The 72,089-nt window shown below is 37.7% G+C and overlaps 1 protein-coding gene across 6 annotated transcripts; it reads right to left on the bottom strand.

Moving 5' to 3' along the window:
• Positions 1-17,288: 17,288 nt before the first annotated feature.
• Positions 17,289-62,954, bottom strand: WDR11 (WD repeat domain 11). 6 transcript variants are annotated; one of them, XM_074907856.1, is made up of 29 exons: positions 62,792-62,954; positions 61,297-61,408; positions 56,778-56,931; positions 53,112-53,285; positions 51,784-51,970; positions 49,724-49,889; positions 48,930-49,044; positions 47,799-47,994; positions 45,828-45,931; positions 44,584-44,763; positions 42,658-42,742; positions 37,866-37,972; positions 35,639-35,714; positions 34,024-34,132; positions 33,588-33,712; positions 33,025-33,172; positions 32,087-32,193; positions 31,547-31,661; positions 29,666-29,837; positions 27,986-28,094; positions 27,117-27,179; positions 25,915-25,980; positions 24,973-25,144; positions 24,611-24,706; positions 23,094-23,259; positions 22,086-22,183; positions 20,976-21,121; positions 20,483-20,562; positions 17,289-19,415 (listed from the first exon to the last, which is right to left on the bottom strand). In XM_074907856.1, exons 1-29 carry the CDS (start codon positions 62,875-62,877, stop codon positions 19,258-19,260), a joined length of 3,672 nt encoding a protein of 1,223 aa, XP_074763957.1. In that variant the 5' UTR covers positions 62,878-62,954; the 3' UTR covers positions 17,289-19,257. The 6 variants fall into 6 exon arrangements, with proteins under 6 accessions (XP_074763957.1, XP_074763958.1, XP_074763959.1 ...); XM_074907857.1 differs by having other exon boundaries at positions 44,584-44,760; XM_074907858.1 differs by having other exon boundaries at positions 45,828-45,928.
• Positions 62,955-72,089: the final 9,135 nt, after the last annotated feature.

The raw sequence follows: 72,089 nt of genomic DNA, 5'->3' as shown, positions 1-72,089 counted from the left end.
AAGAGATGGCCACTTCTGATTTAAAAAAAAAATAAAAAAATAAACCAACCAAATCCATCAACAAGCACTAATGATTCTACAGTGTTTTCACTCGAATTCATGTTTTGGATTTCACTTGGTAGCATGTGACAAAGTGAGTCCTTGCAGCATCATGCCAAATGCGCTTTAGACTCTCCATTAAGTGGTCTGTAAACAACATTTAAAGTGAACCGTATTCCTTATATATATCAGTCATAACTGTCACTGGAAAGTTTGTTCTATTCTGTGACCAGAACACACAAGTAATTTGCTGCCTCATAGGCGGGAGCAGTGACGTTTGCCTGCTTCTGAACATCGTGCGATGAGAGCAACATTACAGACATGAATTTTGCTTTCTTTATAACCACTGATATTCAAGAAATAACAGATCAAGTTATTGAAATGTCACCAGAATGTGTGACCAAGGACACGTTACAACGATCGTTTTCTATCACTTAGCAGCATGGGAAATATTTTTAGTGTGTCCACGTCTAGATTTTTCCACTTTGGGTAGGTATCTGGCATGATATTAAAGACTGCTTGACTGCCTGATATAAAAGACTGCTTGATGAAAGTCTTTACTGAAGGAATCAATGCCACTGGGACGTTCAGAAATTATTTTCAGAAACTGAAATCTGATCACAGTCAAATCTGTGTTCAGCTCTCAGACAGCAGTAAAATGACGCCTTCGAGAAAGCGCTTCTAAGTGGGAAGGAGCCATTTGGCAAAACTCACATGCAGCGTTTCAGCAGGGGTCTTCGAAAGAAATAGAGTAACTGTTACACAAAGGCACTAGAAATGCTGAATTTCCCTGCATGCATTGTCTTAGAAAACAGCCCTTTGTACTTCGAACAGAACTGCAGCGGACAATGATTAAACTGCGTAACCAGGGGGAGATGGCAGTGAGGACCCTGGGGCACGTACACATCCTGCTGTGCCCACACCACGCGCTGGCAGAACACAAGTCGGCTCCGAGCCGGGAGCTGGGTGACCCTGGTAGTGCCATGCTGCTCCTGAAGCCATCGCTGAGGGGTCGGACCCCGCTGGCATCCAGCATCTCTCCAGCTCTGACATACAGAAACACCCTTGGCTTGACTTCATGAATGGCTAGAAGCTGACACTGGGCTAATTCCATCTGGAAATAGGGCACACTTTTTTTTTTTTTTTTTTTTTTTTAAGCAGCAGCTGTAATTTTAAATGAGAATCTAAATCTGGAGAGGGCAGCTAAGAGATGACCTCCTGCCTAACCAGAAACCATGGGGCAGATGCAGAATCATGTGGCATCTTGGAAAACAAGCTGGCTTTTCCACCTTAAGAATTCATGTATATCAAATATGAACTTCTTTTTTATCCTTTCCCACTGTCCAGAGATGTCAGAAATCAGTTTAATTGCACAGACTGTCAAGACTCCCTGGGAATTATGTGTATTCTCTCTCTCTCTCCCTCATACAGAATCTATCTTTGCTCTGAATAATTACTGCCAGAGCTGAATCAGAACCTGCCAAAATTGCAGAATAGAATCCAATCCTTTTCTACAAACTTTCAAAGGAAATATGAATTTGCTTTGCTGGTCTTTTTTATTTTTTTTTTTTTTTTTTTTACATGCACTGTCATTTGATTCTCTTTGAATAATTTAGCATGAATGAATTCAGTGAAGGATCTTTGGGCAGATCCTCAGCTGGTATACAATTGGCTTCAGAAAAGCTACGCTCAGTTACATCCTGAAGATGCATCACAGTGAATTTGAAAAGCTCTCTTGGAGATTATTCACCTCATGTGAATGCAACTGTTCCCATCAGCTATCTCATTTTAAGGATTTTAGCTACTGAGTCAGAGGACAGACAATAGTATGGGATTGAACCCAAGCAATTAACTCTTCACTCCGTTTTATTACTGAATCCTGAACTGGACTCCCACAGAGAACCTGTAACACTGTTAGTCAAAGAAAACAGAGCAAAATTTTAAATAATAATTATTGTTTGGAAGACAAAATTAAAGAGCAGCCCATGATTTCCACATAGAACATTTAAAAAAAAAAAAAAACACAAACCCAAAAGGACATTAATTGAAACCTTTAATCCCAACAAAGTATTCATTTTGAGATAATTATTGCCATAAAATCCTCTGCCACAGACACTGACAAGAAAATCATATTCAAAAGTTACATACGTAAGCAGCATGGAACTTGAGAAAAGAGTTGGCAAGGATGAAACCCTACAGAGATGTGAAAAGAAGGAAAGATTTTGGAGGGAACTGAGCCTTTCAGCAGAAGTCGTTCCACTGTGAAAACAACTAATCATTTAGAAGACTCTGAAACAGGAAAAAGATGGGGAAGATTTGCTAGCAGAAAGCCAGTTCCTCTTATAAGAAACCAGTGGGTAAAAAAAATGAACAGCAACGAACTGGATCTTGAAAAACAGTTGAGTCAAAATCAGCAATACAAGTGATTAAAACAGAAATTATACAATTTCTTACTCATGAAGCATGAAGTGCTGTGATCTAAAAAAAAATAAATAAAAAGGAAGGTCTTCTGCTATCAGGATTCCACCATTCTTTCCGGATACAATAGTTTCCGAGATGCACAACATTAAGACTATCACTGTCCTTTGCTCCAGCCGTGCTCATTTTGGCACTGACCCAAGGGTGCTATCAACTCATGGAGCAAAGCAATGTTCAGTCCCTGCCATAGCCGTGCTTAATAAATGTTGGGTTTGGTTTGTATTAGTGGGGAAATGACATGTGCTTTTTAATCTAAAGAGGGTTGGCCAATATCTTAAATCACTTTCTCACTCTCTATGTACCAGCTAAGAATCTTTAGACTGACAAATAAATACACTTGCAAAGATCTCCAAAGTGCTCTTTGCCTCAATAGCAATATTGCTACAAGCCCCCAAAGAGCAGTGTCCAACTGTATGTTGTGCCAACCCAGGATTCCGCTCCAGACCATGCACTATGGGTCTTCCATACGCCTATATACATTTAGATAAAGATGCCTTTGACATAAGGTTTTGCTGAAAATTCTTTATGACAAAGGACTATACTAATCATGGATAATTTTGTCTATATATTTTTAAATGTTTTTAACAGTTGCTTAGCTAGTCAAACATCTTTATAAACAAATGTAATTGCTGAAATTCTGAAATAAAAAATATTGGCTCTTTCCCTTTTTTTCTCCTCAAGTCTAATTTCATACTTTGTAAGACAGATATTAGCCCTCTAAAAGTTACATTTAGTTACTGTGAAAAAAGTTTTAGTCTAGTAAGACCAAATATACATATAACATACAAAATGTTATCAGATCATTATTTTTTTTTTAAATTTTGCTGACTATCAGTATGCTTAATTTTATGCCAAGTTATATGGGCAGGTCCAGAATTTGGTAGTCATTCCGATGAATTTAATATGAAGCACTGCACGTTATAACAAAAAACCCCTGCATACATCTTACATCCACAGACCTTTTCAGAAGCCTGAAGAGACAAGATGTTCAACTACCAGCATTGCTCTGAATATCCATCAGGATGAGGGTTGGAAAACAAAAGTTACTTTAAGCCCTAGAGAAAATTACTTCAGCTTCCTCTGCCACAAGTTGAGATGGAGAGACTGAGCAGGCAAAATCAGGAAGACAAACCATTCCCTAACTTTCAGTTTTTACTACTTCTGCTGCTGGGGAACTGCCCTGATTCCCTATCTGCAGGCAGTCCTGTTTCTCCTAATCACAGCTCCCCAAGTGTTTCACAGTCCAGGCAAATTAATTTTGTGGAAGTCTCAGTAAACTGTTTTTTAATCAGGCTGCTTGTCTTCATGAGCCTTCTGGCCTTTCCAGCAGTCAAGGATGAATCGTGACATTTATACTTCCCTGTGAATAAATCCACTGAACAGCCTCTTTAGAAGTTCTCTCCAACAGAGGAAGAAGCCATAAGAAATACATATTTTTCAAAAGAAAATGAAACAGAATCTTTCAGAGTGGATATTCCTGATTCATATGAGGATAAATGACCAAACCCCAGAAACAGCCTATAAGCACAGATCAGGCTAACCAATGTACCCCTGTCAGCAAAGGCCCAACTTGGCTTCTGGGAGAGGGAACTTCACTTCTCAGAGCTCTTATAACAGAAGAGTTAAGCCCAGATTGCATCAGTGAACTCAGAATTGCTTTTGGGAGAGTGTTCCCCTGACATTGCCAGTGTTTACATCATCTTTATTTATGTAAGGAATTTGTCACTCTCCTGGGGTGCAACTGCTGTCAGTCTGAGCTGGCTTCAAACTAGTCCTGCAAGTGCAAGACTCAGTAACACTCATTACTCAGAGTATTTTACTACCTCCTCAAACTCCTGGGCAGACAAGTCCGAAGTGAGCACAGCTCCCACGAGCCGAGACAAAGCAGCCCCAAACCTGTGGGGCAAGGGGGGCACCTTCCTCCCTCCCCACGCTGTGGTGGGGCCAGTTCCAGCCAACAGCTGCAGACACCAGACATCCTGCAGACAAGTGATGCTCACACCCCCTGCCACCCCCTGGTCCCCTGGGACAGACACCAAACAGGACCCCAGAGTGAATTAGAAGCTGGGAGGAGGCCAATTCAATAAGGACTATGAGCTCCATATATCTACATAATCATTTCTTAAATCCCTAGATTCAGGGTGTGAGCATGAGCAGGTCTGTGTTTTAAAATAGAATTACTTGCTTCATAAAATAAATCGTCTTTATTCAAAGAAAGCAGTAGCCAACACTTACCTTCACATTTGTCACAATCCCTTCTTGTTTGAAGATATTGCACAGTATGTGTCTTCAAGCTTTTTAGTACATTTTCTTTGTGGTAAATTATGCTCTTTTCTGAGAAATGGTGTGAATGATGTGCAGGGTATAAACACACCTTCCGTGGTCCCCAATCCCATATAATTCATAAGTCTGCAATATGAAAAGGGTAAGGAAATTAAGGGGTTTTGGAGAGGTCAGAGGATGGCACAAGCTCCTCAGAGATGCTGTCAGGGTAAGGGTGGGAGACCTTTCAATATCAGATTCATTGCTGCGCTTATTTTCCTACCACTTTTGAGCATGTTAGCTGAAGAACTATATCTAGTATGAGATGCTTTGCTTTAGGCAGAATAGCAAACCTCCCTGTACATGTTATCCATGTAAAGCTTTCTGTGGATACACACATGGTTTGAATGAGACCATGGCCTTTATGGAGCTGGGCCTCAAGAACCATCACAACTATGGATTCTCATCACTAGTTATGAATAGATGTTTCTATCAAATAATAAGCATAGAATCATAGAATGGTTTGTGTTGGAAGGGACCATAGAGATCATCCAGTTCAAACCCCTCTGCCACGGGCAGGGCCACCTTCCACCAGCCCAGGTTGCCCAAAGCCCCGTCCAACCTGGCCTTGAACCCTTCCAGGGAGGGGGCAGCCACAGCTTCTCTGGGCAGCCTGTGCCAGGGCCTCACCCCCCTCACAGGGGAGAATTTCTGCCTCACATCTCATCTAAATCTCCCCTCTGTCAGTTTAAACCCGTGACCCCTTGTCCTATCCCCACACCCCTGATCCAGAGTCCCTCCCCCCTTTCCCGCAGCCCCTTTCAGCCCTGGGAGGCCGCTCTAAGGTCTCCCCGGAGCCTTCTCTTCTCCAGCTGAACCCCCCAACTCTCTCAGCCTGTCCTCACAGGGGGGGCTCCAGCCCCCCCAGCATCTCCGTGGCCTCCTCTGGCCCTGCTCGAGCAGGTCCGTGTCCTTCTGCTGTTGGTGCCCCAGAGCTGGACCCAGCCCTGCAGGGGGGTCTCACAGAGCGGAGCAGAGGGGGAGAATCCCCCCCTCGCCCTGCTGCCCACCCTGCTCTGGGTGCAGCCCAGCACACGGGGCCTTTCTGGGCTGCCAGCGCACGTTGCTGGCTCACAGTCAGTTTTCCATCCACTGATACCCCCAAGTCCTTCTCCTCGGGGCTGCTCTCCAGCCACTCCTCGCCCAGCCTGGATTTGTGCTGGGGATTGCCCCGACCCACGGGCAGGACCTTGCCCTTGGCCTTGTTGAACTCCATGGGGTTTGCATGTCCCACCTCTCCAGCCTGTCCAGGTCCCTCTGGATGGCACATCCCTTCCCTCCAGCGTGTCACCGCCCCACACAGCTCGGGGTTGTTGGTGAACTTGCTGAGGGTGCCTCGATCCCATTTCTCTGCTGGTTTTCCAGCTGAAAATTCAGGGATTGCTTCCTGCTGAACTGCTCTGGGGACAGAATAACCTCATGCAGGGCTTTAAGTATCATGATGAGTCTGCATGTTGGAAAAGAAATAGTTCAGTTCGGTTTCCCTTCAAAGTGGATGCCACGAAGCTGATAGGAATGTTCAGTGCATGATGCCAGAGTTAATAAGCTTTAATAATGATAAAAGATTTTTTCAGCACGTCTGTTGTCTAAAACACACAGATGCCTCTGGTCAGTTGTGCTTTCAGTACTTTTTAGCTTACTTAAATATGCTAAAATCATAAAATTCACCGACAATTCACTGCTCACCAGAAACAGCCATAGCAGCAAGTGCTGAGGCATATATCTTTGAAAACCACCACAATGAACTTTTCCTGTTGTAAATTTTCTCTGCTCCTTTCTTCTTCCTACACATACACATAAAAAAATAAGCTACTGTGATCTCTGCTGGCATGCAGGAGTGCTGCCAGCAATTTACTGTGGTGCAAGCATCCTCTGATCCTCTAGGTAAATGCAAAAGCAGTTTACTTTTGTCACCTGAAGTTAGGATACACTTGCTGAAGTATCTGTGTGCATCAGATATGCCCTCAGTATTTTCTAGAAGGAAATATTCTCCCCTTTATTTTAAATAATGAATAATAAAGAGACAATCCTTCAACACAGAAATATACTGAACTAGTCTTGACCAGAAACAGGCCCCCAGATTTAAAGCAAACTCTACCTTGCCTGCATTCGATGCAAAGTAATGTTTTAAATCATACTTATTAAGGCATTTTCAAGCATTTCTTACGTGCCAAATCAAAGCAGATTTCAAGTGAGTTGTGGCCTCGTGTTTAATAACAACCCTAGTTCTTATTCATTATTGCCCTATAAGAAAACTGCATACCCCTCAATGTCCTTCTTTCCTTCCCAACAGCTGCAGCTATTCATAAATGATGCTAAAATCCAGAGCTGAGATATTGATTCTTCTTGGCCACTGCCCTGGAGGTGCCACTCTTTAAGGACTGGATAAAAGGAAAGAACAAACCCATCCCTTTGGTTCACGTTATTTCACTGCGCAAGTGACTGACCCCACAGCTTCTGCATTTGCTGATCTCTGCTGCCCTCTCCTGCAGGAGCTGGAAACTTCTTCAAAGATTTTAATGAAGTAGCATGTAATGAAGGCTGTTAATGGTAATGGTGACTTCTGTAAAATCTGAGGGGATGGGACAGGAGTTTTAGGACTAGGGAAAACTGAAGCTGAAAAGGGAAAGTACTCCTGACAGTTTACTGAACGGAGTAAGGAACAAAATAATAATAATAATAATCGAATGGTTTGAGATGGAAGAGACCATAAAGATCATCGAATCCCACCCCCCTGCCACGGGCAGGGCCACCTTCCACTAGCCCAGGTTGCCCAAAGCCCCGTCCAACCTGGCCTTGAACCCTTCCAGGGAGGGGGCAGCCACAGCTTCTCTGGGCAGCCTGTGCCAGGGCCTCACCCCCCTCACAGGGGAGAATTTCTGCCTTACATCTCATCTAAATCTCCCCTCTGTCAGTTTAAACCCGTGACCCCTTGTCCTATCCCCACACCCCTGATCCAGAGTCCCTCCCCCCTTTCCCGCAGCCCCTTTCAGCCCTGGGGGGCCGCTCTAAGGTCTCCCCGGAGCCTTCTCTTCTCCAGCTGATCCCCCCAACTCTCTCAGCCTGTCCTCACAGGGGGGGCTCCAGCCCCCCCAGCATCTCCGTGGCCTCCTCTGGCCCCGCTCGAGCAGGTCCGTGTCCTTCTGCTGTTGGTGCCCCAGAGCTGGACCCAGCCCTGCAGGGGGGTCTCACAGAGCGGAGCAGAGGGGGAGAATCCCCCCCTCGCCCTGCTGCCCACCCTGCTCTGGGTGCAGCCCAGCACACGGGGCCTTTCTGGGCTGCGAGCGCACGTTGCTGGCTCACAGTCAGTTTTCCATCCACTGATACCCCCAAGTCCTTCTCCTCGGGGCTGCTCTCCAGCCACTCCTCGCCCAGCCTGGATTTGTGCTGGGGATTGCCCCGACCCACGGGCAGGACCTTGCCCTTGGCCTTGTTGAACTCCATGGGGTTTGCATGTCCCACCTCTCCAGCCTGTCCAGGTCCCTCTGGATGGCACATCCCTTCCCTCCAGCGTGTCACCGCCCCACACAGCTCGGGGTTGTTGGTGAACTTGCTGAGGGTGCCTCGATCCCACTGCCCATGTCGCTGACAAAGATGTTAAACAGCGCCGGTCCCAACACCCACCCCTGAGGAACAGCGCTCATCACTGGTCTCGTCTTGGACATCGAGCTGTTGACCAAAACTCTTTGAGTGCGACCATCCAGCCAATTCCTTATCCACCATGTGCGCCATCCCTCAACAACATGTCTCTCCAATTTAGAGTCAAGGATGTCATGTGGGACAGTGTCAAATGCTTTACATAAATCCAGGTAGATGACATCAGTTGCTCTTCCCTTATTAACAAACGCTGTTACCCTGTCACAGAAGGCCACCAAATTTGTCAGGCACAGTTTGCCCTTAGTGAAGCCATGTTGGCTGTCACCAATCACCTCCTTGTGAATCACACCTCCATGTGCCCCAGCATAGGTTTCAGCATGATCTGCTCTGTGATCTTGCCAGGCATAGAGTTGAAACTGGCCTGTAGTTCCCTGGGGCTTCCTTTTTTCCCCTTTTAAAAATGGGGGTTATGTCTCTTCACTGGACTGCCACAACTTCTCAAATATGATGGATAATTTTAAGAATTAAATAAAGTAATTATGTAATAAGAAGAACTAATTCTAGATATTGATGTATATTTGAAGGCTCTACTAGGGAGATTATCTTGTAAACTTATCTATCATTCCGTCTACCTTTTCTGTTATTATTTAACTCATTCAGCATTTCTTTGAATAAAAGCTGAAGAATACTAAAAGCTAGACTGCCTATAGGCTCTGCTTGGGATTTGTAAGACTGATTTCCCACTACCTCTTGGGTTTGAAAGGCAAAGTCACATAAGATGTTATCACAAAGCACTTTCACAGAAACACACAAATATTTTAAAAGCTCATCAAAAATTAAAATGTAGCAGAACAGGAAAGAGAAAAAAGTACTTTGCAAATAATTTTGTAGCTGAGGAATTTGCCTGCAAAGCAGTCAGAAAGGATAAACAGAGTATTTCAGTTCAGTTCAAAGAATGTGTTTTGGCTTTTTGATGAGATGGTTGTGGCACAAAATAATAATAAAACCCCTTACACATTGGCTTAGTCCTACTGGGAGAAAAAGCTGCTACCAGAAAAGATCACATCCAGGACCAGGCGATCACTGACAAATTACCTTCCTGCTCTCTTTTTTCATATTAGTAAAGCTGCTTTTTCTTGCAATGCATTAATCTGCCTTTCAGCTTGCTTTTAATCAAAACCAGGCTTAACTTTGCAGAGTGGAAAAAGAAAGCAGATGCTGAGGTAAACCACAGAGTACAACTGGAAGAAACAGTCAGAAAGAAAAGTCTCTTTGGCTTGATAAGTATTTAAGAACTATTTTTTTAGAGGGAGAGGAGAAAGAAAATACTCCATTTTGTTCCCATTTGGAAAAATGGCTATGTCTGTCTTTTTTTTTTTCCCAAATGTAGGAAGAATGAGCTGGTTTGTACAGTATTTTGCATGCTGCAACTCCTATTTAGTCATGTAATATTCAAAAAGAAAAAAACCGATGTTGATAATTTGCAAGAGTCCTCTCAGATTGTGGAAATAAAATGTTTGCATTGTCAGGAATTAAGACACAAACAAACAAGAACTCCAGATTAATCAGTTGTTCTATGTGCTGAGGAGGGATTGTATGCGAGCAACCAGAAGTCAGGATACAATACTTCAGTTACTGTAGAAACCAGCTAAAATTTCAGATCCAAGAAATTACTGGAATAAGAACGTGGTAAGATAGAAGAGACTCAGATATTTGCAACTTCTTACCTTGTTTTTTTGCATGTGTTTTGGGATATTTTTTTTCCTTCTAATGATTTCCAGCTGCTGATGATAAGACACCATGAACACTTGATGTACGCTACTTCTAACGCAAATGATTGTGTTGGTAAATTCAACTACAGATATCGCAAGTCAAATTTTGTAATTAAAAATAAAAACCAAACCCCTTGCATATTTTCCTCTCCCCAGTGGTTTCAAATCAAGAGCGGGGTTTCATGTCTGCACAGGCAACCTCAAGCCAGACTACGCCAACTCCAAACCCTCACATCTGCGTTCACCTCTTTGTGCCTTAGTAAGCATATGGTGAACCAGGCCAGGGAAGTGGTCCAGCAAAATGTTCATCTGAAAAACCCACAAAGACCTTAAAACAAACAAACCCCCATCATTTTCCAGCCAGTTCAACCTCCAGACCTCTCCTGTGACTCTGCCACACAAGCAGCAGCAGTGTGAGTGAGAGAGGAGTGTGTGTGCGAGAGAAGTGAACACGGGCGTGAGAGCACATCACTTACCCACCCAGCTCACCAGGGACCACTGAGCTCTGTGCTTGTGCGACTACATAGCTCCTAGCTGAGAGGACGGACCATGCCAGTTCCTTTATTCCTGAAAAAGACATTAGATATAATCAAAGTGCTATAAAATATGCCAGATTATTGAAAAAATTAAAAACAGAACAGAAAAGGCATTTGGGGGAATTCTCCTATCAGTCAAGGGGAAAAGACTGATTAATACTATTTACATTGAAGAGAACTGGCTTATCTCAACTTGTTCAGGAGAAACTGCAGAGTAATGACGGGGTGTTCTTGGCTCAGTGGAGATGTGGATGCTGAGAGAAACTTTTCTTCAGCACGTGGCTTTGGCTTTAGGTTGAAACCCTTCCAACCAGGGCGGTTCTGCCAAGTCGTCTCTCTCCAGCCAAAAAGCGTGTGCTAACAGCCCAGCCCAGCCCTGTTTGTCTTTGGCCCCAAACTAGGGAGCAGAGTAACAGATACGTAGCAAGAGAAGCGTCAAAAGCCACTGACCTCTTTAATTAGAAAAACCCTGCCTTGTGATCCTGAGAGGCCAAGAAAATACTTTCTCATTTTATTTTCAGTCAGCAAAGGCCAAAAAGAATTCAGAAGTTCTAAGGGTGCTTCTGATTATGAGGAAAGATCATATTATTCTTAAAATATGAACCCATGTTCATATGATTCTCGACATGCATAATTCTCTGGTTTCAAAGATACTTCCCACAGCAGGACAAGGGGTAGAAATCCTGTACAAAAAAGAGTATAAAGCTACTGCGGTCATAGATGCATACTAGTATCCAGGATGCCCTCATCACCCAGAAATGAATACGAAACATCTTCTTTGCAAGTATTTTCTCAGGCAAATGGAATTCTGTTAAAGTGGACAAATAACTTATTATTTAATAAAACATATTTTCCACCCCCAAAGATCCCCAGTTGTCCTCTAAATATCAGGTCTATTGCTTTAATATGTCCTCTTGTTCCCAGGACCATTTTCATCTGCAACAGAAAGGTGGCTGGTTACCAAATCACCAAGCAGGACACAAGGAAAAGCACAGGAGAAGAAAATTGATCAAGAAGTTGCATAAAATCTGTTGTGAAAAGAAGGACGAAAAGAGGGGTTTTCTTAGCCTGGATTATGAGTTTTATGAAAACTTGAAAATCTACAGTGCAGTAGACAGTATGGAACTTGACTGATGGAGTAAGTCAATGTGCTTTAAAAAGTCTCATGTTTTATAACTGGAGGTTACAAGTCCTGAATCACCCTTTCTTGTATATCCAAAATTAAACACTGAGGAGTTTCCTCAGCAGAAACAAAGAAAACCAAGGTGAGGAGAAAGACAAAGAAGCCAGTGGTGCTCCTGGGCAGAGCCGGGTTTGCATGTCCTCCTCCTCCTCCTCCTCTTCCCCTTCATTTCCCCAGCACAGACTGGAGCTTTGTTGTCACAGCACCATGCCATAGCTTCAACTCTTAGAAGACAGTTGTTTTGTTTCATTTACTGTTGCCATTTCTGTGCTTCTGTATCATGGCTTAATAGTAGGAAAGAAAGTAAAAGTGGGAGGGTAGCACAGGGGCAGAGCTAAGACAGAACAAACTATTCCCAGGGTCATTTCACTGCCATTCATCTGTCCATAACTTTGTACTTTGCTCTTCATCTGAAAAACAGCTTCTTTCTTGTTGAGGAAAATCTGGGGAAAAAAAAAAATTCTCCCAAACGAAGAAAATAACATCAAAAACCACAAAAATCAAAACAAGTGTTCAGAGGTGGAGTCCTGAGAACTGAGGCTGGAAGATAAGACCAGCTTTTTGACGTGGTGAATAAGGAGTACAAGAGCACAGTGATATGATCAAAACTGTGGTCTTGGAAAAGACGCCTGCAGCAGCCACCTTACTGGCTTTCTGTAACACAAGATAACGCTAGTGCTGAAGCAAGGGAAAAGAATTACACAGTAAATCCAGACAAGACATACAGAGCCTGGAGGAGATGCATTATATGGAAACCATCACCAAATTGTCTGACATAGCTTGGGTATAAAGACTAGATACTGGTTCTGCCAGTAACATAAACCACCAGATTAATTTACTGCTTATATAAAGCATTACTAGAGACAGAAGATAGGTCTAAGTAAGTGGCAGAGTTAGAAACTTTGAAAAAGAAAATACAGGTACTTGACAATCATTGTTATCTGGCATATTAAAAAAACCCAAGTCTGTCTCAGTAGTAGAATACACCGAGTATTTGCAAATGTATTGAAACGAATTAATATTTTACTTCTATTAAGTATTATGCCTTTGAAACTGAATGTGTTGTACTGCACTTTTCAATAAAAATATGTTTGAAAACTTGTTCTGACTCCCAGATGATAATGAGTAGGTTTTACAGATCCTCCGAGAGAACTATTTAATCTACCTGCTAGAGAGGCATCTCACCCTTTCTGTACAGACTGATTTGAGATACCATACCAGAATGAAGAGAATCTGAGGCTTAATGGCCTTGCATACTCGAACAACCTTGAAGACAATAACTGAAAACTATATACCCAGAAAAGACAGGCGTGTCGAAATATGGAACCTTTGTCTTTATGTTAGGGACCTCCTAGATCCTGCAATTATCAGTGATGAGAGTGCATCGCTGGGAAAAGGCTAGCAGCTTCACCAAGAGGGGATTATGAATATTAGGTATTACAAAACCAAGGAACATACACTGTGCACATCTTTTTGAGCCAAGGTCTGTGACTGCTTGTTATAGGTTACCGTAAAATTTCATTCATAAACAATACTGTAAAAAATATTTTCAAAGGATCACCAAAATACACTTCTTCACGAGTCTATGGTTGGATTCAAAGAGAAAGGCCTCACAGCAATGAAAGACTGACCCAGTAGGGCCATAATTATGAAACAAATGTTTGAAAAAAATGACCACTCACAAAAAAAAAGCACTAAGATGACCTTTTTGCAACTGAAATTCGTTGCCTACGGCTTTTTCTTAGTTACAGCAAGTGAAACAGGAGCCAGTCTAATATAACTCTATTATCTCCTGCTACACTAGTGTGAAAATGATAAAACACTGCCTTTTTTTTGGCATCTGGTTTGAAGAACATGTAACATCATCACCCAGTAACCCTCTGGAAAACAGTCTCTGAAATGGAGTTTGTCAGAGAGAACTGCACTGAACTAGTCAGTATTTGCTAAATTAAGTAGCTGTGACAATGACACCGGTGGAAAAAAAAATAAAATTCAACTTATGGCTCTGATTGGCAGAAAGAAAACCATTAAGTTGGGCCAATAAAGTCACTCTGAAGAAGTATTTAAGTCATTGCCTTTACTACCTGCTGAGTCTGGAGTCCAACAGACAACCCTGCCTTCACCCGTAGCATCTGCTGCCCTGCTCATGAGCCGTTCCATAAGGTGGGTGACTACAATCCCCTCCTATCATCCATGATTCCTCCTGCTGCTGCTGCATTAACAGGTAAGGAGGAGAAAATAGGAAGGTGGAAGGGGAAGTTTAACTTATGAAAGGGGACCAACAACTTCAATGAATACCATGGAAATAAACCTAGTATCATGCAATCCTTTATTTAAGATTTTCAAGCTGGAAATCAAACTTAAACTTCCCTTTCCCCAGCCCTGTCTCCATAGGCGGGCATTTACCTTCTGTAATTGCATTTTGAGTATGTTAGTTTGTTCCCTTCTCTGAGTATACACGTTTTCCCTTTTCATCCACAATTGTTATATCCAAGCTAGAATGCCATTTAAATCTTAAAACAAACAAGTTCATAGCAAGTTAAATACAAAATCTAGAATTTTCAATTTTCAATGAGCTTTGACACCTGTTGCCACCTGCCTTTACTGAACAAGGAGGCAGAGACTGTTCTTTCATGTCTGTGCAGTAAACTGCTGCGATATTTTGTCCCATATGAACGTAGCTCAATGTGTGAAAAAGGCCTTTACACCATTTGAGCCAATCTGTTTCCCCACCCCTCTCTAATTTTTCTGACAATACAGAAATTTTAGGAGTCAGTTTTCACTAGTCCTCATACAGTGAAATCATGAAACACTAAAATATGCCACCTTAAGAAAACTATGTTACATGTCAACACATCTAACCTTAGCTCTTTCCTTTTCAATTCTGCTTAATATTGCTGCTTTCCAGCAGAACCAGATGAAATACCTGGAGAATATCACAGCTGTGGCTTGTATCTTCAGTGTTTAAGTAGAAACTTACTACCAAGAAGTCCCAGTTCAAAAATACTAATGAGTCAGAATCAGTCTCATTAAAGAGTTTTATACCACTCATTAGATCTATGGATACAAAATTTTTACCCTGAACTCATTAATGAATTCTCTTACTAGGTTCACATTAATATCAAAGTCATGCTGAATTTTTCTGAGAAAGTAATAAATGAAATAATCATTAAAAAAAAAAAGCCCCCTTAATCTTTGCCAGGCTGTTATTATTCTACTGGTCACCAGCAATTAAATTTTTAGTTGAGCCTTTAGAATAAAATTTTGGGCAGCTAGCCATCACCCAAACCAAACACATTTCCCATTAGAGAATCTGTGAGTGTCCTTGTTTTCTGTCTCTAGGGTCAACTGCTGCAAAACATCATGTCTTAGATTATTTACTCACTGAACACATCATCATTCTGGATCAAGTTTCCTTGATGTATAATATATGCCTCTATCTGGTTGCAAAGTCTCTAAATTGGCAGATTGTTTGCATTTTAATGAAAAGTAAATTATAAATAATTTGCAATATAGTACTAATCATTTTTACACTGCAATGAAATAATTTGGTCACTTTCCACAGATTGTTCCCCCTGAATCAGATGCATGCATGTGTGTGTATATATGTCTGTGTATATATGCACATAGATGTGTGTATGTCTGTATATGTATGCAAACACACAATATCTAACTAAATTTTTGGAGAAGTACTTCAGAAACTGATCCAAGCAGGCAATTGTAGACCCTGTTCATCAATACGATTAATTTACAGAGACTGCCTTTATTGTGAGGCACACCATGCTCCAATTAAAACTCTAAATTAGGGTTTGCATATGCTGAAACTAAGCCTGTAGACTATTTTCTAGACTATTTACAGCTAGAACAAGTAAATCAATTATCATAAACCTGAAATAATTTGGACTTTAAGAATCACATCAGGAATTGAAAAAAATAACACTGGTTTCAAAAACAGTGCTATCACAAGGGTACCATGATAATATTTACCACAAGCCTTTCTCAGGTTGTAAAACCACTAGTTGAATGTGACCCCACAGATCTAGAAAGAAAATGTCTGTAGGACTGAACAAGCTTCACACAGAAGAACACATTTCAGAATGCTTCACTGAAATGAAGACAACTTATTCAACCTTGTAGATGCCATCGTATGCATGGCTTTGTGTACCAACCCAAAATGACTCATAATATTATGACGGGGTAATCATCACTAGTTATGCTATAAGATGTTGTCCCTCTAGAAGGTCTCCATGTAGACAATCCAAAATGTCCGAAAAAATCCTTATTAATGGACAAAGGTCCTGGCCTTTGCAAATGAATCTTAAAACAACTACCGAATAGTCTGCTCTGATAGTCAGACATTGTGCTTAATTAATATAAGACTCATGTTGAAAGACAAATGAATAAAGAATCTCTACACATTGACTTGCAAACCCAATTCCTCTACTGTTTCTTCATTGCCAAGAATGGTCAAACACAGAATTATGGCTGCACAACAGACTTCACTGTTGACAGAAGCTTCAAAATGTAAAACCTGGAAAACACAGATTACAAACTTCAGATGCTACTTGAACTATTCACAGTGGTTTGAGGAAGGAATTCTCAAAGGGATTTAAAGGAGTTAAAATTTTTATTGGAAACTTAAAAATTCATTCAGTTCACTTTCTTTGTATGTTCCAAACTCTCAGGCTTGTCCTTCAAACATACAAGCCTCTCACATTTCATTCTGTACAAGCCAATTATACATCAGATATTTCTCTGTATTTTTTTGTTTTAAAAAAACCCCAAACTTCTCAGCCAAAGTGATAAAAGCATCCTAAGAGTCAAGAGGAAAGTTATGTGAACTAGGAAGAAGAAAAAACAAGACTTCACTGACACGAATCTCAGCACTGCTGAATGCAGACCATATTTCTGAGTTAACTATCTGCCCTGATGTAAGTGCACCTGCCTCCTAGACAAAACCAAGACGTGCAGTGCTCGCTGGCGTCAGGTGACAAGGGAGGAAGAGCCTCGTGGTGTTGTCTGCGGGGTAGCATGAAAACAGAAAGGGAGTGTTTTTCTTTCATCACTTATTTCCGTGCTTTTTGAAATCACAAAACGCAGACACTGTCTTGCTGTACAAATTTTAGGTTTGCTAGTAAAGGTTGAGAATTAATACTACTCAAACTCAACATTTCATTAGTACTAATATAGAAAATGTGACTAGTATGTACAATGTTAATCACTTCCTCTACTAAAACCAGCCCTGAGCATTGTGCTGGTCCAGAAGGCAAAATGACAATTACATAATCAGCATTCAATCCCAGTGCAACAGAAGACATCTTTTATTAAAGAAAGACACAGAGAGATTTTTTTAAAGTTTGTTTTTATTACTGTAGTGTGACTGCATTATTATCTAAATAAAATTTTCAATGTATTTTACACTCTATTTTCATCATAAGGGTTTCAGTTGGGTAATGCCACACAGTATTCTGCAACCTTCACACTCAAAGGTTTACAGAAACATTCAGTATTAAAAGGCCTTTGCAATGTGTTTCCTTTACATTTATAAATCCAAGAGTATATTAAAGCAGATTTTTTTTTTCCAGAGACCCACTGACAAACAATTCTACAAGAAAGAACAAGTTTGTGTGTGTTTACATTAACTCTGTAGTAACCTTGTCCGTGAATACTGCTACCAAAAGCAAGAGTATGAACTGAGGAGTACTGTAGCAGTCAATGCGAGTCAGAATTTAGGCCACTGTTAATGACAGTTAATTTCACTCAACTGTTGCTCACCAGTTGCATGTAAGGCAAATTTAATCACATACTTATTCTCCCAAGCTAAGGTAACTATATAAGCATTGTTTGTAATACATTGAACAGAAACTGTTTTATGGTGTATGTAAGATGTGGTAAGAAAAAATGAGATGCATTACAGTTAAAACACTAAATTTTCTATTTAGAGTGACAAAACTCACATTTACATTTTGTGTAAAAAAAACACTATTGAAAAGCCCAACCTTTCAAATTTTATCAGAAATTCTATTTGAGTTTTGAACTGAAAGTAGTAATGTCCCAGAGCTGGTGCTCCTCTAGGAAGGAGCTACAATACGTATCCACAAATACTCAAACATAACGAGAATCCAATGCACTATTACTTTAAGTAGACAAGCCATGAATTACATATTTAAATGAGTGACTAAATGTCAGTAGCTCCAACAAGTTGGTAAAAAGAATAATTTTGGTTTTAGCCAAGGCTAATTTTCACATGCCACAGTCTTCAATTTGCATGGGCAACTCTAACATCAGCATCCACTCCTCATCTGTAAAATTTCTCAGTAATAAATAGAAAAGATGTATCTGACATAAGAAACAATAATAAAAACAAGTATTTAAATACTGGCACAGAAATGAAAAAAGATGCGATTGGTGGCATTCTTCAGTATCCGGACCGTAAGATGTGTTAGCATAAAAAGTATCTAAAAAGCCAGCATTTTGGCTTTGTGCAATGCTTTCTTTACCTATTGTTAATCACACATTCAAATAACAAACACAAACAGTAACTGTGGAGACAGCGTTAGCAATCTCCTGAATATTCTCCAGTAGCCTACCTTGCTGCTTTTGAGGTAGGATCTTCTCCCATCCTTTGATCCCATGAACCAGTCAACACAAGGCAGCATTTAGTCCCTAAAGTGTGCAGGGAGTGCACACTTAAGAATAACATAGAATACAACAATACCTTGATTGAAAAAGAGGATGTTTCATGAATTTTTTGAATGTTAGGAGACTTTCATAACTAAACCTCTTAAGGATTCTATTCCAGACAGTTATGAAAATGACAACAGAGTGAACTGATAACAGGAATTTTAAACAGAAAAACTGGATTGAGAAAACACGATGTTCCAGGAGAGAACTGTGTGTTTTGTCATCTATATTTATTCTTTAAATATACTTATATTTTTATAGTACAGACTGAATCATTTATACATATAAATACAACAGCAGTGAAGAACTATAAAGATTTGATTTTTTAGAAGTAAATGGAGTAGACCTTTACACAGGTATAGAACTCTTTCAGCACATTTAAAAATTTGATTTCTGCTAGAATTGAAAAAGTTGGAAATATTCTTGTACAGTTTTATCATAGGCTTCTTGCCCCTCGTGAAAATGAAGGCAATTTTAACATAAAAATTAACATATAACAGTTCTTAATCTTGCCTCCACACACATTCATAAAATTTGCTCAAATCACACATATCGGCTGTTACAGTGATTCAAGAGAAAAATGTATTTTCACACAGTGGAATCTCAGTCTGCTATCAACCCAAATTTCCTCATAAACATAAAATTCTTACTCTTGTGTCACTTCCTCTTTAGGCTGTTTGAGCTCAGCCAGTAACTCTTTACCAGTTTCTCCTGCTTTTGAGGCAAAGAGAATAGCTCCCTGTTTAAAGCCCAGCAGCTTCAAGCTTCTGGCATAATCTGCGTACACAGCATGGATCAATTTATGTAAATGAAGCATTAAGGAAAACACAAATTAATAAAAAATGAAAAAAACTCAGAATCTCTTTTTTTTTCTTCTCAGTCCTTAGCTCTCCCAAGCTGAAAATGCTGAACATTGCTGCCAATTGTGTTAATTCAGTATTTCTCAGCACAAATAAACACAAAAAAGTGGCTTTACATTCTACTATTGAATGCATATTAGCATTTATCAGGCAATATGCGGAGTGCTATACACTAAAAGAGATATGTTCCAGATATGCAGAAGTACCTACCATAATACCATGTCATAACTTGCATGAGAAATTAAGAAATTGTAAGGTCATACTACAAGATTTGTTCATTAATTAGATATGGAGTTATCTACATGACTTATTAGTGACTTTTTTTAATTTAAAAGCTAACATTAGTGAGGACTCCATAACCCACAATCAGATATTATTTACATATGCATTATTATTTATTGCATATAATATAAAAGTTAGAGCAACTGTTCCTTTTTCCAGAACACCAGGTTAGATGTGCAGACTGTAGAGCGAGTAATGCTTTAGATACCTTTTAAAATACTTACTACATTTTCAGCTCATGCAATCCTGACCTTTAATTTTCTTTGTTTTCACTGTCTCAGAACTGACTCCTTCATAAAGAACTTCCATCACTAAAACAATATGTTGGGGTATAGAGGGGTTCAATGAAGGGATTTTTTGTCCTAAGATATTGTGTTTAAAAGGTAACTGAACCACTGATTTCGCTATACAGGCTGCAGTAATAATTTCCAAATTCTGCAAAGATCATTTTATCATCTGTTCTTTTTTCTCCTATGATTCTTTTTTTCACTTTTTGTTTGTTTTCCAGTGCCACAGGCCTCACAGAGCATCAGAAGGAGGTAATATTATGGGTTTATGCAAATTACTCCTTTTCACATGTTTCCTCATGCTTCCTTCAAACTACATAACCTGGAAAATACAAACAGGAACTCCTATTCCCGTGCAGACTAGCTCATCTAACATTGGCTCACACATACTCACTGTGTATGAGTAGACAGATGCAAAAACGGTATTTCAGAAAAAGGATATTTGTATCATCATTACTTTCCAGCACCCCATACTTCAGACAAGCTTCAATGAATAAAGCTGCTCTATCAAAGTACCTCATACTGTTAAATGGAAATAAATAGAGAACAATTTCTTAGGACACAAAACAGGACTTGCATCAAAGCACATACATACAGGCTTTCTAAAATGTTGCGCCTAGGTCTGGAGTGGCAAATCTATTCTGCACTGAGAACACTATGAAGTGTTACTGCTAGTCAGTGGGTGCTAGTAATCTTAAAGCCTCCAGTAAGTTTAAATATCAGTACATTTCCTGAAACTGCAACAAACCCATCAACTCCATCACACGGAAATGACGCATTGCTGAGGTTAAAGTTAATTAAACAATGCTAAAATAGAAACAAGTGTCAGAAATCAAACTGCAGGTCCTCTCCCCACTCCTTGACTTCTGAGTCACAAATGCTTAAACAGTAATTTTGGACAAGACAAAATACAGATTGCGCTGTTTCACCTTTACCTGTGCAACATCTCAGCAACTTTCGTAAAGCATCCCAATGACAAGAGGACAAGAATGGCTTTGGACTTCTGGTTGACTTGTGGAGAGCAAAGGTGATCTACCCAACGCTTTAACACATCAGCACACTCCTCTGAGTTCAAACGAACCTTGGAGAGGTAGAAAAGCCAGTTACGAATCCTCGGCTGCTAACTAAAGAAAGCATTCTGTTTCTGGTTCATTTTTTAAAGTGAAACACTTTGGGCAGAAGTGAAAGCATGTCAAATGACCAATTTGATTATAAGTAGCATACCAAATCCCTTGAACAAATACAATATAAAGAAAAAGTAGTAGTATATAGATACAACAAACCTCACTCTGGTCACTAGATATTTACATGTGTTTAACATTACTTTTACCACAAGGCTTTATTAAAATCTCAAGTGTCAAGGAGTTAGAAATATTTATCTTTCACTGAAATCTTAAGGGCAAAACATCATTATTTTTCTTCAGAGTGGGATTCATCCATTTAGAAAATCTGAGTATGACTTGTTATTCTGCAGAAAGCATAACAGAATCTTTAGAGACACTGCAAGAACATTCTTACTGACTCCTTATAATTTGGAGAATTAATGCTGTGCTTAGGTACTTTTACTGTAATTCCAGCCACATATCAAAACAGACGTTAATGCAAATTTATGTGGTTGGTGGTAACGTGATACATGGAGCTCAGCACAAAGTCACTCTCTAATTACTTATCCACTTCCACTTGCTGGAGGATTTTTTTGTAGTTTATTATGAACTCTTACTGCTGCAGCTATATGCAAGCTCACAAACCATTGCTCAAAAATTAGAAGATGGAGTATTCCAATCATTTATAGGCCCCGATCTTGTCATGCAGATGACCAGGGCAGACCTCTGTAGTCAGAAGGTTGAAGAACTACCTGTCAACACTGACTGACTGGAGTGGCTTGTTAGAGCTTAATACATAGAAAGAACTGATGACGATATTTCAAACTGATGTTTCAGTTTTTTAATGGGGAGATCTTCAGCACCCTCATCAGCCTCTTCTATTCCTACCTACACTAAGGAGATCATTTACGTTAGCAAACTGAAAATTGAGAAATTACATACCTTTGCAAGCCATGCTGCACGATTCCACTCACCATAAGTCTGCAAGTAGCGACAGGCATCAGCAGCCTTATCGATCAGACACAGTAACTGTACACCCTCTGGAAAATAAAAAGCACACTATATAATAAGTTAAGGGAAAGAAGAGTTGCTACGTAAGTGTGAGCAGACCATTCATCACCAGAAAAAGGATCTCTATATCCTTGGCATATGAAGATGTTGAAAAACCCTAATTTCCACCACCTGGCTCTCCGTATAACCTGGGTGTCAGTTATTACATTTTTTTTTTGTACTACAGAGCTTAGAAGGACATTACAAAGCTCTCATTTATCCTTCTCCTCAATACAAATCACAAGGAGTTCACTGGACATCTCATCATAAATAGATAATGATCTTTGTAAGTCAAATAAACAGATTTCATAAATAATCCATTATTTTAACTTAATGTTGTCCATAATGTAATTATTAACAGTGAAGTGTTTATTGTCCACAGGGTGGAAATTATTTTTTCCAGGCAAGTGCAAAAATTTGTGCTTTCTCTGCATGTCTTTGAATATTTCAGTCAATCATCATATTGTGAATTATCTCTTGCATTAAGCAAAATTAACATGTACATGTAAGAAAACACACTTTTTGAAACAATTCTGAACTGAAAAGGAAATTAAGTTCATATTTCAGCTTCAGTAATAAGAAACCATATTTTAATTAATTCTTTAATTAGGAAAGTGGAAAATATGTACCTTTATGAGCGCAGCCTCTTTTTGTGCAAACAGTTGCTAAGAGAATTACTCCAGAAATAAGTTTTCCAATGAAAATAAAACAAGTTTAACTTTATAACAGAGTTACTGATCATTTTTGTGTTAACTGCTCTAGGTAGTGTGTACTGTAACACATGCAGCATATAAGATCTACTGCAACAGGACTTTCTCCTCTCCCATCTCCATTAGCAGCCTTAATAATGATCAGGATTACTAGTTTATAAGCAAATGGAAAATTCAAGGCACATTTTACCTGCAAGCTTTCCATTGGCTATCATGTTGGTTGCCACCAGTTTAATGGTACTTTGAGATGGACCAGATGAGGTAACAGTTGTGACCAAGCAAGCTTTGAGCGAATCGCAGTAGTAATGTGCATTCTCTGAACTTGTTTCTAACAATAGTTGTACTGCTCTGTCAGTCTGGCAAGAGAAAAAAAATACAACTTCGACTACAACATACTTTTAAAGAAGTCTTTCTATCTCTACATTTTTATGTCCTTTTAAGACATGGAACAAATAACAATGAAGGTTATTCTAAAATAGGACACAAAAATATCTACTATTATAGCAATAATTAAGATTCTATTTCAATAAAGCATCATTAGTAAGGACAGCATTTAAACACCCATTATGAATATAATGCTTAATCACCTGCCAACATTTCTAGGAGAGGTCAAAGAAAACTTTAATTCAGAATGTTTATTTCCTCGTTTACATAATCTTGTGCAGTTATAAAAGGAAGAGAAGCATTTAAAATAAGCAGAGAAGAAATAAAATTGTAAGATGCAGAAACTGGCCAGGATGTCAAGGTCTGATTCAATACTCGGTATTTTAAAACAAAGGTAGAATTCATCCATTTAAAATGTGAGCTACAGCTGAACACCTAACCAGTGGGGCTCATTACACTACCTGCAGACACCTGTCTCTGAATCAAATGAATCACTGCAGACATGTCATCTCTGCCTGTTATTAAACTCCTAACTTTAGAGGTGTCAGTTTGGTGAGGTCAGCCAAGCTGATGGCTTAGATAATTACAGAAATAATGAAAAGCCACATTAAATACATATTAAAATACAGTGATTCAATATACAGGCATTTTTAAACTTCTATAAACTGGCATTTTAAAGAGATGATCTACAGACTAAATATTTCTGGCATCTTTTACTGGCATCTTTACTAGTAACATTTGTTGACATGCTCAAATGTACACAGTGGCATTATTTAGAAATCATTTAAGTGGAAATCCTTTAAGTTCAAACTAGTAATACCAAAGCTATTTTTGGAAATGGATGCAGCCCAACTGCATTAGTAGGGAACAGCTCATGATATATACTATACAAATGCAACAATATTCTTATCAGGGTCTCAGTGAGCAGCTCTGCATAGTGTCTCACGGCTCAGTACAGATCTCCCAGAAGCTTAGGTACAGCCTTTGTTACCTAAAATGAAAATTATTCCAAAGATGTTAAATTTTAGTTATTTCTGGGAAACTCAAGATGTAATTTTTCTTTTCTATTCACAAGATGGAAAGATTTTTATGGGGTTCCCATGGAAATGAAATAGCCTGAAGCCAGTAACACCAAACATTACCATATACCATGTCATTACACAGAGTCTGCAGTGTAATAACATACTAAGACAGCAAAAAGTATGCACTGGGTGAATAAAAGTATGAAACAACATATATATTAGTAGACAAAGCATTACTTGAATAGGAGAAGTACATAAAATGGACAGGGAAGAATAAAAAATTCAAATATTACCCACAAACCTGGCCCAAGAGAAGAAGTTGATCAGCACATTTCCTGGTATGATCATATGTTGATCTCTTCACTTCCTGGAGATTTACCCTTTCAAGCTGGAATTTCTGCATGAAGAAGGAAAAATATTTTATAGGTAAGACTACCATAAGAAATAAAACCCAAGCATTTAAGAGATACAGAAGTATTTTGAGAGTTTTTGGAACACCTCTTATTTTTAAATAATAGGGAGTGGTTTAATCCAGTGGTATGTTACTAATAAAAGTGAAATAACTATAGTGAAAACCTATAATATAATAGGAAGGTTACAAGCTGAGCATTCATTGTGCTGATGACATTCTTATCAAATATATTTTTGAACTCCTTGAAATACCTGGAAGTAATAATTTTCACACAGTATGTCATAGCATATATCCAAGGGATTAACCAACTGTTCTTGAAGGATGCCTGTGTCTGTTGGTTTTGCAGGCTTTTCCTGGGATAAACTGTGCAAATAGTGGGCAGCAATAGTCCAGAAATGCAGTTCAGATTCATCCCCATACAGCCTGAGAAGATACAAATCGGGATGTGAAATATGTTTGTACTTTTCCACATGCCACATAAATATATTATGCATTTAAAATATATTTTTACAAAGACCATGCATTCTCATGGGCACCACAAGTACTATATATTGTCAATGGGATAAACTACAAGAAAAGATTAAGGAATAACATTCAGCAAGATAAGCAAGAGGTTGGCCAAAAGATTGTTAGAATAATAATCAATCTCAGTGAATGATCAGTATATAAATATATGGAAACTGAATTTTTATTATCATTTTACACTTAATCACTAATATCCTCTTTCAGCTACAAGAAAGTTAAGAATAGTTTGAAAAACACCTCTGAATATAGAGGCTAAAATTAACTACACTTTAGGTAGAAGAACAATGCAGAATAAATACATTTGAAATAAAACCCAGGCCTTTGCCTGTTTACATATAATCTAACATTTGGTTTGAAGTTCTGAATTACATTTTTGGGCCCTGTACAACTAAATGCAATGTAGTTAGCAGAACTACGTCTACAAAAGTACCACCAAGACTGAAGGAAGTCTTCTACATCCAGCAAGCAAATACAACTAAGGATTTCAGTAAGGTAACATTTCCATTGTCAGTCCTGAAAACACTCTAATATGTGGCAACAAACTACTTTAGGAATTGCACTGAGTTAAAGGAGAATTAGTTGAGTACTTAAACTTAGCACATTCATATGAATTAATAGACTCGACTTTATTAGGAAACATTTGATATAGTTATCTGAATCTCTACTACCTGGCAACTAGGAGACATCTTTGCAAGAGAGTAAAATCCGGATCAAGCAAAAGTTTCTTTATGTCACTGCAAAAAGAGAGAGCCAAAATAAACTGTAAAGTGCTGTGCAAGTTTGTTTGTTTGTTTTGGAACACAAATAGGATATATCCCCTACAAATTGAAAAAACTCAAAACAAAAAAATACACAATTTCTTTTCTGAACTGAAAAAATGCATCTATCAAAACAATTATAACATCATTTGATATAGAACTGATCTCACAAGTCAGCCTACTAGTTTATATACAAATAGTGAGTCCATCAGAAACTCCTTATTCTTGCAATAAAGGGAACAACCACAAGGGTGTACATGAAACTATAAATTAGTCTGCAGTGATTCTACAAATTACAAGATTAACTTAATTGCTAATAATTTTGCAACTACGTAGTGCCATAGCACAAAAAGACAAAAGAAAAATGGAAAAACTTCCATTTACTAGTTTCAAAAATAATTTTAATAGTTTAAATGGAATGTCACAATGTGTTTTCTGTGTAAACAGAACCATCTGCATGAACAGCACTCTGAAAGCATATCTTCAATAAAAGATTTTTAGAATCGTTTGTCTTGTCTTCCTCAGAGCTTAAACACCTTAACAAACCTTGGAGTATATAAGTAGTGGTGTCCAATACAGTCTGGACCAACATCAAAAAGAAACATACATCACTGAGAAGTACTGAATAAAATATTATGAATGCTCACTGGTCAATTACAAATTATATACTAACCCTACTCAGTATCTTTACATCTAATTGCCAGCCACTAGTACGATAAGTCAATGTTAAAAATTCAGTACTGACTTCCATCACACTTTATGTATTCAGAACAGTACATTTTGACTACTGAGTCAATATTTAACAAAGTACTTTGAGATAGTTTGCTTATTTAAAAAGAATATTTGTAGACTGCACAATGATTTATTTTTAATTAGAAAAAATAGAAATAAAATTTTTAAATCTTCAATAAAATAAAATACGACCCTTAAAAGTTATATAAAAAGTAACTGTTTAAAATAAAAGCTGTCATTACTCAAACTTATCTTTATCTTTCTAAAAAAAAAAAAAAGCATACTTTCTTCATTAAGTTGTGAATTGTCACTAATCTGAGGTTTTTTGCCTTCTCTGAATTCACTACCATTCTCTAAAATATTAATAGGAAAAGTCTTACTTGGACAATGAGTTCAACTGCTCTTGAAGAAGGTTTTTAATATTTTCATTCTCTGGATAATCGCTGTATTAAAAAAATCAAACAAAAAAAAAGGAAAATGTTTTCTATATTACCAAGATGACAGAATTATCTGAAATGAAAATTACTTGTAGTAGAAAACCAGAAAAACATATATGGAAACAATCTTTCGTATTCTTATGGTAAACCATTCATGCAAGATTCTTTGTCTAGTTACTAGCTGCAAAATAGTAATGAAAGATTGGCTTTACTTTCTCTCATCCTCCGAGTCAGTACCACTAATCCTTTTTGTCCCACTTTTATTCATTAACCTCAAAATTAATGAAAAGGACAATGCCTAGCCCATTATGATGTGACCACCAACAGTACACAAACACAACAAATGATAAAGAAAGGTGCTCCTACCAGGATGTGAAGCATGGCTCACTAAAAGCAGACAGGCCTGTTAGACTATCAGTTAGACTATCACTTTCAATTACATTTTAGGTACCAACACTGACTATTCTTACATTAACTTCTTGAACAAAGAGAATATACAGTTGTTTTCTGAAGCGATATAACCTGTAAATGACAAAAATACTGCCAGTACCTTAAATTAGACAGTGGTTTTCAATAGCCAAGTGCTACTGAAAGTCAAAAGAAATAAAATACTTGACCTTAAAGCCTTTTCTATTTATTATTTTTAGTAATAAATAGTAAAGCTATGATCTTTTTGGCTGTCCCAGACAGTGAGGAAACTTATATGTCTAACAGTTATTTGCACAGAAAGACTAATAAAAGATGTAGGACTTAAAAAAAAAAAAACAGTAGTATTTTATATATTTTATATATAGACATATATTTCTTCTTACCTGTTTATAATATCTAGAGAATATTTCTCATCCCATGGCTGATGCAACAAGAATGCTTTTAAAGCTAATGAAGCCCTTGGAACAAGCAGATAGGGACACCATGCAGGTTCTGAAACAGAAGGAAAAGATTCATTGTTGAGTGGCTACTGTGCAGTAACACTGTGTTCAGTAACCATAAAATACACCACCTTGTTTGCAAGCACTAGAAGAAAATCATAAATCACAGGCTTTTCATATATATGCAGTGTGGGTTACTAGACATAAAAGCTTATCTTTACATGTACTCAAGCAGAAGCATTTCGTAGAAGGTATGGAGTTATCAACCATGCTCAAATGAGAATTTCAGGACATGCCACATTGAGACTTCTGGAATACATTATTCTGGCATTAAGTAGAGCTGTATACGATGATTATTGCTAATACAAGGACATGCTAGAAAATAAGTACAGCTATACCAAAATGTACCATAACGCATGTTTTACTTTTACTTTGCAATCGTAGTTTCTACAGTATATTACAAGGATTAATATCCATCATCCGAAAAGTATTCCATGAAGCTTAATACATATCTATATTAGCAAAGAAAGAACATGAAAATTATAGCACTAACTGTTGTCATACAAATTTAAAAGTCAGTAAAAGTCTGGATTCAGTACAAAGTTTGGATGATATGCAGTAAATGCTACCCAGTAACTTAGGAGTAAAATAAGACTCAGCCAGCTACATCATTAAATATTCAGCAATTCCCTGTACTTCATATGCACCGAATGATGTCGAAATCTTGTAAATGTGATTTTGTAATTAAAAGATTATTACAGTGTAGAGGCAGAAGGACAGCTAAATCACAGGCAACCTTAACCCTGGCATATTCTAATTTCAGTGTGCTTGGTTTTAGAACATTAATTTTTACAGCTTAATAGGACATTCATTTGATAGTAAAAATAGCTGTGATATATTATGTGTTTATTCAAACATCCCACACCATAGCTCCCCGCATCATCATTTTTTGTGATTTATTACATATGTCTTAGTCAGAACATGTGTTTTAAGGAAATTGTATGAGTAAAGGTGGAATTGACCAAAAAGACCAAATCAAAAGCAGTTATTTGGAAGATCAGTAATAAAAAATAGAAAAATATAGCTTAGTTAACTATTTAAATAGTTAAATATTTAAATTCCCTTCTTAAACATATGGCAAAAAAAGTTAAACAGCACTAATATTGCTATTTTAGAGTTCAGTGGGAAAATCTACTTTGAAAAGCAATGAATCAGTATACAAACTGTATATCTGGAAATATCAGAAAAGACATTTTCACACATTAACAAATGCTTCAAAATCATGTAATGAATATCAATGATGTAGGTATTGATACCCAATTGATGTACTGATGCTCTTTAGCTCAATTTGCTGGACATTCATATAAAAAAGCTCTTATTTTATTAATTTATATTCCAATTAAGATATTAAAAAGTATAGTTTATTTAGGAGATTAAACCTGTACCAAAAACCACCCATACTCCCTAAGCCTACAAAATTTATCTGCATCTATGAAAACCACTATGGACACCTAATCCTCTACATATGACAATTCTCTGTTCTAACAGAGGTGCTGAACATTTTTATGGTCCATCTTCAAAATGAAATATCTAGCAGTCAACAGCCAAGAGAAATCAACATACCTATTAAGTCCTGTTCATCCATTCTAAAACACGATGGTTTCATGGACAAGTCTAGAACTCTGATGCACCCATCATCTGATGCTAAAACCACTTTGTCTGAAGTGCACCAGTCCACATCCAGGATTCGGAAATTAACGTTTCTTCCGCTTCTTAAACTGCTCACCATTTGTACCTTGAAAAGTTGAGTTGTTTTTCATTTTTAGTAGGCTCTCCATCACACAGTGTAAGACTCTGTCACATGCCCATGAGGCACACCACAAAATTTGCAATAAAAGGTGAAGTTAGTCATAAATCATTTTAATGATGTCTCTTCAGAAGAGTAGGGAATTTAGAAACCTCGGAGTAGGGCACATGGTTGCCCTGAAACAATAGTTTTTCCCATCTGAGAGCTGAGAAAAGATCCTCCTGAGCATAGCTTTACAGCTGCCTTTTTGTTATCTTTTCTGATATAAAATTTCCACAATAAACCGGTGGAAATTTACACTCCCTCTTCAATTCCAGACCCTGATCTAGCATACGTGCATTAAGGCAGAAGTGAGGTTCTCAGTAACTCGTGCTCTTCATAAACACACACCTTCCTGATAAATCTTGAACTTGTCTAGAAATAGAGACATACTATTAACATAGAATTACAGGAATAGGATGATTTATTGTCCACAAACAAAACAGAGGTAAACAAAAGGTTGTAAATCAGACTTTTAACCAGAGGTCAGTAGTCAGACATTTTGCAACCTTTCTGTAGCATCACAATTGTTAACATAAGAAAACATTAACGAAGCATCCACAGCAATCAACATTCTATTGTTTCCTTTTACTTGTTCTAGGGCAAAGCATGGAGTTAAAGAGTTGTAAAGTACAACAGCTCTAGAGAATGATTAGTCTTAGCAGTAAGAGAATTAGAGAAAAATGTGAAAATATCGGGTGAAGTTCTAAGCAGAGGATTATACAGATAATAGGACTGAGACTATAAAATATTTCTACAGCTATTCCGAAAGATTTTCAGCTGAAAATGTTAATTATTTTTGAATACTGTCATGTGGGAAACTCTTGCCCTTGTCCCAGAAAAAGAGAGGAAATAGCTACAGGAGTATCCTATGGCACCAAAACTATTCAAACATCTTTCAAGGAGAAACTCATGGGATAATATTCTATGCTGCCTACATAATTTCACAGTTGTTGTTCATATCTGCTGTCCAACTCTTACTGTCAACGGAGAGTTTCATATCGCTCAAATTAAGCATCTAAGCGCTGGTGCTCATTACAAAGTGAACAGAAAAACATTAAAAATCCCATTTCGTACCCTCATACACTGAATTTATTCAGGGAGGGCTAAGTTAAACCAGTACAATTATCCTTCCTTCCCCATGGTACTATAATCCCCTGAAAGACCTATGAAGCAAACCCCAGAAGATTTGTGAACATTACTATAGAATTTCTGAGTAGATGAGAAGCTAGACAATGTTAATTAACAAGTGCCTAGCTTTCTGGTATTCCCTAACAAATTAAATCCACGCACTGAAGAATACATAACTTCTGTGAATTGTCAAGGCTAAGACACCTGTAGTAAAAATACTCTTGTCCACAGATTAAATGCTAAAATTGAGGACTCCCCCTTAAATTTTCAATGCCAGCCTTAAAAACATTACAAGAGAATGACAAAGAGTATCTCAGAAACTTTGTCAGCTTTATGAGTGAAAAGGTACTTTTCATTGATGACAGCTTAAAAATGCTTGATAGGAACTCAAAAGTCTTCTGAGAAAAGCCATACAACTGTCAGCAAGAAATCATGACTAAGAAAACATAATCCCCAACTTGTCCTGATTTTCAGAAGTAATATGTGTGTTTTGCAAAGAAGCGCATATCAAAACAAGAGATGCATACCTCTTTTGAATCCCAAATTTCTGCTCCATCGTTGTACATTGCCATAAGTTTCTGATTTCCTTTCCCTGGGGCAAAACGTATCTTTTTCACCCAGCTTCGGTGTGTAGGAATCCCCCTAAGAAAGACCAAGATTAGTATCAATCATTTTATACCTAATATTGTGGATAGTTGAATCCTTGCCATGAATGTTGCAGATCTTGTACAGGTTAAGAGGGAGAACAATCTATCTATATTCAAATGACTATCCAAATAGTGAAAACTAAAAAGATTAAATGCTGGAAATAAATACTACGATTCTTAATGTTAAATCAGAAGTCATTGCAGATGTAATGTAAGAAAGATATCTAGCTGTTTTTAAAACTTTAATAAAATGTTAATCTTTTGTGTTTTCAGATGGAGTAAATGTAGAAAATTGTAATGCAGCAGGCATTTTTCTGAAATTTTATTCTCCTCAAAACACCACAGATGAACAAAAATGAGGGGGAAAAACGTTCTAACACTCATTATCTCATGTTTGTTAAACTTAATTTACATTCATACCTAGATACTCTAGCTTTCAAATCCCAGAAGTTTAAGTTTCCATCAACATCTCCAAGAACCAGGATATCCCCTTTCCAGGCAATACATGTAATGCTACCCATACTTCCCTGGAAATATTTAAGAAGCAGAACAAAATCTTGTGATTAATAGAGTCAAACATAGGAACAAACATTTCAACATTAGGTTGTGGGTTTTTTTTAAATATTATGTGACATGATAGACCAAATTCTGCTCAGCTGAAACCAGAAACAATTCTACCACATATAAGCATTTATCATGTCAATCATATTTGCTTCAACGTGCTTCAAAAGACATTTCCTTGTAAGAAATTTTGGGTTTAAAGCAATGGAAATCACTTCTCTATCTCTTGTTTCAATGAAACACCAACATGACAGACCTCATTAATCACAATACTAGCACATACTGAAGTAGCAAACAATAAAATAAAAGAATTCCTTTCTGCGAATTCAATTTATCAAAGCTTTTGAGAACAACTGAAAAAAGAAAGACTGTTCTTCAGAGTAACTGGGAAAAAAACAAACTTAAAACTCACAAGAGTGCTCTGGCCCACTCAAATTCTCCTTAACATGCAAAATAAAATCCATTAACAGAACACAGACACATTTCAATAACAACCTCTTTGTTATTCAAGCTTTTCGTATATGCTTTACTAAATTTATTCAGAAAGCAAATCAGGGCCTATGAAGATTCTAACTTATGTAAAAATAATTTATTTCAACAGTGCTTTCAATAGAAAAACTGTAAGATTATGAAAACAAAATTGCTATTGTTTTTGAAGTTGGAATTTTTATTTCATATTTCAAACTACTGCATTCATGACCTCTTGAAACTACAATGCATATCCTGATTTTTTTTCTGGCAATCATAGCTAAGACAAAAAAATTAAAGCATCAATGATAGAGAAAATTGGAACTCACATCAGGAGGAATTCTTGCACTGTCTTTTACTGAGTTTCCTTCTACTGTGAGATGATAAACCTGCCCATCAGCACCTGTAAACACAAAGTGCTCTCTGGCAGAAATGTTCTGGCTCAGTTCTGATTTACTTTCAGCTTCCTGTAATAAGCTTTAAAGAGAACACAATGAGACACAAGTATTTCTTTCTTGAAATTAGAATTGCAAGGCAAATTTCCCCTAACTAATGCACAGATGCAGCACAAAAACGCACACATCCTTCAAAACAATTTATCCAGAAGCAACAGTTAACTCAATTATACAGATATGGAAACATTTAGGGGCAAATAAGATTTTTACTTCAAGAATGAGGCAACTAATGGACTGCTACAGACAGGTGAGAGACGCAGCTACACCGTTTCTCTCATTCAGCAGTAAAACAAAGCTCCACATCTAAAAGCTAAAGGAAGCTTTGCCCGGTGTGTGATCAAGAATCGGTTCCAAAATATTCTGTTCTACAGAACAATGGCACGTGGTGGAAAAACAACAACTGATGCAGAATAAAATTCTATCAGAATGAGAAATACCTGATCACAGAAGATTCCACACTGCTAACTTCAGTATCTGATGCAACCGTCTGCCGGGCCATGGCCTCACGAGCTGCTAACTGCTTCTTCCTCAGGCTTTTTAAGTTATGAGAAGGTGACCACTCCTGTGAAAAATTGCCCAGGAAAAACAGAAAAGGCAAACGTTACTCCCTGAATTTACTGGGGACAATGATTTCAATGAAGATTGCTTTTTATGGTACCTCCCTCCATCACCCAAGAAGCAGACCACATTTTTCCACCAGTATCTCCTTTTTTCTTGACTCTACTTTATGACAGATGAAAATGGAAGGGTAAAAGCACTTATCTGTACACTACAGATACAGTAACATTTTGCTGCAAAATTTCTCATAGATTTTTATACTATCTCAACATATTAAATGTAATAAACAGTAAGTAACAGATTTTTACTCCTTACCAAAGCGGTCGCTGTAGGGAAGTTTTTAGACATTTCTCTAAGCAGAGTACATGTTCTGACATCCCAGATCTCCAATGGTTTGTCTTTAAATACTACAGCTAGATACTGCCTAAAACAAATAAGAATTTACTGTATCAAAAGTAATCATTCCGTTTTAATTTGAGCATGTTACTTCACACATGTTGTTCATATCAGCACTCTGGAAACCCTCAAAAACTAAGAGGAAGCACAGTAAATTAATTTGGCTCAAATCCCACTCTGAAACTTGTGATTTCCTTGAGTTACTCAGGTGCAAAAGAGTATCTGAAAAAGAGTTCTCCTTCAAAGCTAAAAGAATTAGAAATTTCTGTCAGGTGGTACTGCTCAATTACTGTAAAGGAGACAAGGGAAGTAATTCAGAGAATGCAGCAGCATGTCTAATTTAGCCATATTCAGCCTGACTTGCAGCGATGACTGCACAAGGTATCAGAAAGACATACCAAGACTGGTATGGACAGATATTTTTTCTCTATTCCAGACACATGCCACTACCCTAATCCAGTGACAAATGAACGTAAAATCCTCTGACACTAAACCACTCGTCAGTCATTTCTTCAGACCTTTCGTCTGTGGAGCTAGAGGAGTAAAACACCTTCAATCTACCACTTCACATTTAACCTGAAAATACAGAAAGGCTCTACAGCTATGTACCCTTTGCAACTGCAGTAGTCTCTATTCAAATGAACTATCCTTTCTTCTTCTCACTCAACATTCTAGTCTCTTCACCTAAGCCCACAGCCGTTCTTAATTTTTAATATATTATAAAGACCATTACATGGTTGAACTCTTTCAAATTCTCTGGAATAAATACAGACTTCTGAAAATATTCATATGCAAGCTAAAGAACATTAAATTTTTGCCTTTCTATAAAGAAAAAACTTTTAAAATTTAGACACAATGCCTTATTAAATTCAACACTATAATTTTATTTACACAGGAAAGTAAAGCAATCTTACAGAGTACTGCTGTTGTTATTTGTGATACTGTGAAGACCAGGGGTCTCCTCACAAGCCTGATCACAAATTAAGTAGTATTTGATGGCAAATAATTTGGTCATTTTTCAGCTGACTTCTCAAACAAATACACTTCCCATCTGGCTTTCCAGTAGATAATTATTATAAAGGTGTGAAATACATACCTAGAAAAATTACTAAACAAGTGAAAAATCATCCCACCTTTGATGCCATACTTCTAGTTTTAAGTGAAGCTTAAGTTATAGAAAAGGGAATTAACTCATAAAATAACCAAAGTTGACAAAAACTGTTCAGCACTTTTATTCTCCCTAATATAATCAAAATATCTGTTCAGTGAACACAATTCCTAAAAGAACTAAAATGTTAACAACTGATCTCGCAATGAGACTGGATCCTGAAGTGACAAAGTCAACCACAGAAACATTCCCAGCTTTTGCACTTTGAACTAATATTCTGAAGTAATTTTCTCTTGATGGTGATGCACATTTTTCTGTACTCTCTGGAGTGTTTTTTTCCTGGAATTTCTATTATTTCTATTAAGTCATGAGGACCTTCATGCAGTAAAGTTAAATGCGTGAACTTCACAAGGCTAATCTACTTACTTTAAATGAGACACCTTTATCATTTCAATAGCTGGCTCGTCATTGCCTCGCTCCCCACGAAATGCGATGCTCCTGCCTGGAACACAAAAACAAGATGGGAGAACACAGAAATAGTTACTGAACTAAATGTAAATAGAGAAATAGTTTAGAAACTATTCTGTTTGTAAGCAGAAATGGTTTACAAACTGAACTAGATCATCACCAAGCCATACCTTACATTATTCTTTCACTGTTGAAGTTTTACTGCATTTCAAAGTACTAAATACAAACTCTTCTGTCTAATATAATACCTGACTCGCTTCCAGAACACAACCACTGAAACTGATGCATCATCAGCATTACAGAAATAGAGAGTTCAAAGAGTTATTATCTTCTACTCAAAGCCAATGAGATATAATCTCAGTTCCCCAAGGAGGAAATTAATGAGTAGATTTCAAGTTTTTGTAAGATAAATTAATTCTGCATAAACTAAGTCTGAAAGTATTTCCATGATGAAGTACCAATTAATCCTACACTTAGCAAAACCATTCTCTCTTTCCATCTAAAAGAATAAATCCTAAGAATTGATAAGCTTATCCCCAACAGTTTTCACTCACCTGTATAAAGTGTTGCAGAATTAAAGATGTTATACATATCACTAAAATAAATAATGATCTACACTCATCAGGGTATTGCAGGAGCTCTTACGAAGTTTCATTGCCTTTAGCTTTCAAGGAAAATTCAAGTTTTCAAACTTTGGCAACTCTTGAGGCTGCTCATAGCTAAATTACTTATCTTAGACCAATTATGTGAATAAATCTAGTTATCAGCAATGCTAGTTAGAGCTCTCAAGTCAGAGACCAGGCTACAGGAAACCTTTCAGCTCTATTTGCTTCATTAGTGAAGAAACACCTTAGGAATTTTCTTCCTTATTTTTGTTCAGAAATGTAAATGAGAACTGCATCAAAGTGTTCATGAAGCAAATACAAATCAGCACAGTTTTCCTAGCCCTCACATAGAAAGTTGGGCTAGTAAGCGATAGAAGAATCAACAATCAAACAGTTAAGTAGTCATGCCTTTCTTGTAAGCTTTAAAAGAGGAAATGTAACATTTTTCAAGCAAACCATATGCTAAGGTCTCAGGTATTCACATTTACTTGAAAATTGGTTGCCTGCAGAAATACTGAACCTTTTATCACTTGTATTTATTAATTATTCCATACTTGTTTACAAGCTGAGCGAAAAATCAAAATTCCATTAAAGTACGTATGTTTTTTGATTTGATTTTGAACAAATGAACAAAGACATGATATGGAATATAATTACAATAATGTCATGTGAAAAGAATAGCCTCTTTGTGTAGCACCCTGGCAATACAAAAACTGAGTCTTTTCTATAAGCATAAAAAAATAACAATAAAAAAAGAATCACTTTATAGTACTTAAAGCAATTCAGAATTAGCCATGTGTTACAAGATTCAGGTTCTTCAATTAGAAATTAAATGGCTCCATGTTTTCAGATTCAAAAATAATTTAAAGTTATCAAACTGCTTCCTATTTTGGGCTGTCTAATCTACCAAATTATACCTCCTAGTATTGTGCAAAATACTGAGTTCAATCACAAATACATTTGTCTTCCATTATAAGGCCAGAATAGTTGAAAAACACAAATAACCTGTTCATTTTGCTAGTAACAGCATCTTTTACAAAGTTCTTTATTTTCTAACCCTTTAATTCCTTACAAAAGTATCAGATTTTATTATTAAAATATCCATGAGACATTCATACACGCACTCAAACTCTGGTCATGCACCTGGCCCACCTTGAAAAATTATCTGTTGGTGATAGAAACCACAAAAAATGGTTCAACACTATTTCAGGTGCACATGAAACCATGGGTGTAGACTGTGACAAAATACATTTGGAAATATATGCATTGTGTGAACAAAATACAACACTAATACCCATGCTGTGTGAACGCTTCTAAACCTCCTGCTGACAAAGATTCATTCTTTTAGTAAGTCCAAGCCACAGACATCTATGCAAAGGTGTTGTTTCAAGTCTGTCTGTAGAGCACCAGATGGAACACATTACGTGACTTCACAAGGACAGAAAAACAGAACCAGTTAAAGCTCCTCTTTATTATTTTTGTCATGACAACAGAAGAAAAAAAAAAAAGTAAGAACTTATGGTTGTCACTCCCCAGCAAATCTGTCAGCCTCTAGTACAGATTTCTCAGGAAATACTAACCTGTTGGTAGGTCCACGAGCTGCAGCTCATTCCGTACTAGCCCCAGATTGTTAGGTGTTGACGTGGCAAAGGAAATAAACCCAGTCAAGCTTATCCACTCAATTCCCCTGTCATCAGAAGAGAGTACATGGAGCATATTAGCCAAAATATTTGAATGGCTAGAAAATAGCCTGGACAGAAGTACAATAATTTTTTTCATGCACATTCTTCAATTTGAAAACAGGACAGAAGTAATTTTCTACACTTTACAGAAATACTATATTTAAGCATAAAAGGAAGCTACGCTATGACTTATAAAGTTAGTAAACTGAATTGGAGATTTCTTTTCAGAGTACACTAGTTCTTGTTTGGTTGAAACAAAAATTTCAGTTAGAAACACTGGTAGCTTTAACAAAAATCCCTCACAGATACTCTAGTGCTGAGTGGACTAAAAGCACTGCTCTGATTAAGTCACTAGTTTACCACAGGGGAAGAACTATCAAGTAACTTAAATTTGCCAGCATAGAGAAAGAGAAAAATATTCATAAGGACAGCAGGGTGGGGAGACTTGATTCTTTCAGTATCGAAAGAGGAGAAACAAACATGATCAAAAAAAAGAGAGGCCCTAAACAGATTTCAGAGGCTATCATGAAAGAACTCAAAACCTCGTAATTTTTTTGTTGTTGTTCTTTTAGATCATGACAAGGTATCCGCAGATCAAATTACCTTGAAGTGTTGCAAGGATGTAAAGTTACACTGCATACAACATACTGTCAGCACATATGGATTCTAAGCAAATTCTTGAAATGTACCACAGGCCACAAAAGGCTAGAAAGCAGCACTAGGTGGTACTGTTCCAAAACAAGACAGTTCTCTGTCTCCATTTCCCACATGCACTTTGTGCCAGCATAAATTGCTGAGTGCTTTATCTGTGAAATAAATCAAGGAACTAATCTAAAAGAAAATTGAGACTGTTCTAATACATACATGTGGCCAAGTTCATCTTAACACGGATAAAAGGATTTAGGTTTTCCTCAAATCCTTCAAACACAGATTACTTAAAAACTATTTCTAGGACTACTAAACCTTCTGTTACATAAATTGCAAAATTATGGTCTGTTTTGCAAGAATACATGTGAAATATGAGAAAGATAAATACCATTATTTATGATTTACTGTCTGTAAATCCAGCTCACATTGTACTAAGTAGAAGTTTCCCAAATGCAATGTAGGTGGATGAAAGCAAAAAGCACTCCCATAATATCTTGCACTTATAAGTTACATCCATACTTATTTTTTTAGTTCAAGCTTTGAAAAAATGAGAAGTTTTATTCCTAAATCCTCAAGTAAACTTAAAAATATAGGATCCAGGCCATTTCCCACCAGGCCCTATGAAAGTTCAACCAATCATTTCAATCAAAATGAGAAGTATTCAATTATTAATTGAAACATTACAAGAATGACTGAATAGAAATCTACAATTGCAATAATGTGTGACACTGAAGTCTTGAAATGGTCATAAATACGGGGAGCTTTCTGAAATGGAAGACATATGAATTCTGACACCTTTCTCCTTTTTATCTATTATTCTACTATGTTTTTTGTAAAAAGCACAGAATACTCATAATGCATTGTTATTACCAGTAGTTATTCACCATTTTCGTTTAAAGACCTGAGGCATTTTCTATACCTCTTTCATCAGCCCAGATTTAACAGGAGAATTCCATTTCCTTTGTTGCTGGCTGGACATCTGTCAATACCGATAAAAACCTACAGAAACCCAAGACACTCATAATCAAAAGGAAACCTTATCTTAGCTAACTGCTTGCACTTGAAACAATAACATTTTTGTTATTGTCATACATGTAAATTGACAATCTGAAGACATTGTGGTTCAAGTTTTAATGAAGGAAACAAGAAATTACTTCCCTATCGAAATATCTCCACTTGCAATATTTTGTAATAAAAGACATTTTTGTCTACTAGAATTAAGGGTTACATTCAGCTGTAAACTATTTGTCAGACTGGATCCACTCTTAAAACATGAAATTCAGGGATTCTATACAGTCAACTTGTCTCAGTTACTTCAGAGGTAAGATTCAGTTGCTTTAATTAATGTTCCCGATATGAACAAATTACAGAGTGTATTTAAGACAAGGCAGCTTCTACTCAAATTAATTGTAAGAATTATAAGAAGAGGAGAAATGTAAAACTGGAAATCAAACTATATCTTAAAGAAAACGGTATTAAAATCTCAATCATATTATCAGAAAATACTCCTGGCCTCAAATTTTGTTATTTAAAAAGAATTTTCCTTGTACTTCAAAAGTATTTGTATGGTCTGTATGTCCAAAAGTGAACGTCAGCAAGGGAATAATTTTTCCTTTTTAAAAAGAGGAAGGTTAAGAAAAAGAAATTGTTGAACATGGTACATCTGAGATAATGGTATATCCTTGTAACGGCTACTTCAGAATTCAATTCCAAATACACAGGATTTCACTGCAACACTGCTTATTCTTGTCAGGCACCACATATTTACTAATGCAGAGAAATCAACCTAGCACACCAACCTGTATGACAGAAGGGTCAGGGATTTTTCATTCATCTTTCCTTATGAGAGGAAAATTTTTCAAGGAGTTGACGAATGTTTGCAAAGCAGTTTCCCAAAGGGGAGTCAGCTTAAATTCAACTGCTAAAACATGGATGTAAAGCAGTAATTTTCAAGTTTTGCCTGCAGGCTATAAACTTTCTTGTTACAGTCAGTGAGATTTAAATTTTAAAAATTAAAGCTGTTGCAATCTTGAACTTGCTGAGCTTCAGCAAAAAAGAATGAGAAGCACTGCTCAAGTCATAGTTATGTATCTATCAGAATAAGCAAAAGTAGCAGTGAGAGGCATTGCAAATGCACCACTTTTCCCTAAACTAATGCTAAATTGCAGGCATTTTATTTACATGTCTCAAATACATTCTTCCTCTGCACTGAAGATTATTATAATCTCCTATCTTACCACAATAGCTGAGATTGGTCTACTTAAGAGGTCTGAACAGGTATCAGACTTAGTTATTCCATGGTTCTTCTAATTCCTCTTAGCCATAATAATTATTTGCATTTCTCTCTATCCTGCAGGAAGAAAGACTGACCTCCTGCTCCCTGCTTCTTTCAGCCAGCATAGATGCTATAGTCCCCTTCTGGTTTTTTCCCTTCACTTAAGCTCCTAGCAGTGACCTGGTTGAGTTATCCTGTGTGTTCTCTGAAGCATTTCTGCTGCTTCTTGCTTCAGTCCCCTTATAAAAACTAAATTACACTCAAAGGCGAAGTATTTACTCACAGAGTTCTATTTAAACAAATAGTGAAATAGCAAAGTAATAATCACTGATACAATTAATATTCAAGGTTACTCATGACTATGAACTATCTTAAATGGAGGAAAGACTAAAAATTCTCCCTCCTCCTAATCACAATACAGAATTGCAAAGTTAAAAAAAAAAAACGCAGAAATCAGCATGTGACTACATATGTACCTTCTACAAAAGAACACTTTAAACTTAGAAAAAATGTAATTGCTAGCATCTAGACAATTCAGTGGCCATTATTTTAGTACACCCTCATAAACTACAGAGCACTGAAAACTCTGCTGGTCTTGAGTTACAATTTCAGGGTATTCTCAGTTACAAACTAAAATAATGGCATACCCTAAAGGTGTATTTTCAGATAAAACTAAAATAGAGGCATTATGCAATCTATCTGCATTTTAGAGGTAAAGTAAGAATTCCCACTGAAAGAAAGACTGTTGCCCTCCATGAATATTAATAAATAAATAAAAAAAAAAATCCCTGTGTCTTATTCTACATTGCTTAAAGCATTCCACTGAAGTAGAAAAAATTATGTAGAAAGTCATTCAGACCATTAAGACTGGGATTGAAGAAATTAAAACAAATATTTAAAAGACTTACCCAGATAACAGCTTACTGCTAAATAAAATTCACAATAATTTTGTTTTAAAAATACCATTTGTGTGAAGACAGTTGCTAGAAAGACAATGTATTCTCGAAGTTTTTCAAAAGTTGCAGAACGCTTACAAAGTGAAAAGACCAAACTAAGAATACTTCCAATAACATGTGAAGCCTAAATAAAAGGAAGAAATATTTTTTCAAAAGCATATTGCCTCCTCTCTCCCCATCTTAAATTTTTTTAATGTATCCAGCAAGCACCATCTTGGCATTATCTTACCATTAGTTATTCAATAATTTATGTCACTGTGTACACACAAATACACAGTACAACAGCTTTAAAGCTTACTCTGTTTCTTCTTAGGATGGATAAACACTGAGTCCTGCATTTGGCTTTTAAAATCTTTAATGATAAAATTATTTTTACTTCAGTTAGAACCAGAACTATCTCAACAGCAATTTCAGCCCCAAGGGGTCAAAGTAAATAAACCTCGGCCTACAAAACATAATTATTTCAAAGGACACAATCTGTGAGTCACAAACAGTTATATAAATAAGACACTATAATAAAGTTTCTTGTCCTAAAGAGACTTCTTTGTACTACGATTCACTAAAGAAACTGGAAGTAGTCGATACGCATCCTAGATCAGCAGACACAGGTACAATTCAAATATCTAGTTCAACGTAATTTTCACTCCAGTTTTGACAGTGCGTTACTGCTTATACACAGCAAAGATACTGTTAGGGTAGACTACTCAAGAGGCAATTTTCTTGAGCATCATTAACAATGAAGCAAGACATTAGACGTTTTAGTAGTTGTCTCTCAGAAGGATTATAGTAGGAATTAAAATTAAAATCTTACTTGACTTCACAGGAATGGATGCTTAACTCTTTGTGTAAGAGTCCACTTGTAAGATGAAACACCAGGACAGAGCCATTACTTGTACCTATAAAAAGTGATTTGGGTTTTTTTTAAAAAAAGACTCATTTTATTCTCTCCTTCCATGCTTTATTAAAAATGCAAGATTTACAGCTATTTCCCTCTTTCTCTTTTTTTTTTTTTAAATACCTGTAGCTATGATATATTTTACAGTTTTAGAAAAGTTTTTTGATTTCTAGTACTTAAATCACAAATATAAAATCCTTCAAGGTTCTCTGCAGACAGTGATATCCATTTAGATCAAGACATTTTCCTGAACCTGAATCTGTTGAGCCTGCAGAAAATCTGTTCATTCTTCCTGCATTTTCACAACATAGCCAGTTGCAGGAAAAAGGAACATTTCTTCTTGTTTTGATTACTCAAGATTAGTAAATGTCTCAAGGAAGGGTATTAACTGTTATCCACTAATAATCCCAGGGGAGAATCGTGAGTAGATTTTACCAAATCATTAAAGCAATTCTGCTTTCTCATCCCTGAAATAATGACCTCTTTCAAATTACAAATCAATAATTTAGTAGCTATTAGCTTCAATTAGATCAAAACCATTACAAAACACTGGAAGTTAAATTTTCTATTAGACACTGGGAAGACTTACTTATTCTTCTCTTTTTTTCCTTTATACTCCTATCAACCTCATTAAATACAACAATGGATACCTGAAGAGCCATTCAAGATACCTTAAGTCTAGACTGATGCAGACCTTGCTGTAAATGCACTTTATACCTACCTATTGGTTTCCTAATCTTTATATTTCACCTGTTTTTAAGGCTACAGCTTATATAAAATCAAAATTTACATTTTAGCAGCATCACATCATGTAATGATAGCTTGCCTACCTTTTAGAGCACAAACACTGATGGCACTTTTAGCTCAGTAATAATAGAAGCATTACAATAACTGCATACATACACGTACACATTATTATGGCGTTTTCACTACTGGAGTGAGATCCTCTTTGTAAGCTCCTGTGTAACATTTACCCTTGCAATACTTGTCACCTTGCCCAAAAACCCTAGAAGACTCTATAGCACAGGCAAACCTTAAGAATAACAAGAATCTCCCAAGTTTGTCTTGAGACAGGCACAGTGTGAACCGGGCAGCCCAGAACCAACTGGTATCTCAGATATATCGAGAGCATGTTTAGACAACTCAAATCCAGAGGTCTGATTTTACAACCTACTATAATCTTTAAATTACAGCATGTCCGTGTCTACTGTTCCAGTTCACTGACTGCAGAGAAAGACAGCAGCCTGTATGGATACCCTGTGAAATCCTTAATGTGGTCTGAAAGAGCATGCCAGAAAAATCAGATTTAAATAGGGAGAACTCAAGAGTTAATAAATCGGGTGCTCACTGGCAACTATTCTAATATCTAGATGAGTTTAACTATATTTGTAATAAGAATAGATTTATTCAGGAAAAATAAAATTGCTTTAAGTATATTTTTAGGTACTTACATCAGAACAAAAATAGTCTCTCAAGTTCATTTACTTATTCTAGGAATGCGGTGCTGCAGAAGTCCGTATTTATTGATGTTTAGAATGAATTGAGAGCAGCATATAAAATGCTGAGTGTATAAATGGACCAGTATCATTGTAAATAAAAGGACAATACAAACTTGCTAATATACTGCAATTTTTCAGGTAACATTACTTAATTCCAAGGCAGGAAAAAAAAGAATCTGAAGACTATCATGGATGCAAACTAATACAAGGGTCACTACCTGTGCTTAGTTATACAGGATCAAAGGACTGATTTTTTTTTTTCTTCCGTATTAGTAACTATATTTGTATTTAATACAGAATATATTACTTTCAGAGCAAGGAATAACCTATTCAAGGCACTTACCAACAGCAAGGATTGGTTCATACTGTTTAATGTTTTTTGTTGTAAGAGGTGGGCACATGCGGATAGCAAATGGAGGCAAAGGAAGTCCTGAAAGAAGTCCAGTCAGAAGAAATTTGAGGTGAACTTCTTGAAGAAAAGAATTCTTTAACTGTTCTTCTCCAGCAACTGTGCCTTGCCCTGCTTAAAAATTAAAGCTCTTGTTAGTATTAAACTGAAATTGGAGATGTTATGGGAAGTTATCAGATAGAGGAGTCTGTATAATGAAACTTTTTGGAAGATTGGACTTCTACTAATTTCTCCAATACTAACTTTCTTTCCCAACGCTAAGAAGAAAAAAAAAAGGCAAAAAAAAGTGCAACCTTTTCAGTCTTCTGCCAGAACTCAAGGGTAGCTTTTACTTTTTTTTTCTCTCCTTTCGTGTTTTTTTTTAAAGTTAGTTACAAATATTTTTAAATTATTAGACCAATTCAAAGACTTATGAAGGTTTAACTCCAAACAGTAAAAACTGAGTGCATTTCACTACTGGAAATACAGTGAATTTGCTCAGATACAATAAAGATGGGCACAGAAAGATGTAACTCCCCTGCTGTATACCTTCTGCAGTCAGCTGTACCAGTCTGAGTGATGTAAGGTACAAAATAACAATAGCTATGATGTCAATGACTACAGGAAATGGAGATAAAACTCATGTCCTAAATGTCATCTTTTAATATATGAGATAAAGTGCAAAAGAACCTCCTATAGTGTTAAGCTGCCCGCACCAGCTAATACAGACAACTTTTAACAAAAGCAATTCCAAATCTGCACCTTTGTATCTCTGAGCAGCACTAGTCAATTTTCCAATAAAAATTAGTTTTAAAATTTAAAATTAGCCTTAAAAGAACATTTCTCAATACTGAAGTGCTGACTGGCATTTAGATTTAACAAAGATGGGATGCATCAGATAAATTGTCTTCATCTGTTTAAGATTACTTTCAAAAACCGAAGGGATTTTGGCCAAATTGCATTTTAAATTACTTTTATTTCCTCAGGGAAAATGAACTTTGACATTGGTCTGCAACACAAAAAAACTCAAAAAAATTAATTTGATAATTTCTTTAGCAAACAGGAATTCTTTTCTTTCAGAATTACTATTTAGATTGCACATAAAGTAATTCTAACATATGTAGTTCTTAAGTAAGATAATATGTACAATGATTCAAAAATCCTAGAAATGAGTAGCAATAATAGTGAAAATGTCTTACCAATCATGTTGTCTAATGAGAGGTCTGGAAGTTTATTTTGGAATGCTCCTACAGGAATCCCACAGAATGAGACTGGGGAATATAAAGGTGATGCACTTGAACTGCTGTAAAGGAAATGAAAATAAGTTCCTAACACAAACTGGATGGCCTGTTGACTTAGGTCTTTGATTTTTTTCCCCAGATTGATCTTTCAGTATTCCTACCACTTACTACTTGCAGAATGTTTTTGAGAAGATTATTACCACCATCAACTTCCACGAACAACTCTACCAGGAGATAATGCACACACAAATGTACAAAATTCAAAATAACTTTCATCTTCCTTACAGAGGTATTTCTAAGTAACAGAAAAAGACAGATCTATCCCTTGTTCTGAAGTAAGCACTGAATGGAGGCTTTTTAAAATATTGTGTATTAACATGTAGAGATATGTTCATGAATACAGCAACGATCATAAATATTTTTACATTTAAGAACAGATTCCCAAACTTGGGGAACGTTTTTTGTTAACCTATATAAACCTGTTATATAGCTTCCAGATGACGAAACCCATAACAGAAGCAATGCTTTTCACCTAAACATATGAGACACAATTGCCTCTGCATATACAAAACTCCAGCAGAAACTTACAGTACAACCTATGTTTACAATCTTGTGAGATATCTATGCATCAGGCTGTTGTGTTATTTTTTTTTCCCAACAACTGTGACAGGGTTCCAGCACAATCTCCATCCGAAAGGGACTCAAAGAATCCTTGCAGCCTTGCAATTATATCTTGCTGGGCAAGACAAGCAAAGACCAAAGACTACTGACTGCATCTAGGTGTATGCAAAAATGCAGTTTAAGGCCCATACAAAGGCATTTTCTTTAAAATCTCACTACAACAGGTTTTGAGTTCAAATTTTAGTTAAGACCATCAAATACAGCAGGATCAAGAGCTAATGGAGGAAGACTCCTTCAAAATCCATTAAAGACTGCCAACTAGAAATATGCTTTACTTTTCAGTACAATCCAACCATATCCTCTTCTCAGTGCTTCTTGTTATTATTACATTTTTCCTGGTTATATAATCATGACAGAGATCAATGTTTTAGAAATGAGTCTAAGAATACAAGAAGTAAAACCCAGCGACATATGGATCCTAAACAGCTCTCTTGGATATGCATCACAAAGAATCCATCTAACAGTATTTTTGAGAACACCAAGAATAAAAACATTAAATCACTGATGAGCGACAAAAAGGATCTATGTTGAAAATCTGGTACTACTGACATTTAAAAATGTACTAAGAATTCTGTATTTCTTTTATGCCAGTAAGTTATTTTATTCAATAGTACTTTAAAGGTTTATTGCAGCAGAATGGCCTTAATATACTGAATTTTCAAAGAACTATACTAATTCATATAGTATTTTTAGATACTGCTCAAAATCTAAAACTCTACAGGCTTTGTATATAAAAATATTGTCTATACCACTGTATTCCAGCCACCTGCTGTGCAGCCTCATATTGCTTCTGTGTCAAATTCACAAAAATAGAGCAGAAAACCTTTCTCCTACTAAAAATATGGTCCCCTACAGACTATTTTGAAGACCTTTCATATGACATGATGAGGGATCCATTCCTGAGGAAGATTACATAGTCTGAAAAAAGCCAAATGAGAAGAAAATGTTCCCCCCAAATAATGTGAATATTCATTCTATCTTTTGTTTCCTTATTCCAACCACTTAGTATGAATTTATGCTTTAAAGAAAGAAGGCTAAATACAGTTCCTTCACTTCCCCAAAGCAAGGGAACTAATCTATTTGAAAGATGTATTTTGTTCCTCTTCCTTTCATTCATACACACGTACAGCACATCACACTACCATACACATGAGGACATCACTGTTGCTTTTGGAATATAATTAAATATTACACGCCACTAGTAAAGGTACAGATGAAAGCTTTGATAAGAAAAATAAATCCCATTACCTGTTACGCACATTTCTGCCAGAAATACTTGATTTTAATTCCCAGATCATTACCCTCCCATCACTGACTATGAGAGCTGCAGAATTCTCATTCACTGGGCAACACACCATACTGAAGGGTCGAACTGTTTTTGTTACCCTGATTGCATCACACTGACTTCTTAAATCATAAATCAGCTCCTGAACTGGGTCTGGATCTGTAACATCAATGTCCCACAGAGGACAAACAATTAGAGTGGAAAACATATGATGTAATCAATCAACAGAGGTAAATTTGCAGCATGACTGAGCTCTTTGGTTGAAGTCCACATACTTCCTGTGCCACAATTAGGAAAAACAATCAAAAACTGCATAGTATTGATCTTGCTGTACACAACACAGATGTGAAAAGTTCTCTAAAGTGTAACTTTGTCTTTAAAATATCTTATTCCACATGAATCTTGCAAAATCTAAAAAAAAAAGACTGTTTCATATCTGGGCAGAAAGTGCATCTGCCCTCCACAATCCAGAACTCATTTGGTTTACTGGTGAACCTGTAAGCAAGTAATGTAGCTCACCAGAAATTACCAAACGACCAAAACCAAAACCAACCAAACTCTAACCAAAAAAACCACTTCTTTACATTTACAGAACTATGCCTTCCCTTCTTTATTCCAGTCTCCTCCATGATATTTAAAAGGCCATTCTTAGTAACATTTCATAAAAGAGACAAAGGTTTAATAATTTAGATTTTAATCTAAATTTAAGCCCATGTCTTAGTTCTAAAATCAGTTCAAATGACCAAAACCTTGTGCTTGCCTGAAAAATCTTTTTTCTTAAAGATAAAAAGAACATACTCACCAGCTTTTATCCAAAACATTCTTGTGGAGGTGACTCTAAAGCCACTTCATAATTAAGTATTATTTAGTGATAAAAGAATTTTCAGGGTATTAATATATCTTATTTTGCACTAAGTATCAGAGAAGTCAGAAACAATTTTGGGAAAATGCAGCATGAATTTAATGTATAAGAGAAAAATCAGAAGGTCTGTAATTCACCATCCTGTACAAGGTGTGATGGTTAATATTGGCATTAAGATATTAATTGAAATGCCTCAAAGTTCATTTCTGCACATTTTTGACACAAAACTTACCTGGCTCTTCATTTGGCGTTCCAGTTATACTGCAGTTAGATCTGCGAACTCTTAAAGTTATACAACCATTTTCATGTAGGCAAAATAACCCATCACGCTGAAAACAAGGAATTACCTAGGTAAAGAGATACTACATTTTACTGTGTTATCAAAATTTGATCCTTTGAAAAGTACTTTTATAAATGAACATACAATTCCTGCAAGTCACCAAAAACATTACCACTAATGCAACAGTTCAATGAATTTCTTTAGCTACAGTATTTGTGAATAAGGAATTCAATTAATTAGAGAAATTCATTGACAGGTTTTGTTCAAATTGTTTGGGTTTTGGGGTGGTTTTTTTTAAAACATTGATATACATATATATGTCTCAAATATATTCTTTTTAGTTATCCCTTAAAAAAAAATTCTTTTTTGATATCAAAATTCATGAATCCAAGAGAATGAAGATGTTTCAGTAAGATCTCAGGCTAGACTTAGCTGTCTAATTAAGCAAAGGCAGATGCTCACAGAACTAGTATTAACTTGTGTATAAGCAGCTTAACCACCAGAGAATGCAATGTCCTTTTCCCACAGCACTATTTCCACACTGGTAAGTTTTGTAACACCACAAAATGAAGTGGTTTTGCTGAAGACTTCAGAAGACTAAATTAACCAATGCTTGGTTCAGAGGACATTTTTCCCCCTGATGAGTTAACTTGTTTTCATCCCCTAGAACTAATCAATGAGTCACGAACTTACGTATGATCTTAATAAACTATGACAATGATAGAAATCAATCAAATTTTCATTACCTGTAGAAAAGGCACACCTGTTCTTTCAATTGCAATCACACCCACTGTCTGATTCACTTCCAAGTCAAGAATCAGAATCTCTCTGGGATACAATAACAGCATGTAGTTTCTTTTTGAAGGCAAATATGACAACTGAAGACAGTCGTTGAGTGTTACAGATTCAGCACTGTAAAACATCAGATATAAAATTTAATCAGTTTGTATCAACAAATACTTCAAGTTCAAAATAAATTTCACAGTATAAATTCTCCTGAAGCTGCATTTTTTTCAGGTATTCCCTATGTGGATCACTAGGCAAGAGCAGATTTCCATTTAATTGCTAAAGCAGTGAAAAGCATCACTGACCTCCAAAAGACACGGACTCTCTGTTGACTTTTGTCTAAATAAGATTATAGAGCAATATTCAAAATAGTCTGTATTTCAAATGGAACGAATGTAATTCTTCCACATCTCAAATACAAAGCAATTCAATTATAAACAGTGCTAGCTGCCATGATATTTACTGGTATTCATGGGAAATTACCCTCACACGTACTGCTTACTTGAATTTTTATATTATTATGCGTATTACTTTATTTTGAAATGAACTGAACTAGCCTATCAAGAATACCAGTCTTCAAAACTCAGAGAAAGTAGCAAAGAGCAGAAAACATCACCATTTTATGGAATGTTAACAGAAGGTTGGCTGCAAGGTAAAGAGGTTCATTAGGTGCATGCAAATCAATGAACAGCACTTAAGTCACATTGAAGAAAATCATCCTCATACTGTGCTCAGTTTGAAAGCCTCTGAACTCATTAAAGTGTAACTCCTTCTGAGAGGTTGTGTTTGTTTTTAATCTCCTCATTCTAACACACACTAAATCTTCCTTACACCCTTCTTGCATCTCATTCTCTGCTTCAGGAGTACGAGTCCCCTTTTTTCTGCCATCACTTTCCTGCCAATGTCCTGCTCCTCTTTCCTCAAAGTGTCCCTAAATTCATATGAAACTACATAAATCATTGCTGCTACAATTTTTTCTTCCCTTTTTCCAATCCTAGTCTTTTCGGGTGTTCTGGATGGGAAAGGATAGAGAAAAGAGCAACTTAAAATGCCATCAGGAGGATGTAAAAAAATTAGTATCTTTGTTGATTTATTGTTACTACAGAGCACACACAAGGCTGCAGCAGCGTACGTACTCAGTATTTGCAAATCAGGTGTTCTGTCCAGTGTAGCACAAATCACGCATTACAAAACACAAAATTACAAGATCATGCCCATTATCTTCATATAAAAATCTCAATTTGTTAAATGATTACCAGAGGAGGTATCTTCTCGGTTTGTAATTTAAATAGATAAGAGACTATAAATTTCATACCTGCACTAAATTTTGGTGTCAACTGCTAACTGATAATATGGTCTGATTAGTTTGTTCTCACGTTCACTAGAAGTCTGACAAATACTTTTATTACTCAAAAAAATATATAAAAAAAAAATTACACCACACAAGAAAGTAGCCTAGAGAATTTCTAACAAAACCAAAATCAACTCAAAATGCAACCACTTTAGTTTTAAAAGGTCAGAAAATACACAAACAAGTATGTATAAATTTTATTTATACACGATTAACTTAGAAAACACCTCCTACTGCAGTATCTTGTACGACATCAGAATCAGAACTCTTCTCAGGTATGAGTACTTGACACAATTTGTATTCTCTTATATCCCTTCTCATTAAACAATTTAAATGAAATACATTAGCCCATTTTCATCTTTTTTTCCCCAAGAAAGTTGTTTCTGAATTTACGTCTGCATGAAAATCTGTTCATGAAGGGAGAACATTATGTCATTAACTTACATAAAACATGTTGGGATGATATGGCTGTTTTTATGAACAGAAGTGGATGAATGACTGTCCATGTTATATTCCTAAGTAAAGTCCTCACATAGGATACTATCTATCTGCCCACCCCAATCAATTTTCTTTTTTTAAACTAATGATGTTATAGACTTTAACCTAATTATATTTATAAAATATATAGGTATATAAAACACTATCTGAGAAGAAATATGTGCAACCTACCTTGGTTTTTCATTACTGATTAAGATTTTTACTTTATCAAGGGCCTTTTTGGCCCCTGTAGCAGCAGCCAGCTTGTTGTGAGAAGGGCTGGAATGGGGACTAGAGATGTAAACCTTCTTCCCTGAACTGGCAGGAGCTTTGGAAGGAGAGAAGTCGGAGATGAACACTATTCCTTCACTGGTGAGCACTGTACCAAGAAAAACAACTCTTATTAGAGCAAAATACAATCTGTAATTTGATTGCAGCATTCCATTTTAATGAAATTTTGGTGGGGAGAAATGCTAATAACATTAATAATACTGTATTAGACAGAAAACTCGTAATTATAGACAACCAGCACCTCCTACTGAAATTGCAGCAGATGGTCCATTATAATTAATTAATATCCAAACTCAAATTTTCAAAATTAAGTCTATGCTAAAAAAATACTATGGAGATTACTGGCAGAAACCTCTTGGTTCTTCAGAACAGTTATTCTCTCTCATCAACTATTTTTCTTTACACTTCACAATGCAAATAGAAGGCAGGGTTGTCCATATTCGCTGTATCACCTTTTTTTTGTTCTCATGTAGCGCATGACTTGAAGAATCATTAACTCGCATTATTTATGTTGCAGCATAAAGAATCAGCTAAGCTGTAAAGATGTAGCTCAGATTTTACTACAGGTTTACAGAAGGTTGAATGGTATGGCAGACCAAAAAAAAAAACCAAAACCACCTACAAAGCCTGGAAACTGCACTGTCTCATTACAAATCAGGAGTGATGAAACTAAATTAAAGAATAAAATGGTGACTCTCTTATTTCTCTTAGTTTCTTTCTGCTAAAATGTGAATAAATCTGCACTACATTCTCCTTGATGTCTGAACTGCCTTTGAAACTGATGCTCACACTGTATTCGTTTTAAAAAAAAAAAAAAGTCCTGCTCAAAATAACATTTATTCTTGGTCTACTCATCTCACTGGATTCTCCCTCCGCATCCCTCCTTTTACAGCTTTTTATGTCAGTTTAACAAGGCTCTCTATACTTAGCTTCCTCCAGCTCCCTATCTACACGCTTTACCCCTTCTTTTGTACAGTCTCAAACATTTCTTTTCAGATGTCTAACTTCTCATGCCTACTTTTTCCCCTCCCCTAACATCATGGCATCTTATTTTAGAAGATTCCACATTAGCCAAAGACTCCACTGTCTTTGTTTTGAGACTCCTTCTTGGCATTTACAACATTATTCTCTACAACGCATTACGTTTAATCCCCAAATTAACATTTGAGTTTAACATTTTTCCTGGTCACACATATTCAGGCCACACTATTCTATACATATCAACTTACAAGCTAAGTGTGAGGGATCAAAGGGGTCAAATGAAAAAGATAGAATATTTTCAGCATAACTTTTCTTCCAAAGTTTGGTGCCCGTGTCTGCATTCCACAGTACGATATAGTTGGGTGGATGAACTGCAAGCAGTAAATCTCTAGAAGCATCTTGATTCCACAACCACTGCATGTCTGTCAAAAGAAAGAAGGAACAACAGTGAAATTAATTTTCAAAAAAAGGTTTGGTTTATTTTAAAACTATTCTTCTTCTATAATACCTTGTCTTTAAAGAAATAAATAGTGACTTGTTAGTAACAAGATGCTTCTGTTTCACAATTCTAAAAAATAAATCCCTTTTATGGCCTGAATTTATGTTTTTAACAAACAGCAATAAACTGAGTTACACATGTCTACACACAAGCACACAAATACTGTAGAGTCAAAATGAAAAGAGCCATATATTATCCCAATTAATATTTGGGATGACACCATGAAACAAAACACCATCCCAAATTTTTGAGATGGTATCAGTATTGGACCTGGAAACAAATGTCTTCTCCGCTTCAAATACTGTTTAAACAGAGTCTTAAGTTCAAGAGTAAAATGAAACTGACTATAACACTATCAAGTACAGTGCTTAAATGCTAGGGTCAGTCTGAAGAGATATGGTTGCAAATCATCACAGCTGGGCATCATTTAAACATTCAAGATAAATGCACATAAAAGACTATGTTTTCTGTCAATAAGAACATAGAGACACCTCAGTTACTTGAAAAGAGCTGTATTAGAGTTTCCTACATGCTCCACAGGGCAGTGTTTTAGACAATAGAATGGGTCAGGCAGGCAATCGATCAACTCCCCCCAGTTCAGATCCTACCACTCGCTGCATCACCTCACCAAGTTACAGCTTCTCTACAGCATGTTCATTTATTTTAAGATGTCAAGAAACCTTCCTTCCTCAACCGTTCTTCTGTTTTATCAATTCAGCTTTTTCAGAGCTGGTAAGTGCTTCTCACTAGGTTTCAGAGGAAAAAAAAAAAATCCAGTCTGGTGTGTTCCAATCAGTTATACTGTAAGTTAACAAAAGGTTAACTCCTTCTCAGCTGAATGCAACGTTTAGATCAAATAAAGAAGAGTGCCCTACACTGATGCACCACTTTTCTGCTCATTGAAACAGTGAGGCTCCAGCTGTTACCCTACAAAGCTCTTGAAGATACACAGAGAACCAGCAGACCACTCTGGTGTTCCATCTCTCTATCTGCACCACTTTCTAATGGCTTGTAAAAAGCCAGAGGCCTCAGAAACAGATGGAAAGGAAAAGAAACTGCTTTTGTTAGAGGTTATTGCTGAATCAAATCAGGGACTGGCAGAACAGAATTTTTATTCTGTTACTTATGAACTTTTTTTTTCTCACCCAGCAGATTGGAAAGCCTTCACTGGTTCCAAAAACCTGGAGAAAACTTCAAATGACGTGGTCAAAACTCCACTAAACATTCAGTGAACTGGTGTGAAGAGTAAATAAAACAACTTCTAAACACACACACACACACTGAAATAAAACTAATAAAATTAACTGCAGTCAATAGAATAAAATGTTCGGTGTCCCTTACAGATATACAATATTGTATCTACTTTCACAGGATTTATATATAAAAACAGATTAACAATAAAACTCAAGCCAATTTCATAAGTGGGCTTTCATGTGATAGAATTCAAAATAAACAGGTATAACTCCAGCATTATAAAGAATTTTTAGAGTAGTCCGAATAAACTATAAATTGTTCTTAGAAATTCAGTATGGTAGTTTCTTGCGACGGGGGGGGGGGGGGTGGGGGGGGGGTGGGTGTGTGTTTCTAAATATTACTTCTGAAATAATTGGACATATTTGATAGCGTGGGCAGTGGTAGCAATAAGAATCCAGAACATGGAGCAGAGCGTGTCGCTGCTGCTGTACTTGCAGAGTTATGCCCCCCAGCTAATTCTGAAAGAGCCAGCCGGGTGCTGGAAGCAGCTCACTGGCAGCATCAGCTCAGGTCCTGGCAGCAGACCAGCCACAGAAGCACAGCCACAAAGCTACCCAGGTTCATTCCAGTGCTCTACCCAGCTCCTGGTCAGCTCTGTTAGGAGTAATTCCAACTGACAGAAGTAATTCTGTAAATACCACAAGTAATCAGAAGCAAAATACAATAGTAGGAGTACTACTATCAACTACAGACCACACCCATTAAAGCACTAGTAAAAATGACATTAAGTGTGTGATGCAACAAGGAACGAAGTCTAGATTTTTTTTATGCCCTTTTCTGAGTTCTAACCACTACCTTAACTTTTTCATTGATGAAAGACAAGATGCTAACTAATGAAAGGGAGCATTTGATGGATGATGCCTTACTAATAAATGGGCACAAAAAGCAGCAAGGACAAAGACAATTATTCCTTTCCAATGTATTCTCTTAGTTGTGTTATACCCGGCCAGTGGCTACATTTTCCATTCTCTGTCACCAGACCAATTAAGATAGCACTTACCTCTATGCCAGGCTTCTAGACATTTCTGCCTCTAGCACAAGCAAACATAAATCTTCCATAGCTTACAACATCATAAATGCTTAGCTCCTTTCTCCAGGCTTTTTGGGGTTTTTTGGTAGAGTTTTGTTTGGCTGATCAGTTTTTATTTTTGTTTTTTATTTCCCCCAGAGACTTGTGAAATCCCTGAATGAGATCAAGAATTCTTTTCTGATAGCAGGATAAAGAATCTTCAAATATTCAGCTGCCCAGAAGTGTTTGGGTAGGGTTTTTTGGGTATTTTTCAGAACTTCCCAGCTGCACTAGGCTATCACCCATAGAAGAGAATCAAAAGCAGCAAATTCTGCCACTAAACTATTTTCTCAAATGAAAGCTAAAACCAGTTATTTATACCATCCCAAAATTTCCCCTTTCTCTTGACTGTGTTAATCCTTGCTATTTATGTCTTCCTAATTACACTAGAAACTAATTCAAATGTGTCATGCTGTTTCAAGACTTTGTAATACTAACTCCAACTCTATGCAAAACCTTATTTACAACTCTCTTCTACACTAAAATTTAGTCACTTCTCACATTTTAATATTGCTATGCATAGAAAAGCCTCCCTGCTCTTATAAATCAGACAAATGCATAGACGCTCAGAAAAAACCTTCTCTCTCTAGTTATACTGCACATATATGTTATCATGCTAGCATATTTGACCAGAAGTAGTTGTATAATGAACTAAGTAATTGCCAAAGTATAGATCCATAATCAAAACTCTTGACTCACAGCAATGTAATACTACTGAACTATTACACCACTACAGACAGCATTAACATTCGGGTGCAATGCAAACTGCACTATATCATCAATTCAAAAGCAGGAAGATGTACTTGGCACTATAAATGTTATTATTTCAATCAATCACATTAATAAAAATAGATTGTAACTTTTTGTCAGATATTGGAAAAGATTACCATGATGAATTAAATCTCACAGTATCTCTCTGGGAGACAGCAAGTCTTACATTTACACAGAAAATGAGCAAATACAGAGAAAGCTAGTAATCCCAACAGTAAAATTCAGTGGCAGAACTGAGTACAGTTTGCAAAGCCTTGGTGATGGATTTGTAATAATCCCCCATAAAGTGACTTCCATACAAACATCAGGCACCACCATTACCTTGAATTGGTTTTGCATGTTCTTGTATTTCACAACGAGCTGTTCCTGTTGCCACATCCCATACAATTATTTTTCCAGTAACATCAGCAGAAGCTAAACGTAAAGAATACGGAGAGCCAATATTGTGATGGTAATTTTCTTTAGCCCATTTAACCTGAAGATACAGATGAAAATTGGTCAAAGGAAGCAAACATAATATAACATACTTCATATTTTTCAGATGGATAAACAAATAGCAATCAACTCAACAAAAAAGCATACTAAGTGTTAACAGTAATAGCATCTGTGTAAGAATACCTTTAAGCTACCATCAGTTGTGTAAATTTAAGGTATGTTGCAACTGTGCTGCATAACTGCGTGGTTGATGTTTTTAAATTACATAAATCAACAATCCTTGTCCCTGAACATAACTAAAACAATCTATAGATATATGCTATGTATATAAAATTTTTACTCAAATATTTAGAAGAAATTAAATGGCAATGTTTAAGGTTCTGTGGGCATCTACAATCCTACTGATTTCCAAACAAATGAAAGTTGAAAATTTACCACCCAACTTTTAAATACATCCTAAAACATTTCATTTTCCTAATCTGTCAAATTTAAGTGTATCGTGGTATTGGGGAGGAAGGAAGGTTCATCTTTCATCTGTATGTGGTCTCATGTCAAGCTATTGCTGACATTTGCTATCTTTCTCACCCCTTTCAGCACGTTGCCACCACTGATTTCTACGTATCACTTTCTGGTTTGGGATTTCAAACTGCATGGGCTTTCAAGTTGGCAATACTTAGGAAAACTGTGTGTCTTGAAATACGAAACATTCTGTCTACAAGTCTCAGGAGATTATAAAGAGATAACACTGACTCCTTCCTTATCTATTCAGTATGGACTTGTTTTGCTATCAGCTTTAAATGTAAACTTCTACCCTAAGACAGACTGAAGATACTAACAATAAAGAAACCTTAATGCTAAGCTAATGGGAACTTACCTACTACAAAAATTACACTCTAGCTGTGAGGGCTGATGCCAAACACAACACTTTTTGCAGATATTGAAAGTAAGACATTAAAAAAATACAGAAATAGAATTATCATTAGGCACCACTAACTTTGCAACAAGAATTACATTTATAACAGCATTTAGAGGACTGTAGGCACCTTTGTGGTACCCCTCTCATAGGTGTGACCAGGATACATCTCCAAAGCCTAGCTGAATAAATTAAACAAAGATTACCCATACACAGCAAGCAATCTTCAGAGCTCTAGCTATAAACCCAAAGTGTGTTTCTACCAGAATAACAAAGAATTCTTGAGAGATTCTTGTCTACCTGCAGATTTCAGTGTTGCAATTCCTGGTTCCCTGCTGTTAAAAAAAAAAATTTACCCATGAGGATACCTGCATGTAGCTATTAAAAAAAGTAATTATCAAAACCTGCAAAGTTGTTTCTTCCTCAGATAAATATGTATTACTTTAAAGCAAAGTCCAAGTCTGGAAAGCATCATTTCCCAAGGGAAAAGCCATCACCAAGTTCTGAACAATAAAAAGAAGACCTTTAACAGGATCGGTCTCAATCAGAGCTCCTGTGGCTCTCTAACACCATAAACCCTCTTTTCTCATTGTAGATGCACGGCTCCAACAAAGTACCCACACATGACCTGATCCCTCTGATAAAAGAAATTATTTTCTTACTGTACTGGTCACTGCCTCCCTACCTTGACTTCAAAATACAGCAGTACTGGTCAGAAACAGGAACCAGAGGCGAAGTTTTTTACAATTTTCACAATCTATTTCACCTAATTTAAAGGATCTTATTATACTGTTTATTAACACATCAGAACAGACACAAATGAACTTTTAATCCTCAATCAAAAAATTGTTCCTGTAATTACGTTCTCTTTTGTAAAAGTACTCTTGCAACTACTCTTTGTAAAGGAAAAAAAAAAAATCAGATATAAACCACTGTACAAAGTTATCAGTATCCCACAACCATATGGACATAGGGACAACTAACACAGATCCACTTTCACTGAAACCATTACCTATTCCAGACACAACTACAACAGCAAAAGGCCAGGAAGTACTTAAAGAAAAACAGTTAAACAGACTGCAGAAGGATTATGAAACGATCGCTCTTCTCTTTGCTTTTTTATTGCAGATAGTGGTGTGTTTTGAAATTTTTCAAAGCTGAAGCATGGGTTTTGGGGAAGAAGATCCCCTGTAGACTGAGTTCACTGGTGTGAACCTCTACTACATAGTTTAAGTCAGACATACACAGCAGACTTCTTACAGATCCCCTCTAGCTTATTTATGCTCTTAGCATTTACAAACAAAAAAAAAAGTCAGTTAGGAATTGAAGAAAATTTCTTACAAATGCACATAAAGGTATCTGCAATGATCATGGCCTCATAATTTCTCATTTGATGTTTACTTCTTAAAGCAGAACAGAATTCCTCTTTGTTCTTCCTCCTCATAAATTAGTCATTTTCTTACAGTGTATTTCTGTTAATAAAGCACCAGATAGTGGCTTGGAAAATTATCTTATAAATTATATAAAAACTATTTGGACTTCAGCATTTGGTTTCCTATTGAAATAACATTATTTCTGAAAGCTAGTGAACATAACGGAAGTACATTAAAATGCTATCACTATGTGGACCAAAACCTAATTTTGCTACAACTTATTATCTAAGCTAAGTTGACATTTTAAAGCACAGTCATCACTAGAGCTACTATCTCCATACCAATTACCTTTTCTATTATTCACACAATTATAGACATTGGAATTGATTTGTTTGTTTTAAAGGCTAGCCTGAAGACAACCGAGGCTAAGGGTATGCTTAACCCAAACAAGTTGCCAAAAGGAAAACAAAGGTATGGATTCAGAGTGCTGCTTACTCCATGGTTGCTGTAATGTACATACCTTTGCTCTAACTGAGAAATAACCTCTCCTTATTTAAGAGTCAAGTTGCCTCACACTTGTCACTGGAGACTTTATTCATATCAGTGGCACAAACTGAAAGCGACAGCAGTGTTTGGGCAACCTTGACAATCCTCAAAATTCAGTGAAAGATTTGGGCAAGCATACAAACAGGCTGGAAGAAATCAGGTTTTGGTCCTTTGTGACATTTTAGCATTAGTTTTAAACATGTCACAGCACACAAGTCTCAAAAAAGGACATAAAGTATCTATTTTGAAACCTAACCTTTCTATCTTCCTTTTGGCCAGTCAGTTTCAAAATTCCCTCTAATGAAGCAAAAATAATTCCTAAACCTTACAACCATATTTAAAAGCTACAATGTCATTATCCATATGGCTCTTAGCCAAGATCTTATTTGGATCTCTTACCAGTTTTGCCCTACCCTGTATTTTTACCCAGGATTTGAAGAGTTTATTTATTATTAGAAAAAATCCACATTTAATGGGACTCTGGCACAGTAATACATTATACTATATAAGGATACATAAACACCACCATCTGTGTAACTACTGAATATAATGAAATTTCAAAACCACTCACCAAAAAATTGAAGCTCTTTACTGTGCAGAAAGACGTTATCAGAACATGATGGCTCAGAAGTCAGTAAATTATCAAACCCAAAGACAAAATAATTGTGTTTAATTTTAAAATACCAGAGCGGTCATATCTAATATAGAATTAGTGTATCTACATGAAGATAGTCTATTTAAAGAAAATGACACATGGGAAAAAAATAGCATCCAATTTCCAAAAGGTACAAACTTTTTTTTTTTACTACAAAAACCATCAAAATCCCCCTATCTAGAAATTTATTTTTCTTCATAAATTACTGACTGCCTTCTAATATAGCATTTGGGCTAAAGACTATCAAACATCACATCTGCCAGCCAGACATTTCTCTAAGCTCTGAGAGAATCTGTCATCCTCCACATTCAAAGAAATGATGTATCAAAGAAATACATCCTGTTGCACACTTGACCCAAAGTCAAACGCTCTGCAACTTCAAGTCAAGTACCTTCAAAGGAAAGTACAGGTACCCTACACTTAAGCTTAAATTTTAGCCGTTTTTTATCACTAAAATAAATGTTCAGTTTTGTCTGCTATTGTTCCTTTTCCATAGGTAAGAACAGAAGTAAAAACTTGAAAGTAACTTTCTAGTCTAGTGGTGCACTGGTTACCCCCACAACAGGAAAGATCAGCAAGGGCATCAACAAAGAGATTTATTCGATATTTTGAATGTTAATCTGAAAAATCTGTCACGTTAAAAGCTTTCTTAGAAAGATCTATGTCTATGTTCTATAACACTACCAAGTTTTTCTATATATTCTATACCTCATATAAAGGTATACCATCAACCTCAGCTCAAATTTCAGCATGCATGGTTTCATTCAGCTCTAAAAGAGATTGTGTAAAATATGGGTATTTTACAACCGATTTTATGTGACAGTCAAGTGCAATATAATGTCAAGTATTTACAGTGATTTAGAAAAATAATATATACGCCAGACTCAAGTAATATACCTTAAAACACGTACATCTCACCTTGACAACACTAGCTTTGTGTCTTTCCAAAACCTGTAAAGTCTGAGCAGTATTGGCATCAACTATCAGCACAAGAGAATGACATCCATACGCAATCAAACCTTGCCAGCCCCTGGAAAAGCATATATCATTATCAAACAGGCAGAAAGAACAAAAAGCACTTCTCAACAGGAATGAGGCTTTTGTTTTGTAAGTGGAATGCATGCTACTAGTAACAAACTTCAAACAGTAAAAACTATTTAATACCATAAAACCCAAAAGCAATATAAAATGCCATTGCTGCACTGTCTGCTGAACAATCTGCTGGTGGAACTCGTAAGCCATTGCAAAGCATCTCTTTGTGTCCACCTACAAAAATTCTCTTCTGTAAATTTTAGACATCGTATAGGAATTAATGAAAAGCGTTCCCAATTAGATAAGCACACAGGCAAGCAATATATTTGTAATGATATAATTAACGGCATATCTCTTTTTTTTTTTTTGACAAAAAAGGAGCATGTAAACAATGGTTACAGTAATAGTGAAAATCTGCTGAGGCCTGCCTGTCTTCAGGAGAGGTTAGTGTGGCCACCAATGACAATTATAAAGCTATGGTGAACACCAAGCAAGTGGGCACAGTCAAAGGAGAAAACCAAGGTTTCAGACTAAGAACTTCAGAGTTGTTCAGTGTTCACTGCTTTGCAAGGTGACAAACCTACAGGCCACAGTTTTTTAAAAAAATGACTTTTTAAAGTTTTCTTTCCTAAGATTCAGCAGCATTAGCGTAGTGCTTTACACCACAGCTGGGTGAACTCGTTGTTCAGCGCAATGAATACGAAAGCCAATATATGTACTGGCTTTGTACATCGTCTCAAAAATAACAGAACTAGAAACCTGAGGAAGCTGCTCAGATCTCCACAGTTCGTTGCACCAACAAGAGCTCTGGCCGCAGCAGCAAATGTCACTGCCAGAAGGGACCGGCCCAAGCTCATCTGTGGCCATGGCTTTGTTCCTGAGAGCTGGACAGCAGCAGCTCCGCCGGCTTCTCCAGCGAGAAGAGAACACCGATTTCGGCAGCTTGCGCAGCGCCTGGCAGCAGAGCGCTTGCCCTGCACGCAGCAGCACAGCACGCCCGGGTCCAGGCACAAAATAAAAAAAAGGGACCCAAGTATTTGCAGTGCCCACGGCGGGATTTTCTGGCAAGAGGGCACAGCCGGCTCCCCCCAGGGACCGCTGCCACAGCCTTACCGCACGCCCGGCAGCTCCCGGCGCTGGCCGAGCCTCGGCACCTGGCCGGGCTGACTCTACAAACCGCCCGCTTAAAGCGCGGGCCCGCCCGGCCTGGCGGACAGAGGCGGGAGGCAGAACCGGGGCAGGCAGCGGAGAGCAAAGGCCAACCCGCGGCTGAGGCGCGTTCCCCCGGGGGACGCCGCGGGGAGAGGCCCGGGGCATCTCAGCCGCCCCTTTCGCCTCCCCGAGCCCCGCAGACCGTCCCCGCCCGCCCGCGGCCCCTCACCAGTCCGCCGCTCCCCTGTTCGGCGCGCTGAGGGCGCCCGTCAGGGTCCGCGCCGGCAGCTTGATGTTCACGGTGAAGCGCTGCATGGCGAGGCTGGGCAGCGCCGGGCCCGGCGGGGCGGCCCCAGCCCGGACACCCGCTGGACCGAACGCGCCGCGGCCCTTCCCAGCGCAGCCGACCAGGAAGCGCCGCTTCGGCGGTGCCTCCGGTCCGTCCCGCCGGGGTCCGCCGGGACCCCGCGGCTCGGCAACGGCAGTTCCGGGGGCGGCCACGCCCGGCGCGGCTCGGAGGCCCCGCGCTAGGCCGCGGCCCGGCCCTGCCCCGCGCCGGGCCCCTCACAACGGCGGCTGCTCAGTTCCCGCCACCTCAGGCTCCGGCCGCGGGGGGTCTGGTTTCCAGCCCGCCCCACGGTGCCTCCGGGCAAGCCCGGAACAGCCAGCGGGGCCGGGGGACGCGGGTTCTGCCTCGCTGGCTTGAAGTCACAGGGCCGGGAACGGGCTGCGGGGGTGCAGAGGCCTCCCCTGCATGGGCTGAGCAGCTCCAGGGAACCTTGTGCTTGGGGTCAGCCTGCGAGTGGGGCGCCTGAAACACCACCCAGAAGGCTCCCGTGCAGGCCTCCAGGTGTGTGGATGCTGCAGGACCCACAGAATCGTCTCTGTTGGAAAAGCCGTTGAAGCTCCTCCAGTCCAACCATGACCCTCCCCCTGACCGTTCCCAACTCCCCCAGATCCCTCAGCGCTGGCTCAGCCCGACTCTTCAACCCCTCCAGGGATCCCGGGGACTCCCCCCCTGCCCTGGGCAGCCCATTCCAACGCCCAACAGCCCCTTCTGCAAAGAAATCCTTCCTAAGAGCCAGTCTAAACCTTCTCAGGGGCAACTTGAAGCCATTACCTCTTGTCTATTGCTTGCTACTTGGTTCAAGAGATTTCTTTGCAACCTCCTTTCAGGGAGCTATAGAGGGCGATGAGGTCTCCCCTCAGCCTCCTCTTCTCCAGACTGAACCCCCCCAGTTCCCCCAGCCGCTCCCCAGCAGACCTGTGCTCCAGACCCTGCCCCAGCTCCGTTGCCCTTCTCTGGCCACACTCGAGTCATTCCATGGCCTTTTTGGGGTGAGGGGCCCAGAACTGAAGACAAAACTTACCTGCTGCTAGAGCTAGAGAATATCTTTCACCGTTGTAATTTCTGCTCCAGAGTTATCTCTGAAATGGCAAAATGCAAGCAGCAGCTCTCTTGCAGTAACCGCTGTTGCTGCTGCATCCCTCCACAGCAGCCCAAAGTGCTTCCCTCGCACCGTAAGGCACCAAGTCCCACCTAATGCAGCCCACCCTCCAACCTGTCCCCAAGCTGTCCAGGCCGACACATCCGGGTGCAAGAGCACCCCGCATTTACACAGGAGCACACCAGGCTGCAGAGCACTGAAACATCCGGAACTCTTTTCAGTGCCACAGCAATAATATGATGGCCAGAATCACATAGCTCCAGACACGTTACCTGATACACATGTGCTGCTTGGGGTTTTGTCTCTTCAAAACAGATGGCTACTAATTGTTTATTTGTTATTTTTCGTAGTGAAAAAGATGCCACTAGATGGCCAAAGTTGGCAAGACTGTACTGCCAGCTATGCATTTTTGCAGTGCCGCAGTGTCACTTTGTCACAGAAGATGCAATAATGCTCTTTGTTTGTTTTTTTTTTTTTCTTTTCTTTCTAATCACAATTGAATTTGTGCAAGTGGGACCTCAAGAAACAACCTGCAGCTGATATATTTTCCAACTGTCTTCTGAAGAAATCTGCTCTTGAAACACAGTATATCGCTCAGTACCATTTTAACGTCACTTTAATATTGGAACTTATTTCTCAAAACCTTGTCCTCCCAGAATATCTTTTTCTGCTCTTAAAGCTGAAAAATCACTGTTTGGAGAAGCAGAGGGCTTTTTTGTTCCTTATTCTTTGCTACCATTTGAGGACATGACCTACACCTCCAGAGATCAATTTTGCAGGAGCCTGAGCAGCCACTAGCTTCATTAATTTTAGTTATTTTTTGCTAATTCTGTGTTTTTACTCTGTGTCCTTGGACAATCTGCTGATTATGATGGTTTTGGAGGGATTTGGTGGGTTGGTTTGTGGGATCAGAGTTTTGTAAGAAGGGTGTTTTGGAACTTTTTTTGCACAACAAAACCAGAGGTTCTTCTTGACAGTTTTCCATCCATTTTCTTGACATCAGAAAACTAAGGCATAAATGAAATGCTTACATAAAATACTTTAAGGTAGTTGAAGATAAAGACAGAGGTACCAGAAAAAGGGGAACAAAAGAGGAAATGAGGGCTGTATCACCAAAGTGGTTGAAAAATTAATCTAAGAGTGGTTTTCAGGGTCAGATAGCAAGGTGAAGCATCAGCCAGACAAATACATACTGAAGATTCATCAGAAAGATAGAGAGTAGATGAGGAAGAGGTTGTGAGAAATTATAAAGATAACTGGAAGAGCTGAAAGAAATAGGAATGTGGTGAGATGTGGGAAGGAAGAGGTGTTTACTGGATGAACTACGTGTGATTCCTGAGGTCCATCCGTCACTACTCACCAGCACAGAGACTGATGCGCAGCAAATGGATGTGAACTAAAACCAGAGGTGCTAACTTTTTTTTTTGAGGCGGTTAACAGTATGTCCTCTTTTACATCTTACTATTTAAGTCATGGCCAAGCGAGAATGCAAAATACGACAAGGCACTTAGTCCTCTCATTCATCTGTAGATACAGTGATAGACTTTCGACTGCTATACAAACAGTAAATATCAAACTTAAAGCTGTTTAACTGCTTATCGGTGATACTACTAAACCCACTTGCAAATGTTCAAGATATGATACCCAGTGGGAGAGACTTTATTCCAGACAGCTTAATTTCCAATTGTTCTCACAAAGTACATATAGAGAATGAAGTAGTGGTTGATCATAAAAACCATTTGAATAAGTTCATGATTAAATAAATGAGAACTATGATTTTACACAGCTTTTGTCTCATGATTCTAAATCATTTTTCTGTGAGTTTGAACAAGAAAAAGTGGGACCAAGGTAGAGACATGTGCATAGTCTCCCTCTTTTAGGTTTCACTGTTATATAATACTTACTGTAGGAATAATCCTGTGAAAGCTTCTGGGACTTCTTTAATTTCTGTGGCCTTAAGTTAGAGCTCCAAGAGCTCCTGCGATCCACCAGTGAACCACCACGGTCTGACACTGTGGCTGTTGCATTCCATCATACAAACCACCGTTTGAAATTAGGATATGTAACCAATTCATCTATGCTATGGAACAGAGTTAGAGTTGATTTACAAATTGTGTTGCTATTGCCTCAGTGTCATAATTTCTACTCCATGCATTTAAAGCTCTCTAAGTCCTCTGCTAGTTAAGTGTCTCTTGCTGAACGCGGGCTGAGAGTGAAAACTGTGCACAGAACCGATGCCATTCTCTCTCTCAGGACTCATGCACATAGCAGACTTACACAGTTGTCCTTTGCCTTGTACAGCCTCACAGCTGTGTGAGTACCTTACGCAGCCCCAGCTCCGTGCCATGTCCTGTGCCCCCACAACTGAAATGTCCCCAGGTGGCAGACAGCTCATCCGAGACAAGCTGCCCCCCTGCACCTGCAACCTGAGATCACCAAGTGTAAAGGCAGATAGGGTACAGCCGTGGCACAGCACAGGCTCGATGTTTAGGAAAGCCATATGGGAGGGTAGTTCGCTGGAGAAGACATGTTCCCCATCACTTGGCCTGACATGACACTGTCTTTTCTCAGGAAGAGAACCAAGAGGTCTGCATTCAGAATCAACAGAGAACTGGGTCCTCTTTTGACGAAGCAGTCCTCTCCAACAAAGCGTGAACAATCACAGCCTTACTCAGCAAAGCATGGTGTCCAGTGAAACCCTTCAGGTATTTCTAAAGCTGCACTAAAGAAAGGGGATGGAAACATCTCAAGGCATCCCTGAATGCAGGTGGAATTCAGTGTGCCATTCCTTTTGAGTGTTTTGAGTATTGGCGTAGATAACTTTGTTATTTAAAATCAAGCATCTTTTTTTTTTAATTCAAAGAGAATGTATCTGAAGTCAAGATTCATTTAACCACAGCCTAACTTTATAATCCTCATAGGGATCTTTGTATTTCATGTTGTATTTTCAGAAAAATATTAAATAAAAGGTATTGATGAAAGAGATTCTATTTCTGGGGCTTCGGAGTTCTGCTAAAATTAACATAAAAATAAAATCAATATATGACTTTCAGACCGTGAAATATTTGGCACCTAGAACCCTCTCAGCTTTATGCAAAACCACATGTTTTTGACCAAAGGCACAAATACTTGTCTCCCTTCCCAAATGCTTTCAGCTCAAAAATTATCCAGACGCTGTCCTCCGAGAGAGCATGTGCGGTCTAATCCAGTTTCACTGAACTTGCTGGATATGTAAATGTAAACTTTCAAAGGTGACGGAGCAAACTATGAAGAGAGCTCTAATGACTGCCAGCAGTCTCACTTTGGTTTGACTAAGTGTCATCAAAGGAAGAACTTCCTGAGTGGTCTGCTGTTTTTCTCTGAAAATATTTTCCTTAGCCTTAAGCATTTCTCTTCTTCTAAGGGCCCAAAAAGATGATGAAATGTAGAACAATGATTATTTTATTCACAAATTAAACTTAATTTCTGTGGTGCCAGCTTTGTTCCATTTTTTTCTGACTTCATCCTAGCCTCAGGTATCCTTGATTGCTCTAACACAATCACTGAGATGCTCTGGCCCTTATGTTTCCTTCCGTGTCCTTTCTGCTGATGAGTATTCACCCACCTCCCTGAAATATATTGCTATAACTGAGTTCAAAACTGGGGTGGATTTGCAGTCTGCCATTGTTAAAGAGAATTTCAATTAAATTTAACTGTTTGGATTTCAGGAAAACTCATTTAGGGACAGTTGTTAAGAGAACAGTCCTCTGACCAGTGATGCTCCTCTTGTGTCTGGTAAGAGTGATGCTGGCAGCCTCTGTCAAGGCTTCTTTTAGCCCTTTTGGGGGCAGAAATCTCACCCCACTGGTGTCTGTTCTTAATATGCAGCTCAGTATGGGTCTGAGGAGACCTGGGATGAGAACAGGCATCTGGTCAATATGAGAAGAGCATGTTGGTCAGAGGACAGGATGAGCTTCCCACTGCTGTGCTGCTGGTGGTTCTATGTGGCTCACACTGCCTGTGGTTGCTGGACACCCTGTGTAAGAGCAATAGATTGCATCTTCTGTCTGTTTTAAATGTGGACACGTGTATTTTCCTCTTCTGTCTGGCTTTGGTAGACTTCTTGTGAAGGGAAACTCAAAAACTATTGATCAGTTGGAACCATACAGTGTAAAGATGCTGGACCATGATATTGGGGTGTCTTAATTTTCTGAATGAGGGATGAAACAAATCAGAAAAGATTTAAAGGTTTTGTAAAAGGAAGAGAGGATTATTCTGTTACCCAGGGAACATCTCTTCCAAATATTGGCTCCATGAAATAATTAACTGGAATAATCTTGAACAGGTAAATTACCGCTGCATCAACCTTGACAGTCATAACAGTTTGTTAAATACTTTGACACACAGCATCAGAGAAGTCATAAATAAATTGAGGGCTACTGAATAGGACAGAGAGCTCAGTCTAGTTCTACCACAAGCCATTCTCTGAATCATGTGACCTTAATCTAATGTTGACTGATGCAGTCCCACGCATTAAACAATACCCAGGGAGAGTGAGTTTATCAGGATCTACATCTCTCTGTCTCATTCCCCATCCAGTACAAGATAAGGAAGCACTTTATTCTTCCACTTTTCTCTTGTCTGTTTAGTTTATGCGGCCCTAAGACAGGGCTTGTCTGTTACTCTGCATTTGTACAGTGTCTTATGTGCTCAGAACTCACGGAGGTTCTGAATTAAATTGCAACCTAGAGGCTCTACATGGAAACAGTAAGGCAAAAGAATAACAGTGTACCCATCAATATCCTGTACACTGGTAATGTGAAAAATATCCTGAGAAACACATCAGATAAACAGACGTAGATCCGAAATATGGGTGTAACCACTCACGGACACAAAGAGGGAATGAGAATGCTAATCCCAGATATCCACATCCAATGCCCATTTGATTAATTTGGACTTCAAAAATTAGTTTTTTCCCTAAGAAGGGAAATCAAAATTTCCACAAAAGTAACCCTGAGCTTTTTTAGTGATGACTGTTGCTAAAGTTCAGACACTGGCTCTTGTGCACCCATATCTGCTCTGGGTAAGCATGGGAGTTTTGTGCGTGCCTGGGATGCCAGGCACTGTGCAGTAGATATCCTTGCCACTGTAAGATCCAGTGACTGGGTAAAAGGAGAGAAGCACAGAGTATTTCAGAGCTTTGGAAATGTCCTAGTAAGGTAAGAAAGTATTTGTTTATTATTTTATTAGGTATGTGCATAAAGTAATATTTTTTTGTCGCTAATAAGTAATTTATTAGCATCTGTGTATTTTACTGTAAGACATAGGATAAGAATAACAGTGAGGTGAAACAGTGATCTCTGTGAAACAACGCAGTATACTCAAGGCTGATAAATCAACCAGTGTTCCTGACAACCCAATGTTCCATGACGTAAATGTTTAAGGAAGAAAAAATCTCTAAGAAGACGTTTCATGAAAAAATAATGGAAAATTAAGTAAAGACTGATTTTAAGAGCCATCTGCAGCTCCATGACTACACCTAATGAAAATGTGAATGTAGTAGTTTATTGAATTTCATAAAGTGTGTATTGAGAAGTAAAAGTGTCCTAGTGTATATTGCATATTAAATGGGTGGAAAAAGTTTTAATCCATGTTATTTAATGTTTTGGGTTATGCGGGGTTTTTTAAGCTAAATTCAGAAATTCAAATGTCCAGAAACCACGGTAACCATGTATATCCAGTAAAGTGTTATTAATTGCTGCATGTAATATATCCCCCGCAACAATATTTAGGTTGGATACAGCCCACAAATGATTTTTATGAGAGCATAAATCTTCAGTTATTCTTATTTCATGATGTGTAACATTTTCATTAAACAGTTTTCACATTTTTTGGAAAATTATAGATTAGAACTCATTTGATTCCAATGTCAAGTGAAGTTTGACAGTTGATGTCAAAGTATGGCCGTGCTTCAAGGGTTTAGATGGAAGACATCCACGGGAAATCTTGACATGGTGCAAAATAACCATTCATAATTCAATATATGGCAATGCAATCTGCATAGGGCAAGGAAACAAACAGCGTAGCATATCAGCCACCTGAACCACGATGATTCCTTCTCCAGTGTCTCTCCTCCTCAAAATGGAATGTGAATTCTGTGGTCTGGCGTGGTTTATGACTAATACCATGGAGCTTTGAGCCTCTTATAAGCTCAAGGGAAACTGAGGATGCTTAAAGCTTGGTAAGATCATACAATATAAAGAATCAAATAAAAGGCTAGGATGGCCTGTGAAAGATAAAGTCCCTGTTTAAATACAGACAGTATTAGAAAGGAGACAGTGACATTAAAGTAAGAGTGAATTTGCTATATTTGATGGACCTCCAGTCCTCGTGGCAGTTACTTGGCTATGAGTTGATACTATGGATGACCACTGCTATTACAGGGTAAGGATATATTCCCACCGGTGCCTCTGGGAGGTATCAGCTGCTTTAGGTAGCAGTTTCTGATAAGGCATTACATATTCAATCTCAGTAGCAGCTTTTTAATTGGTTTTTGTTTTGTTTTGTTGTGGTTTTTTTTCCTAATAAATAGCTTAAGAGTATTACACAGTGTTTTGCTATGGGACTAGGGTTCTTTGGTGAACCTTATCGCTCTTTTTTGAAAAGAGTCCTGGAAAACATAGTGATCTCTTTGATATGTTGATATATGTTAGGTGGAGAACCAAAGCCTTGCAGATAAACATAAGCAAAAAATAGAAGTTCCAGGAAAATTCTGGAAGTATGATGCACAAAGCTTGCTTTCCTTCTTACTTGGCACAAGTGATGACCTGTGTCTTCTCTCTAGCTGTGCCATGATTTCTTTTTCCTCTAGAGTAATTGTAAATTGATCAAAGGCAGAAAGACAAGATGCAGTTTTTGAAACACAAGGTTTAAGTGCACCAGAGTTCCTGGTCAACTTGATTTGGGATTTGTCACTTTTCCAGTTTAAATAAAGCAAAGAATGATCACCTAGGAACAAGTCTGTAAGAATCAGAAGATCATGCAGCAGTCTAGCAGAACAAAATTATGATCTATGCAATCTGTATATTGGCAGCATAAAAAAATACCCAGATTTGTGACACTGGAGAGAGTAATTCTACACAGCTGTTGGAATACAAATATGGAAAAAAAAAAAGGTTAAAAAAACAGCTTCTGAATTTGGTTCACTGACAATGCTTTGCAGGCTCCTTCACAGATTGTGGGTCTTGGGCGTGCAGGGGAAGGACACTGGTTTGTCCTGGAGGAAGAAATAGCAAGTGGCCTTTGAGGTTTCGTTAAAGGATGAAAGAAGTCCTTGGAAAAGGTTCTGAAAGCAAACCAGCATGGTGAACAGCCCAGAAGCGTGGGTTGCTGGCTGCGGGAAGCTGTAGGGTTTGAATGGCCTCCACCTCATCACAGGGCAACGCGTCAGCCTGTGGCACAGACTGGCCAGAGCAGGTAGGAGGCAGCTCTGCAGAAACATCACGTGTGGGAGAAGTGGTAAGAAATGGAAGTCGAAAGCAATTAGTTTAGCTTAGAGTCTGGGAACCATGAGAAAAAGAAAAATATCTGGTCAGGGAGTGAAGGCAGGGGCTTTTTCATCAATAAGACTCCTGCCATGGCTTTTTTTCACACTTTAATCTACTTTCTCATGGGACGTTAAGCTACTGAAAGAAATCAAGTGAATCTTAGTACTTTTTCTGTGGTGGTGTGTTACAGTTCAGATTTCAGATTTTAAAGAGCTGATGTAAATGTTTCTCATAAATACAGTAATTATTTGATGTGATGGAAATATCGCTGAAAAAGCAAGTTTTATCATCACTTGTAAAGGTAATGTAGATTTAAAAACCCTTACAAGACCCATCATATTTGACATATGAAGTGTCCAGTTCTTATAAATGTCTGCAGGGTAGAAAATGACTTAGCTGAAATGCTGTATCTATTAATAGACAAATACCATGTATTCATATATATGAAAATCAACCTGTGAAGAGTCCATTAAAAAAAAAACAAAAAACCCCAACTGACAACGTAGCAGAGATCAGACCACTGCCTCACCAGCTATGAATAAAACGTATTGCT

The sequence above is a fragment of the Athene noctua genome, chromosome 5 (genome assembly GCF_965140245.1).
Source record: "Athene noctua chromosome 5, bAthNoc1.hap1.1, whole genome shotgun sequence".
NCBI lineage: Eukaryota > Metazoa > Chordata > Aves > Strigiformes > Strigidae > Athene > Athene noctua.
Note: the sequence above shows the minus strand (reverse complement) of the source record. Positions and strands in the feature narration are given on the sequence as shown.

Excerpts from the sequence above, each read along its gene's own strand:
- WDR11 (XM_074907856.1), bottom strand. The coding sequence starts at position 62,877 with ATGCAGCGCTTCACCGTGAACATCAAGCTGCCGGCGCGGACCCTGACG. Across the intron at positions 28,095-29,665 it reads GGATGAACAGGACTTAATAG|AACCTGCATGGTGTCCCTAT; the intron begins GTATGTTGATTT and ends CTTCTGTTTCAG. Across the intron at positions 22,184-23,093 it reads AGCCAATGGAAAGCTTGCAG|AGGGTGTACAGTTACTGTGT; the intron begins GTAAAATGTGCC and ends TTTATTTTCCAG.